General features: G+C 47.6%; 1 protein-coding gene across 3 annotated transcripts; it reads right to left on the bottom strand.

The window, feature by feature from the left end:
- On the bottom strand, window positions 9,795-53,852 carry LOC8069596 (tetratricopeptide repeat protein 5). 3 transcript variants are annotated; one of them, XM_002457869.2, is made up of 13 exons: window positions 53,557-53,850; window positions 47,194-47,303; window positions 46,998-47,108; window positions 46,856-46,913; window positions 45,721-45,810; window positions 45,156-45,250; window positions 44,957-45,010; window positions 35,358-35,495; window positions 31,036-31,093; window positions 30,824-30,938; window positions 22,890-22,959; window positions 11,576-11,647; window positions 9,795-10,393 (listed from the first exon to the last, which is right to left on the bottom strand). In XM_002457869.2, exons 1-13 carry the CDS (start codon window positions 53,777-53,779, stop codon window positions 10,277-10,279), a joined length of 1,311 nt encoding a protein of 436 aa, XP_002457914.1. In that variant the 5' UTR covers window positions 53,780-53,850; the 3' UTR covers window positions 9,795-10,276. The 3 variants fall into 3 exon arrangements, with proteins under 3 accessions (XP_002457914.1, XP_021313271.1, XP_021313270.1); XM_021457596.1 differs by lacking the exon at window positions 22,890-22,959 and having other exon boundaries at window positions 53,557-53,852; XM_021457595.1 differs by lacking the exon at window positions 11,576-11,647 and having other exon boundaries at window positions 9,810-10,393; window positions 53,557-53,851.

Consider the following 72,089-nt stretch of genomic DNA (forward strand, 5'->3'; position numbering starts at 1 on the left):
AGTCGGTCCTGCCGATCGACCACAGAATACAAATTTGTCTAGCCACATGTTCAGAAAAGTGGTTTGTTCCTTTATGGTGACAGGCCCTCTCCCGCGGTACTTCTGGATGTACCCTGACCAGCCGCCGATAGCGCGAGTCTCCACTTTGGCGCTGGGGGCGGTATCAAAAAAGTGGGTGCTATCGGCAGAAGATATGTCTAACCCAGTGAGCATGGCTACATCGGCAAGGGTAGGAGAAGCAGGGCCGTGGCCAAAAACAAAAGCGTTGAGAGTATCTGACCAAAAGTAAGATGCGGCTATCAGCAATGACTCGTTCCTGTGCATATCGGCAATGGACAGCCTAATGCATTGAGCTAATTTCCTCTCACCCCATTGAACTTCATAAGAGTTGCTGACCCTCAAGAACCAGTCTTTCCACCCTACAGTAGGGCTAGGCCAAGAGCGAAAGGTGTCTTTCCATAGATCTAGAGCAAAGTTTTCGGCTCTAAAGGGAATCCTGTTGGTTTCTGCGTTGATAAGGTCGGTTGGATCTGGATCCCCTAGGGGGCCGAGGCATTGAAGATGTGGTTGATCGGTAGGAATGACAATTTTGTTGGATAACTCCTGGTGTTTTGGGGAACAAAGATACAAAGAAAAGGGAGAGGGAAAATATTCGATAAGGTAAATCGCAGATGAACAGGAATGCAGGAAAAAGGTACAGCGGATGAGATGAAAGTCTGACCTCGGGGACGACGAAGCCAACGGCCATCTTGTCGTGAGGGGGACGCTGGAAGACGCCGGAGTTGATGAAGGAGAATGCTTGTCGGAGATCTTGGGGATTGAGAATGGCGCCGCCGCTGGAAAAGTGAAGTTGGATGGCAGGATGATGTAATGGGGGAGGAGTACCCAAGAAGGAACTATTTATAGGGCAAGATGGACAAGGGCAAATCTGACTTATTTCTTTGCCACATCCGAGAAACCCGAGGGTACTCAAGTGGATATGGTAACTGTTCGCACGATAATCCAGGGATTGTGCAGGTGATTTGACAGGAAGCGGTCATTATCTAAAGATATTTTATTGTGCGCGATCTCTTGGTCGGTCCATCGGTGATATTCTATAACGGTCGTCCTGCCGATGGGCGGATAGAGGGGAAGTAACCGTTTTTGCGAATATCTTGGGCAGAGCATCGGCAGATCTTTGTAACGGTATTGTTGCCGATGTACGACTAAGAGGGATGCCCGTTTGGGAAGTTGTGGATTTCGAGGGATCTGCGGAGGATTAGGATCAGAGTTGCCCAGATTGAGGTTGTCGGTTACCAGATTAGGAGCATTAATTGCGGAAAAGACATCATTACTGCAGAGAATTTCGGAGCATTAATAGTTTTATACTCCGAAACTGGGGGGCATGTGTTGACACCGTTTTTGGGCACGTGTCCAGGATGGCAGGACAGGGTGGCAGTACGATACGGGTTGCTGGTAAGGATGGTTGCCGATGAGGGAAGGGTTGAATGTGACTAAGTCCTCAGACAGTAACATGGTACCGATGACCAAGTAAAAGGGTCTGCCGATGACTATGGCAAGGGGATTGCCGATGACGCGAAGGAGGAGTCCGGAAGTTGCCAGTTGTCATGTGGAGGAGTTTCGGTTTGTCACGAAGGATGGTTTTATTATTTCCTTATGTTATTCGTATCGTTTTATATACGGGTTCCGTGTAATTTGGAATTCGAATTCTAATCGTGTCTGGTCATAGCTCTTTGAGCAGGGTATAAATATAAGCCCTAAGACCTTGTAATCAAGATATCAAGTCAATCAAACATACGTTTTTACTCATATTCCAGCATCTACTTTTCGACGACTTCGTCACCCTTTTTTCTTCTTATTACGAGTTCTTAGGAATTCGTCGACTTAAGCTCGGCGTGTTCTCGAGTTCCGCGTGAGTACCTCTTAGCCGTGACATCCGGGCGCATCGCTGTTGTCAGGACTAAAGTATTCGAGTTATCACCTTTGCCGATAGCAAGGTCAAATCGGCTGGCACGCCTTAACGTTTGAATTGGGTATTAGCCCTTTGTGTTTGCAGATCAATTTTGCATCAACAACATGTTTGCTCAAAATCTCTAATATGAAGGTAAGGGTTTTCGTCTTCCTTTCCCAAAAAAGATAGGTAGATAGGTTTTGAATCATGGCAATCAACCTAGAACTTAACTTATACTGGGATGTTTGGATAGGCTGTGATGATTCCCATGGTAAAAGGTCAGTTGCTAAAGGGATTGCAGACTCATGGATCGATTTAGAATTTTGGTTTTCCATAAGGTAAGAATAAAGAAAATAAATAAAGAATATAAAAGATAAAAGTATAGATACAAGCTAATAGTAAGACTCAGGTTATCTCTGCAACCGTCTTTCTCCACGGCAACGGCGCCAGAAATGCTTGTTGATATTTGGGAACGCAATAAGGAATTGATCCGCAAGCGCACGGATATCGGTGAGCACTTCACCCGGGAAATTATCCAGAGTATCGTATTTATTTTTGTACCACTAGGCGAAAGAGTGCATCTGACTAACCGGTCTATTCCTACTAAAACTTTTAGGCACAAAGAATGTCTCTCGATGTGAGTGATAAATAGAGAAGACTGCAACCGTAGTCTCCTTCTAACCTTGGTAAGGATGATCTACTGTTCTAATGGGGAGGCTAACGGAATCTAGACACCACAAAGGATGTTCAATCCGCACCTATAAACCTTAACCTTTCTGCTAACGAGATGTGATCTGCAAAGGTAACTCGGAATTGTCACGTTCCTCACTACTCCACGGTCCAGCTAGTCAGGGAATATCTATGAGTACCCCAGCCTAAACACCACGTTTACGCCAGCAATGATTACTCTAAACTCTACACGAAGAGATTAAAGTAAACTCATAAACCAGAAGAACAATAAAACAAGAACTTACTAGAATTTAGAAGTCGAAATACTGAAGAATCCTAGGAGCAAGCTTCGGGTTAGGAGAACTTGATCCCGCAGGTACAAGCTTGGAGTAGATACCGACAGGCCGGGCTTCCTCCAATCTACACCTCCACTCTATCTCTCTCAATCTAATAGAAACTAGAAGATCTATTTCTACCTTACATTGGTTGCTAAGCCTAAAAAGAAATATTAATTAGAGAAAAGGTTTTCCTTCGAGGGCACCCCTCAGTCTCTATGATAATTTCTTCATGTCTTCTCCAGGGGCCAGGGGGGTCTCCTTATATAGTCCTCCCCTTCTATGCATTTTTGGGTCGATAGGCGAGGTGGTACTATGTTTTTCTTGATCCAATAGGTCGTTGGAATATCCCGAGCGAAGAGAGTCCTGATCTGGTTTCAACAGGGGGCGGGCGCCCAGGTCACTAGGGCGGGCGCCCTGGACCTGGCCCCTTTCGGCCTCTGTCTTCTTCCCGTGGCTTCTGGAATCTTCTAGATGGTGTAAAATCACGCGGTGCGTTGATATCTCTATGTAATCCCGACATGTGGGCCTTTCTTCCTTATTTCCTGATAACCCCCTGCAGAAACAGATAAACAACAAAACTCGTGGAATTCTGTCAGATCAAACCCTAATTCTAGGTGTTGGTTGCATATGGGTCCTTTCTCTTGTTTATTTGATAATTAAAATTGATACTTAAGAAACGTCAACAGATACCAAGGAACAAGTAACTAGGAACAGAGTGGTGAAAATCTATAAAGTTGTGTGGAGTCATCACGATGATAGAGATGCCACCTGGGAAACCGAGGATTCTCTAAAGGAAGTTTACACAAAATTTCATAAGAAATGGTTGGTAACTCAAAATCTCGGGATGAGCATGCACTAAGACTCATAAATCATGCATGAGCATTTTCATAAAGCATGGGCATGAGCATTTCATCATATGTGCATAATTGAATTAAATTTGATTTTATGTACATGTTTTAAATAGATTTAATTATGCTAAAATATCATACTTGCTTTAAAACTTGTTTGTGATGCCCAAACTTGGTTGGTTTATGTTTTAGATGAATTAAGAATAATTTTATGAAATTTTTGGAGCTCTAGAAATTGAGAAATTGATTTTATTTCAAAAATCCCCAAAATGAATTTATTTAAACCAAGAACTAGTTTTAATTTGTAATTCAAATTCTAATTGGAATTTTGAGTTGCATCTTAAAGAAAAGTTGTAGAGAATTTTATTTTGAAAAACTTTTGTTCTTGGGGCAAACTCTAAAAATGCTTTTAGATTGATCAAAACAGAATTTCAAAACAATTGAGAAAAGAAATGAAAAAAAGAAAAGGGGATTGGGGTGCCAGCGGGCCGCCGCCTCGCTTCTGGCCCAACGGCCGAAGCCAGTCCAGCCCTCGCGCACAATCCCTCCCTCTCCCAGCGCCCGCGCCACGTGGCGGACATGCGCGACGACAGCGCCATGCCGACGGCCAGCCGGGGCTACCAAGAGCGCTAGTGCACTCGCCTCCTCCTCGCTCAGAAGAGCTCACTCCCGTCTCCTCTCCCGCTCCCTCACCCTCGCTCTGAGCTTGCCAGCGCCGCCGTCGCCATTGGGGCTCTCGATCTCTGCCTCGGCCGTTCCTCTCCGACGAGCCAGCCATTCTTTGATTCCTCCCTCCTCGAGCTCCACTTCCACTTCACCGTCCTCAAACGAGCCTCCGAGTGCCTTTTCGCGCCCGGTAAGAACCTCCACCGCCCTTGTTGTCTTCTCTAACGAGCGCGCCGCCTTGGCTCACGTGGCCAGCAAGCTGCCGTGCCTCTCCCTTCCTCTATTCTGGCACACCGCGTTTGCCTTGGCCTCGCCTAACTCCCGCTCGCCTTTGTTTGCGCTCTACTGGGCCGAAAGGGCGGGTTCCATGTCGAGCAGAGCTGCCGCTCCGCCATGGCCAGCGATGAGCTCGTCCTGAGCTAGCTCCGGTGAGTTAGGGGGTCCATCGTGTTCCCCTCGTGACGTAGAACGTTTTGGGATGCTTGGTTCGCCGAGGGAGTCCATCGGCGGTGAGCTCCGGCTCGTCGGAGGTCTCCCCCTCCCTGCGGTGACTGACGGGTGGGACCCTGTGGCCCACCTATCTGTCGCTCGCGTGGCAGGCGATGCACTGCACCGGGTGCACTTAGCCAAAGTCGGCCGATATTGAATTCCGATTTAAAGAAAATAACTTCTAGAAAATGATTTAAAGCTTGTTAAATTCATAACTTGAGTTCTAGGGCTTCAAAAATAGTGAAACAAATTTTGACATGATCTATGAATAAAAATCTGCAGTTTGGTACCACTACATGTTATGTTTGAATATCGTTTCTGTGTAGATTTATTTAATACATATAAATGATGTTTCTTAGAAAATGCACACAAAATAGAATATGTCTCAGAAAAATATGATTCTTTTTTACTAACTTTGCATGATTTTGTAGTTGCTGGGAAAAATAAGGAACACAATATTTACTGTATTAATTAATTTCTATTGTTTTAAATGCTTACATGGCAGTAGTTTATGATTTTTAATAAATAATCTGATCATGCATATAACCTGGAAATTTTTGTGAGCCTTTCTTATGTTAGTAATTTAGAAAAATATGAAATCTGTTGTTTGACACTTTTGGATGAGTAGGGTAATTTTCCCTTAATTGTATTAATAAACTTGTGAATTTTGTGTGGGCCATGTTACTTGCCCAAATGCTATGAAATTTGGTGGTAGACTTCATATATGATCTGTGTCATGCTGTAATTTTTGTAGAATTTATTGAGTTACAGGAATACATGCTACTGTTGTAAGCCTAATAAATAATAAATAATTAAATCCTTGCTATGCATAAAATAGATAGGGTAAAGTATGTTTGGTTTATCTTTGAAGCACTATGATAGCTTGCTGGTTTAGTAGTAGCTTGTAGATGAGAATCTAATAGATGGCTTGTCTAGGTCACATGTTCTTGGATGATGTTGACTATTTAGTAGTAGTAGTTCCTTGTTTCATCTATCACGACTCTTCCTTGTCGGAGAGGAAGTATGCACTTACTCCGTAAAAAGCATATCATAATCATCTTGCCTTCACTTGCATACTACTGCACCTCGAACATCCTGCACCTCCGCTTATTTGTGCATGTGCATCATACAGGCTCATAGGAGAACGAGGTAGAGCCCGAGGAGCAGGACGAGACCCGGGTGCAGGGACTTCTGGAGGGACACGAGCCAGAAGAAGAGCTGCAGAAGTGCCCCGATCATAGGCCTAGCACCTTCGAGAGAGGCAAGCCCCGGAGCATCCCAAGTCTCCCTAATTTCCGCTAACTTACTTTGTTATATCAAGATGGTTTACTTTGTTGCATTAAGTTATAGGAGTTGTTTGACACCGTTGATGCATAGTTATTCTTGAATTTATCACCTGTCTACCTACGTTGTCCTAAGTAGTATAGGCCCGGGGTCTATGCTTAGCTTGCCTAGCACGGTAGAAGTCGGATGATTTCTTGTCACCTACGAGATATAGGTGGATACCAAAATGGTTTAGGTGTTTGATGCTATCATGGGAAGTAACCAAGTGTAGGAATGAAACTGAGATCGGGCAAGGTCTTATGGGGGTGTTGGACCATAGTGCCCTTGCCTGTGTCGATTAAAGACCGATCGTTGATGGCCCTCTTGTCATGTTGAACGCATGCCCCACACTTAACTGGAAGGATAAGTCGTTACGACCATGAAGCCTGAACACTATCCGAGCCAGAATCAAGCTGCCATGTGTTGTATTGGTTATGGTTAAGGAGAATGACGAGGGTGTGGCACGCAACCTTGGTATACCTTGGATACCTCAGTCGCCGGAACGGTCCTCAGGTACTGGCGGTGCCTGCCGAATCCACGAATTGATCTTGGATAGTGTAATACGGTGACCTGTAGCTACTTGATCAGTGAGTGTGGTTTGTGTGGGGAATAACTCGCCACCTGATCAGAAATCTATTCGAATCGCCATCGCTCCTGGATGGTGAGCACTTGACTTGAGCTTCGTCCTCGTAGTAAGGACTGTGGAACACTCTGGTTATGTGATGTGATGAAAGGTGAATGCTATATGATGTGGTACTATCATATTGAAACAACTATTTGCAATATGGTAGGTAATGATACTTAAACTGAGCTAAATAAAAGCAAGAGGTTTCATATATAACTTTTTAGATGGGTTAAGCTTTTATGCAAAAGGGTGTCTAGCTATCCCACCATACAGCCTTCATGATCCTTGAGAGTCTTTTATTTCTAGTTTATGACGGGTAAGTCTAGGTGAGTACAATCTCGTACTCAGGGTTCTTCATGATCCTTCAAAGTTTTTTATTTCTAGTTTATGACGGGTAAGTCTAGCTGAGTACATTCTCGTACTCAGGGTTCTATTCCCATGTTGTTTTGTAGATGTGCAGATGTATTACAGTTATTGCATCAGTTGCTTGTACCCAGCAATGGGTAATGACTAGACCAAGAGCAATGGTCACACTACTTGATTCTTTGGTACTCCGTCGTGGTGAATCGCCCACAACCACTCACAAGCTTGACACGAGCCACGCCCATAAGAACATCGAGCGGTCTTCGTGCCTCCATTCACCACCGAACCGTCTAGGTGATGGCAATCACCAAGAGTAACAAGCAAAGAACTCTCACTTAACCCAAACAAGGCACTAGAGAGTGGTGGATGCACACTTGAACTCTTGGAGAAGAATTATCTCAAGAAATCACTCAATTCTCAATCTTCTCTAGGCTCTTGCTTCTCTCTTGCACCACAAGGTGTTTCTTAGCTAAACAAATGGGCAAGATACCTCTCTTGGACGAGGTGGAGGAGTATAAATACTCCCCATCAAGTCCAAGGGCCGGCCACTCGAATTCCAAATAAAATGAGTGCACCAGACACGCTTGATGTTGCACCGGACGCACTCTACAGAGTGTCCGGTGCAACTGCAACGGCTAGTTGTACTTGCAAAACTTCCTCACACCGGACGCTCCTTCGATTGTCCGATGTCTCACTTAGGTCTCGTCCGGTGAGAAATAGTTTTGCAACCCTCTCTAGGTAAGGGACCGGACGTACCCGTAGGGTCCGATGCGTGCGTCCGGTGCCTAACCCTAAGCACTTGGCGCGCGGGCTCAACTCCAGCATACACCGGACGCGCCAACAGTCACACTGTAGCGTCCGGTGCCAGCATCCGGTGCTCCTAAAACATCAACACTTCGTCGAATCGTGAACTTTCCAAAATGAAGTTTGATTCTCTCGAACTAAGGACTTTCTCAGAGCTGCCTAGTGCTAGATTTATCAAGTGTGCACCACACCTAAACCTAAAGCCTTGTCTAGGTCAAGCCACCCCTTCAATGCCCCTCTTAATAGTACGATTAAAGGAAAAGCAAAGTCCTAAACTACTCTAAGTGCCCTTCAACTCCAAAAGGCACTTAGACCTAGTCTAGTCTTAACGATGTCCAACAATCCTTTGAAAACCTAAACAATTTCCATCATCAAGTGGGCATGAACATCCTAGTCCATCGATCACCATTACAATGACCTAACACAAATGACTTTGCCGATGCAAAACACACGTTAGTCATAGTAATCAACATTGTCATTAATAACCGAAACTCATTAGGGGCCTAGATGCTTTCATTCAGTTATATTTTTCCCAAAGAAAGGCATGGTATAAAAGTCTATAGTAGGGATATGGTTAAGATAACATGACTGTATAATAATCCGAAGTTCATGACAAGGGTAAGATAGGATACATATTGGATAGTGTGACACACACTCAAGTCAATCTCAAGGATAAAGATAAAAGAAAGAACAAAAGAATATTCCTAAACTAGAGCGGCTTAACTTGTATAGCTATGCTAAGATTAGCATATCATACAAATACATGAATTTCTAAGGGTAGATATCCTAAGTTAAGATAGCTTAGGTCACTAGAGGCTCACTTCAGGCATCGACTTATACCTAGTCTACCAAGTACCTCCACGTATGGCTCTACGCCGTATCCGAACGTGGGAGGTTAAAAGAGATCGATAAAGCTGTCACCATCTACCGTCTTCTCCTCAACCGTGGGATATGAGGCAAACGAAGAGCCCCTAGCATAGACACCACGTCTATGCTATCGACTACTACTCTAATGTCGGCTGAGAACATTTGTCTTTATTAGAAGTCCTCTACCATGGCTATGTTTAGTTCCACAACAAAAAAATTGCGTTACACTGTAGCACTTTCGTTTGTTTGTGATAATTATTGTCCAACCATGGACTAACTAGGCTCAAAAGATTCGTCTCGTCAATTTCGACCAAATTGTGTAATTAGTTTTTATTTTTATCAATATTTAATACTCCATGCATATGTCTAAAGATTTGATGTGACGAGGAATCTTGAAAAATTTTGGGTGTAAGTAAACAAGGCCTATAACATCCACCGTGGGGACGGATGACGAACCCGCAAGAATATAATGACCAAAACTAATCTTAAAGTAGAACTAACTATGTCAATTTAGGTCTTGATCTAAACATATATGTATGAAAGATTAAGCATAAAGATCTATGTGCATAAGAACTTAGCTCTAATTTCATAACATAACTATATTGATATGATAAGAACAAGAACATAGAACTCTTCATATTGATCATACCAAGATTCCTTCTAGATGTTCAAGCTCTCCAATGAAGCTTCTTGCCTTGCTCTAAAACTAAAATGAGATACAAGTAGAGAGAGACTTTTGAATTCTTCTCATTCCGTGTTAGATGGTATGTTTGTTAATAGAGTTGTGAGAAGGGTGTGCTTTCAGAAACAAACTAAAGCATTGTTTGGTTGCGCATGTATTCATCTCAATCGACATGTGAAGTGGATTGCAGTAAAATTAAACTAAGTTCCAGTTCAATGCACTCCAACATATATGGATTCAAGTTGATACACATATATCCGAACAAGGCCTGACGAAAATTGGACAGATTGAGAAAGAAACAAGCCACTAGGCCTGGTTACCGTGTTCCCAACTATTCCTTAGACATTTTAACATTGCACTCTACATTTACAGAATAGTACACATGATATGCCCAGCTGCCCACCATATTGACGTCGCACAGTTCCCTGATAAAAACTTGCTGAATGGTTTTCCTCTAATAGTCTAATAAACAGCAAACACAAAATACTGGCTACCAACTTCAAACTAAAGCACTAGCAGATTGCATAAAACGGTGTGCTCAGCACATTTCATGCCAGTGTTAACCTTTTGGGGCATAGAGCAATGCAAGCTAGTGGCCACGTGTCCACAACATGTCCAATATGATAGGTATCAAAATCCAATTTTCACCGCTCACGATCTGTTGTGTGCATGGATTGATGCCCGTGCAACATGATGAGGTGCGGGAGCTCTCTCGTTAATTAGAATTTGTTCTGGAAAGTCCACCCGTATTGATTTGAACTGATAGTGCTGCAGGTATCAAATAAAGAATAAGTAAACTGAAAATATACGTTGTACATTAACAATTAATAGGTTGTCATTATAAACATAACTGATCCATAAAATCAAGGGAACCAGTAATGTCAACCTTTTCAATAACCACAAACTTCTTGATCTGATTATAACATAATATTTTAGTGTTTAAGATGTTAATTTAGGGGGGGGGGATCTAAATTACTCTCTGCAAGCTGTCCTGATAGTTGGTCTAATTACCTCGTAACAAGATTTGTATTTTTGTTTCATCAAGTACAAATTGAGTTTCAAATCTTGTGGGATGATGGTGGATATCATATGTTATGTTAAAAGAAAATACATTATGAATTATTCACAATTTTTTTTGTACAATTTTGTATCTCTCGGGTAACTTATTATTAAATGTCCTAACCCATCACAATATCCTAACCCATCGATATAATGATGAAAACTTTATGATGTATTTTTAACATGAACCATGATATTCTTTGTAACCTCAGAAGATTTGAAATTAAAACTCAACTTGTATTCGGAGAACAAAATAACCTTGCTAAGCGTAAATTAGACTAACAGAAATAGTTGGGGTAATAAATCGAACCAAATGTTAGTTCAGTAGGTTATCTGGAGATAAGCGAACCAAATGTTAATTCTAAGGATTATGTAGATAATGACTACATTAACAAGATTAGGTTTCACTTTTATAAGCTTTTATAAGATGCATTTCTATACACAGTAAAGAAAAGACTAATGGGCGAGTTCACTTGTTACTCTTTTATTTAATGCTTTAATTGTGATGGCAGAAATCTATACTAATCATTCATCATTTTATTTGATATAGTCTAATGGGCCAACTCTTCCCGTTGCTTTCCTATATTGGTCTGTAAACAAATGGATAGGCCACGAGTTGATCAGAGGTGGTAACATACCAACTGTTACCACAAAAGCTTTTGCATTAGAGACTGCAGATGTAAGGGTATATTTTTGAGAATACAAGTATCATCCTTAAGTTAAGATTAGTGAAATTAGTAATTTATAATCCGTACACAAGGGAGCATGAGTGAGATGGTGCAAGTTAAAATGTACCTAAACATATAATGTGCTATGTATACCATTAGCAATATGCTATCTGAGGTGATATAGTGTGATTGGAGGTAGAATACCATGATACAAAAGGTGTACCTTGTCTTTACATGATGCATCAAGGATTCTGTAGTATGGTTCAAATAATACCACTCGATCACCCTCTTTAATCTATAACAGATAAAACCTAAATTAGCATGTATTGCCAGCCAGTACAGAAGATACATTTATCTGAAAATGTATTTGCTAAGGCATAAGCTGCAAACTATTGCTACACAAAGAATACAACACAACAATTAAGTAGAGATATATCCAGCAGTTATAGGATTATATCTTTGGACCGGATAGGAACTTGATCCACATTGCAAATGTTATATTTAATGTTAATAATTTGTTAGTTCTGCATAGACCAGCTCTACTGCTACCATAGGCTCAATTTGTGGATGGTAGTCAAGTCATAGGCCAACCCCCTTGCACCTCTCCTTCCACCTCATAAAAAATATTTAATAAAAGCAAAACAATTTAGGAGATGCGAGGACAAGACTGCACAGAATGTGGAGGATTTGGTGTCTATAGCTACATATATTAAGTTCAAACGGGCGATGATTGCAGTTGTATTGAGTTCAATTACGAGATGATTGCAGATTTACATATTGTTTTCCCTAAAAATGAACTCTACTTAGTCCAATCTTTTTATGCTGCTGCAGCAGCTCTCAATTTCAGAGATGTGAAGCCAATCCTTATTCCTGCTCTTCAGAAGCTTGCTATTCCTAACAAGTGGCTGATATATTCATGTCATGAGAAAAATGCAACAATTACTCATCTCTTTTTAAACTGTGATAGCAAAAACTGTGGTCTGAGTAGTCAGAGATTGTAATGCCCTGAGTCCAAACAGCTCTTATCTACATGGTGAGTGAACCACAGTTCTATCAACTCACTTAAACTATCATCCTCGCTTCACCTGAGAAGGTTAACCTGAAGTAGACATGGACTCTAGAAGCCTAATTATATGCTAGTTTAACCACTCTCCCCAAACAATGTAGGACTAAACCTACCCACAATCTCACATAAACACATCCCAAGGTTCATCATAGGCCAAATTCAAGATGGATTGTATATCACATAATAATGTCGGCCCAACAAATCCACAACCAGGCAAACGATGACCCAGAAGTTCCCAACTGGCACACAAGCAACCATGCGCTTAGTGCTGAACCATGTGCCATGTCATGACCTTTACGATGCGCTTAGTGCTGAACCATGTGCCATGTCATGACCTATACGCTCCATGCACCCGATGTCCACGCCCTCGGCCCGCATGTGCTGCAAAAGTCACTCTAGTAAAATTCAGTGTTTTCAGGTTGTCCGATTAATCGCGATTAGTCGTCCTGGTCGGCCCCAAGTGTTCGATTAGGAGGTCCGACTCGACCAGCTCGACCAGAAAGCTGGTTGTCCGATTAGTCGACGATTAATCGCGAGTAGTCGTCCAACCAGGACATGGACGACCAGTTTGGTTACTCTGTTTTTGGGCCTGTTTAACCAGGACATAGACTTTAGTTATGTAATGTGCTGGTTGTGTGGCTGCTATGGTCTGCTAATGTTAGTTATTTGCTATTTTTTCTCGAATACGCAGGAGAATTGCGTATCATTGTATTAAAAGAAGAAAAAGGGAGTCATACAGAGACCCAAACACACACCCACACTCACAAACAGACTGACTGAAACTAATCGGCTATGACTGAGAAGGACGACCTGACCATAGACCTTCTACCCACCATCCCAAGCTGCGTGCAGGGACATCCCCTTAGCACCAGCTAAAGACCATAAAATGGTCTCCTCCCGAGCCAGGTTCAAAGCCGTAGACAATCTAGGGGTAGCGCCATTGAAGATGCAGTCATTATCGATGCTTCCAGATGGTCCAAGCACCTAGGATGATGAGGGAATTCAATCCTTTTCGTGCATCTTCACTTACTGTCAAGACCACCTTATCCCACCAGGCATCAAAGTAGGAATCGACTGGCTGCGGGGCAAGTGCTGCAAGACCGAAGCTATGTAGGGTGTCATGCCAGAAATGTCTTGCAAACACACATCCAATGAGAAGGTGCCGGATGTTCTCTTTCTCTTGATCACATAATAGGCACCGGTCTGGGTGAGGAAGACCTCGCCGAGCTAACCTGTCTGCTGTCCAACAGCGATTGAGAGCAACCAGCCACATGAAGAAGCGGCACTTAGGGGGCGCCCAAGATTTCCAAATGCGCTCATATGGGGCAAAACTGAGGGCTCCCTCAAAGAGCGCATCATAGGCAGATTTAGCAGTATATTCTCTTGAGGATGAAAGTCTCCAAATGTGCCTATCAGAGATCCCCTCCTGTAATACCACTCCTTCTAATAAATCCCATAGTTCAAAATATTCCAACAAGGCTTGCACTGATATTTCCCCTTGAATATCATCTAACCATTTATCCTCCTCAAGAGCAGCCATCAAAGTGCGTCTGCCTGCCCTTCTTTTGGAAACTAGGACATAAAGATTGGGTGCCAGATCTTGGATGCTTTTACCAGAGAACCATTTGTCCTTCCAAAAGAGGGTATTGGCTCCATCCTCAATTTCAGTAATAGTGGCCAGGGAGAGAAGGCATTGAACATCCTTGCTTACATGAAGTGGTAAACTTGCCCAGGGTTTATTAGGTTCAGATTTCTTGAGCCATGACCATCTTACTCTAAGTGCAGTTATTTGCTATTGCAGCAGTGCTGTTGTTAAGTTGAGTCAAGATCAAGACTGCATTAGTGTTGCTGCTTGAGTTGAGTCGAGATCAAGACTCCATTAGTGTTGCTGCTTGCTAATTATGGTAATCCAGGCTTCCAGCAGCAAGTCAGCAAAGAAATGGAGTTTGGGACATGAATATGGACCTCTGGACAGTGCAGAAAAGAGAGGAAAACAACTCCCATACATAAGTCACCAGCTAAACACTAATGCAGTCTTGATGCTTCCTTTATTGTGTATGATACAGTATATATAGAGAGGTATATATATAGGTATATATCCTGATATACATGGACGACCAGATGGACGACCAGGTTCGATTAACCGACCTGGTCGACGATTAATCATGATTAATCGTTTGGTCGGTCCCAGGTCGACCAGGTTCGACCAGCCGACCCGAAAACATTGGTACAATTTGTAACATCTGAGGCCAAACAACTCAAATCTACTCTGCATGAAGAGTAAACTACACACTTCCATCAATCTACTTGCAATTTCCTCACTGCTTTATGTAAAAGGTTTAACAAGAGGTAGGAGACAGACTCTAGAAGTCATATATGCTTGGTATAACCTACCCTCACCAAGCAAGGTGAGTCTAACCTCGTAATGTCAAATGAACACACTATAACACCCCAGCCTGTAGTAGTTGGCCCATATATAGTAGTAGTAGGTGGTCTTAATACCTTGCAAGTTTAGAAGGATTGACAACCAACTTATAATCATTGTCATTCCAAACGTAGAACCTCTTAACCCTTGTACACGAAGTGAGGATGTAACTGTAAGAAAGGTGTCATGCGTATGCGGGCCAATTCCATGTGAGGAGCTAGGCCATAAGAAGATTTTGGACACAGAATGACACTGCATACGCGATGCACCTCTCTTACACTTTTGTCCTTGCTTTGTGTAAAACAGTTAACTCAGAGATACACGTTTAGAGCAGCAAGGATTATCACCCTCACCCTCCTAAACTTCTAAGGTGGTATCAAACCCAACTATAACCATATATGGGCCAACTATTACAAGCTACTAATGGGCTAGGGTGTGCCTTAAGGGTTGTCTCCCTCGGCAACTCACCACATACGCAGCAGATGCCTAGAACCACCCCTCGGTACATAGTTGTGCAATTGCACCCCTAGCAACGTACTCCCTCTGTCCAAGAAAACATGCAACTATGTGTTGCGTGCCGGCAAAACTAGCTTATGTTTGACCAAATTTCTAGTGAATTCTATTCACATTTATGACTCCAAGTTAATTTATTAAGAAAATACATTTTGTAACTAATCTAATGGTATTTATTTGATATTATAAACAGTGATACTTTTTTTTATCTATAATTAATCAAACTTGACATACTAAACCATGACACTACTAGAACTGCATGTTTTTCTGGAAGGAGGGAGTACAATGCAACAAGCGCACATGCAGCGAGGGTTATGCTCTAACACCCGTGTCCAAAATCTACTTTAAGCCCAGCTCCTCATGCAAAGAACAGGCCCACACATAACATCTCTCTTACACTTTCAGCTTCGTTTCATGTAAAAGGGTTATCCAAAGGTGCTACATTTGCAACTGTTAGAATTAGGGTTTCATTCTTTGGGCCAACCCTAACCAGGGTGGCCATATAGTTATGGATACATGGGCCTCATGGGCCAAGCCACATGGGCCTGCATTACACAGCGCAGCGGAGTTTGCAGACTGAACACGAAAAGAAGTACAACACACGAGCCCCCCACAGACGCAACTAGCCACTGGTGATGTTGAGGCTGGAGCGGAACTCGGTGAAAGTCGAGGACGGGAGACCCTTGGTGAAGATATCGGCAAACTGGGAGGTGGTCGGGACATAGAGGACCCGAACATCGCCGATGGCGACCCAATCGTGGACGAAGTGTAGATCGATCTCCACATGCTTGGTCCTCTGGTGCTGAACCGGGTTGGTGGAGAGGTACACCGCACTGACGTTGTCGCAGTAGACCAGCGCGCTCCGGGAGAGAGGGCTATAGAGCTCGGCGAGGAGCTGCCAAAGCCAGGAAGCCTCAGCCATGCCGTTAGCAACGGCGCGGTACTCCGCCTCGGCACTGGAGCGGGAGACGACCTGCTGTCGCTTGGACGACCAGGACACCAGGTTGCCGCCTAAGAAGACGGCGTAGCCGAAGGTAGAGCGACGAGTGTCCGGGCACCCGGCCCAGTCGGCGTTAGTGTCGACGACCAGTTCGGTGGAGGACGACCGTCGGTGAAGGAGGAGACCGAAGTCGACGGTGCCAGGGAGGTAGCGAAGGATCCGCTTGAGAGTGGTGAGGTGTGGCTCCCAGGGATCATGCATATGGAGACATATCTACTGAACTGCATAGGTGATGTCCGGCCGGGTGAAGGTGAGGTACTGAAGTGCCCCAGCAAGACTCCGATATGCAGTGGAATCTGTCACTGGTGTACCCTCTGCCTCTGATAGCTTGCCCTGTGTCTCAACTGGAGTAGAGCAGAGCTTGCAGTCAGTCATCCCAGCTCTCTCCAGGATATCAAGAGTGTACTGCCGCTGGTGAAGGAGTAATCCAGCAGGGTGAGGCTCAACAGTGACTCCGAGGAAGTGATGTAGGGCACCCATATCCTTCATAGCAAACTCCTTTTTTTTCTCGAAAACGCAGGAGAGCTGCGCATCATTCTATTAAGAAGTGAAAGACACCCATACAACACACGTCCAGCACAAACACACACAAACACACACACATACCCCCCCACCCACACACACACCCCTGATCCTTGGGATGAATCGCGCCCGAGGCTAAGCTTCAAGAGGCGACCAGCAAAGGTTCAAGGATCCTAGCAATCTGAAAGGGGGGCAGTTAGGAGGGAAATACCTCTAGCCCCAGCCAACGACCATAATTTACGCTCATCTCTAGCAATGATCACAATTCTTCCAATATCAGGGGCTGCTTCATCAAAAACACACTGGAGGCAATGATCCGCCGAAGAAGTGACTCACTGGAGGCTATGAGGACAATGTCATCAACATAGAGCAGCAGGTATACAGTCTCAGCGCCATGGTGATAGATGAACAAAGAGGTATCTGACTTGGCCTCAAAAACCCCAGAGTCAGTAGGAAAGCAGCAAACCAATGGTTCCACGCCCGGGGGGCCTGCTTGAGGCCGTAGAGAGACTTGTTAAGCCGACACACCATGTCGGGATGAGAAGAGTCAACAAACCCCGCCGGCTGACTGTAGTAGACTGTCTCAGTGAGAACGCCATGTAGAAAGGCATTCTTCACATCTAGCTGATGCACGGGCCACCCGCGCGTGAGAGCCGACGAGATTACCGTGCGGACGGTGGCCGGCTTCACCATCAGGCTGAAGGTCTCGTCATAGTCCACACCGGGGCGCTGAGTAAAGCCCCGGAGAACCCAGCGAGCCTTGTACCGCTCAAGAGTGTCGTCAACCCGGCGCTTGTGGGTCCAGATCCACTTGTGGTGACGATGTTGGAGCCCGGTGGACGAGGGACCAGATCCCAAGTCTGGTTGTCGAGGAGAGCCGCGTACTCCTCTTCCATCGCTCGGCGCCAGCGAGGGTCCAGCAAAGCCTCGCGGACGGAAAAGGGTATCGGGGAGACCTGCGAGTCCACGGGCATCGCCGCAAGAGCCCGGAGCTGCAGGGTACCAGCTGTGTGTCGCGTCACCATTGGGTGAACATGACGCGGGTGTCAGTGAAGGAGCGGAGGGTGGTACACCGGCGTCACGACCCGGGTAGCTGGGGGCCTCGGCGGCGGGGTCGGTGTCGCCGGCGGGGAAGACGTCGCCGGTGGCATAGGTGACCTCGGCGAAGAGGGGGCCACCGGCGCCGACGAAGGCAGCGGCGCCAGCCAGGCACGTCGCTGGTAGACGCGCACCGGCTGGGCGAAGCGTGCCGGTGGGGCCGAAGTGGTAGACGCTGACCGGAGACCCACGCCGGGAGCACGTCGCTAGTAGACACGCACCAGCTGGGCGAAGCGTGCCGGTGGGGCCGGAGTCAGAGGTGCCGACCCAGGACCCATGTCGTGCGCAGGGGTCGGGCCGGAAGGTGACCCCTCGAGACACGGGCAGGGTAGAGGCCCCGAGGTGTCACGGGCGACAGGCAACGTAGCAGTACCTGCAGGAAACACCGGCAAAGGTGGCTCGACCACCGGGTCAGTAGGAAACACAGAGGAGAGGTCAAGCTCCGAGGTGGAAGCTGGAGTGGTAGTGGTGGAAAAGGGAAAGACAGACTCATCGAACACCACAAGGCGAGATATGAGGACGCGAGGAGAGGTAAGGTCGTAGCATCGGTACCCCTTGTGATCCGGAGAGTACCCAAGGAAAACACAGAGAGTCGAACGGGGAGCTAGCTTGTGAGGAGCGGTGGCGATGGTGTTCAGGTAACACGCACATAAGGCCGGACAAAAAACTCGTAACTCGCTAGCTCGCTCGACTCGCTCGTTAATAGCTCGGCTCGAGCTCGACTCGTTTTATAACGAGCCAGCTCGTTTTATAATGAGCCAGCTCGTTTTATAACGAGCCAGCTCGAGCCAGCTCGTGAGCTGCTCTTGAGCCATAACGAGCCAGTCAATTATCATACTAGCAACTAAAATTGTCTCGGCTACATGCCTAAATATTTCTCAATAGCTCGACCTAGCCCATTCATAAATCCCTAAATTTATCCATCAATGGATGATGCTTAAACTGTATGAGTATGACTATCATATAGCCACGGTCGTGAACGTAAAAATTGTTTGTTGAATTGTTAAAGCTATAAGTACTTTGTTTAGTTCATTTTAAGTATGCATGTGATGTATTTGTTGCTCGATTACTTTTATAAATTTATAGTCTCTTTGTACTATGTTTTTATGATTTGGCTCGCGAGCCAAACAAGCTGCTCGAGCTCACTAACGAGCCGAGCCAGCCTTCTAGCTCGTTTGTATAACGAGCTATAATGAGTCGAGCCATAACGAGCCGAGCTATAACGAGCCAAGCCACTAACGAGCCGAGCTGGTTTGATATCCAGCCCTACACGCACACCCAAAGACTCGAAGGTGATCGTAGCGAGGGTGGTACCGAAGAGAGCGTGGTGTGGTGTGGGAGCTGGACAGGCAGCGGAAGGAAGGCGGTTAAGGAGGTAAGTGGAGGTGTGCAAGCTCTCGGCCCAGAAGCGAGCAAGAAGCGAGGCCTGAAGGAGAAGAGTACGCATGGTGTCGTTGGTGGTGCGAATCTTGCGCTCAGCCTTGTCGTTTTGAGAGGAGGTATACAGGCAAGACATGCGCAACTGGACACCGTGAGAGAGAAAGAAGGCACGGGAGGTGGAGTTATCAAACTCCCGACCATTGTCACACTAGACAGCCTTGACGGTGAGGCCGAATTGTGTGGACACCCAAGCGAAAAAGTGGACAAGTGCGGGGAAAGCATCAGACTTTGCACGTAAAGGAAAAGTCTAGGAATAATGCGAATAATCATCAACCACCACAAGATAGTTTTTGTATCTAGAAATACTGATGACAGGAGATGTCCATAAGTCGCAATGTACAAGGTCAAAAATGTGGGCCGCTTGAAAAGAACTATGAAAAGGAAGACGAACATGACGGCCCAGTTGGCACGCATGACACAAATGCTAATCATGAGCCCGAGTACATCGAATATCGCAACTACGACTGAGCTGCATCAGGGCATCACGTCCAGGATGGCCGAGACGCCGGTGCCTAGTGGAAGTAGTGGCGGCGAAGGCAGCTGACAAAACAGGCGAAGGAGGCGAGGCAGAAGCCGGAAAGCGAAGAGTGTAAAGTGGACCCGTGCTGTCACATCGGAGAAGAGGACGCCGGGAAGCCAAATCCTTCACAGTAAGACCAGAAGAGTCAAACTCCACAGAACAGGAATTGTCAGCTGTAAAACGACGAATTGAAAGAAGGTTGTGAACCACAGAAGGTGCAACAAGATCATCAGGAAGACGAAACGAGCCATGGGGGCCAGCGGCACCCACAGATGTAACACGAGAAGACACGACCCATTTGCGACCATAATGGACGAAGGAAGAGAGGAAGACGGAGGGTGCACAGAAGAAAGTATACCGGGGTTAGAAGTGGTGTGGTAAGTAGCCCCAGAGTCGGCGACCCACTCCGGCCCAACAGGTGGTGTCAGGGCCATGGTGCTGAAGGAGTTGGCCAAGGTCGCCTGGTCCCAGCCGGCAGGCCCGGGCCACATAGACGCGGGAGATGCCGCTCACGGGGTCCCTGAGGGAAACCCCGGGGAAGCACCAGCAAGCATGGCCGCCGACGGGCGAGGCTAGCCACCAGGAGATGCGCCCTAAGCATGGGTTGTGGAAGGATGGCCAGGCTGCACCCCGTGGAGGTGGCGGCACCGTGTTGCGAACACGACCTGCTCCACGCCCCCCGCCACAGCGACGGCGGCCGCCACAGCCCCCTCCCCCACCCCCGCTCGGCCCGGGGGGGAGAGGACCAAGAAGTGACGATTGTGGTGGCAGGGCAGGACGGGGCGGAGGAGTGGCAGCGAGAGCAGTCGAGGACCCCGGGGCGGAGGTGGCTCAGGCTGGAGGCCCTGAGTAAGCTCCTCCATGACAAGGTCGTCCCAGACCTACAGGAAGGTGGGGAAGGGCCGCTACCGGGTGATCCACGTTCGGAGGTAGGCGAGCGGTCACTGAGCCCGCGGAGGACGTTGAGGACCAAGATACGGTCCTCCACGGGCCAGCCGAGGTCGCCGAGAGAGTCCGCCATGCCCTTCATCTGGCGGCAGAACTCGCTGACGGAGAGGTCGCCCTGGACGAAGGTACGGAAGTTCGCGTCGAGCCGCAGTGCCCGGGCCTCGGCGTTGCCCAGGAACTGGCCCTTGAGCGCCAGCCAGGCCCCGCGTGCGCTCAAAGTGTTACGGACGAGGTCGTGGAGGTCGAGGGAGATCGTCCCGAGGATCCAGGAGAGGACGATGCTATCGAGGCGCAGCCACGCGGGGGTCTGAACCGCAACCGAGGCGTCGATGAGGATGTGGTCATCGAGGGCGTAGCGGCGGAGGGTGAGGAGGACCAGGTCCCGCAAGCGAGCGTAGTTGGGCGACTCCGGCTCGAGGGCTACCGGAACGAGGCGGCGGATGTTCTGGACACCCCCGGCCTGGTAGTGGAGCTACGTCACGAGAGGATCGGCCGGATCGTGCTAGATGACCGCGGTGTGAGACGCGCGGGGACCGGCTGATCCGGAGAACGTGGTCCCGGTGTCTGGTGAGGCAGGGACGCCGAGGAGCTGCTCCACTTCGGCGATCTGACGGGCTAGGGCATCGGCCGCATCGCGCTCGCGCTCCCAAGCGAGGTCAGCCTCACGCACGTGGGTCCGTCCCTCCGCAGCCGCGGCCGGGCAATGACGAGGGCGGCGGCAAGGTCGGAGGTAGGCTGTGGAGGCGGGGCGGGGAAGACGAAGTTGTCGGGGACGTGCTGCAGGGGGGTGCTGGCGGCTGCTGCATCCAGTGGCATCCCCAGCCTGGCCGCCCGAGCTACAGTGGCTCCTACGGCCATGGCAGTGGGGCCGAAAGCTGCGGCCAGGGCATCCACACCGATCACAGCAGGTGCAGCGTCAATGGAAGCGGCATCGGCGTCCATGGCAGCGTGCCCTGCGGCCAGGGCCCCGTCGGCGGCGGCGCTAGGCGCGGGAGGCTCCTGCGCGACGGAGGATAGAGCTCCTATGGGCGGAACAGCACCAGGCAGAGGCGCGCCACCCTGCAGCGCAGCGCGGACAAGCAGGGGCGCGCCTGCTGGCACAGTCCCTGCGGGCGGAAGATGGGCGGGCGGGCGGTTTGCGTGCGCAGCCCCTACGGGCGCAGGAAAACCCGGTGGGCGGTTCGCGTGGCCGCCATGCAGGAGCGCGCCCAGCGCGCGCGTCCCCTGCGAGCGCAGCTCGACGGGCGGACGTTGCAGGGCAGCGGCAGAGGCGACCGTCTGCGCCCAGATCGGCTGAAGAGAAGGGAAATAGCCGAAGTAGGTTGGGGGAGGAGGGGGAGCCGGCCGGCTAGGCATGGCGCCCGCGGCGGCGCCCCAGGGGGTCTCACTGGCCGGCGGCGGCGCTGGAGGTCCCTGGCGGCTAGGAGGAGGGAGGGAAGCCTGATACCATGTTAGAATTAGAGTTTCATTCCTTAGGCCAACCCTAACCAGGGTGGCCATATAGTTAGGGATACATGGGCCTCATGGGCCTAGCCACATGGGCCTGCATTACACATACTCTAACAGCAACGACAAGGAATATAAGCTGGCCTCACCCACCTAAACTTATAAGGTGGCACTAAAACACACCAACTACGACCATACATGGGCCAACTACTACAGGCTACTAATAGGTTGGGGTGTTACAACCTATTAGAGATATGTATAATCTAACACATGTATATCCTCTTGGCCTCACTTCATTTTCATAAAACAAAAAAGGGTCATATATGCCTTTCGTTCTAAAAGTTTCACTAAGATACACCATTCTTAATAGTGATCAACCAAAAACAACTAACTAATTCACCCAAAGCTCCTGATTTTAGGAACCAAAGCTATATGATTTTTGTCCTAGTAGATATAATTATAGAATAAAGATTAAATATAAAATAATGATACCAATAAACAAGGAACATAGTACACATCTTTTACTATGTGAACATTCACTAGAGTTCTGAGGCCTTACTGCATCATTATGTAGCCCATAGACTGACAGTATAAAATAAGACCGTTTGAAGTCACATATTAAATAATACCTGGAAAAACATAGAAAATTATGATAATATTACAAAGAATATTGAAACATAAGTGAAAGAAACAAGATATATTGGCATCTCTGGTAGGCGGAGTAAAAGAACAAAATCTACATACATGATACAGCCTTACTCATCTAGATGATTATATCGTACTTTAGCCTATGAGAACCATGTGTCCAAAGAAATAGAAACAAGTTTATAGACAACTATTACACCATATTGTTTGCATATGTTTTTCCTCCTTGGCTTTCCAGCCCAAAATTGAAGCAAAAAGTAAAACCATTCTTAACTACTATTTCACATAGATTCATTGGTAATTTGGTATACACTAAATTCATCATAATATAAAAATGTTTGACATGAAAAAGATACCACTTGGTGATTAAATTTCCAAAATTAAAAGGGGCAACTGGAATTCTATCGCTATATTCTTTTCACGGACACTGAACAGAATGGTGTATATCATTTGGGATCACCTCTTCAAATGAAATGGTTTTGGTTGCAGAAAATCACAACTGATAGAGCTTGGCATGGTTTGAACATCCCTACACATCCAAATGTCCAAGCCACATTTGCCATCTCGGTGATCACAAATGTGGGAAATGGTAGAAGCACTTTATTTTGGACACGCCGATGGAATCATGGGCTCATTAGTGGATATCATCCCTGCTGTTGCTGCTACAGTGTGTCAGTACTGTACCAGCACAACACGTGATGTGAAGAAGAGCAGGCGTTGGCTTAATGAACAAGGTGTATTACAAGTTGTTAATTCCATTGCTTAGTCGTTAATGTTATAGTTAAGTTGGGCCTACCGGCAGTGAGAGGAGATGGTAAACACATATACATGTGACCCTGTGAACACTGTAAGAGACAAGTCTATTCTAAATCAGAAACAGAAAGGGATTGAGGTTCTCCTCCCAATATCGCTATCACGTGCTTCTTGTGTGCACTCACGTCGCGGGAAATCGGCAGCGGCCATGGGGCAATCAGTTGGTATCAGAGACAACACAGCATGGGTACAGGTTCGTTCGTTTGGCGTTTGATGGCCGCTTGTGATTTGCTTCAGGAAACTCATCACGGCGCCTCCAAAGCCCTCCCCGCAGACTCAGTTTGTGCTTGGAGCAATTGATGCAACAGAACAACAGGATGAAGACTGTTGGTCCCGCGTGATGATGGACCTACTATTTGGTCAGGTCAGTGATATTGGTGAAGCACAAAAGCAGTTGCAAGAACAGTTTCTTCAAATCACTGAGCAATATGCCAAGGACCATGCACATTTGAGAAAACAAGTGGAGGAAACTGGCCACGCCATTGCTCAGCTCATTTTAGAGCAATTACGGCGTCAAGAGGATGAAGTCAATGACACGTCCAATTTGTCTTCACCTTCTTCAGCGCCTTCTTCTTTTCAGAATCATCGTGCGTTTGGTCATCAACCCAACCCTCGGCGCCCACCAGGTGGTCCTCATCCTGAACAACGGCCTGAGCGATCTGCTGTCATTCCTCATCATACATTACCCAAAATGTCTTTTCCTCGCTTTGATGGTGTTGATCCAACCATTTGGAAAGAGAAATGCCTTGACCATTTTAAGCTTCGCCATTGATGAGAGCATGTGGGCGACTGCCGCTGTGTTACATTTTCAGGGCAACACTGCCCGTTGGTTGCAAATCTACAAGATTAGGAATGGACTGGGTTCATGGGACAATTTTGTTTAGGTGGTGGAGCAGAAATTTGGAGCTCATAGTTACTGTGATGCACACTCAGTCAAATCTTCGAACTCAAATAAACCACTTCAGTTGAGCAGTTTGCCACAGCATTTGAGTCGCTGCAGTACCAGATTTGCATGCACAATGATGAACTATTCTGTCTCCCACATCCTTCGTAGATTGAATCTGGAAATGCAGGGAGCACACACAACACACAAACTCTCTCTCTCTCTCTCTCTCTCTCTCTCACACACACACACACACAAGGACACAATAAACCCCACTCACAAAACTGACAGAGAAGAAACGCCTGAGACAAGAAAAGGACCTGACCAGGCCCCCAAAAGCCCTCCCTAACCGACACCTCGAGCTGGGTTCAGGGACAGCCCCTTGGCCTTAGACAACGACCAAAGCAGAGCTTCCTCTCGAGCAAGAGTCAGAGCCGTGGACAGATTTGGGGTGGCTCCATTGAAGACACAGTCATTTCGATGCTTCCAGATGGTCCAGGCGCCTAAGATGATAAGTGAATTCAAACCTTGTCGCCCATCTCCGCTGGTTGCCAAATCCGCATTGTCCCACAAGACATCAAAGGAGTCGGTAGGCTGCAGGGCAAGAGCTGCCAGCCCATAGCCTTGCAGGATAACAAACCAAAACTGTGTTGCAAAAATAGCGGAGGAGTAGCAGTGAGAGCAGTCGAGGACGACGAGGAACCTGGCGCGGAGGTGGACCCAGGCTAGAGGCCCTGAGTAAGCTCCTCCATAACAAGGTCGTCCTGGACGTGCAGGAAGGTGGGGAAGGGCCGCTGTAAGGTGATCCACGTCCGGAGGTAGGCGAAACGGTCATCGAGCCCGTGGAGGACCGTATCTTCACCGAGAGAGGCCGCCACGCCCTTCATCTGGCGGCAGAACTCGCTGATGGAGAGATCGCCCTGGACGAAGGTACGGAAGCTCACGTCGAGCCGCAGAGCCCGGACCTTAGCGTTGCCCAGGAATTGGCCCTCGAGCACCAGCCAGGCACCGCATGCGCTCGGAGTATTGCAGACGAGGTTGTGGAGGTCGAGGGAGATCGTCTCGAGGATCCAGGAGAGGACGATGTTGTGGAGACGCAGCCACGCGGGGGTCTAGACCGCGACCGAGGCGTCGAGGAGGATGTGGTCGTCGAGGGTGTAGCGGCGGAGGGTGAGGAGGACCAGGTCCCGCCAGCGGGCGTAGGAGGGCGACTCGAGCTCGAGGACGACCGGAACGAGGAGGCGGATGTTCTAGACACCCCCGGCCTGGTAGTGGAGCTGCGCCATGAGAGGATCGGCCGGATCATGTCAGATGACCGCAGTGTGAGACGCGCGGGGACCGGCTGATCCGGAGGGCGTGGTCCCGGTGTCAGGTGAGGCAGGGACGCCGAGGAGCTGCTCCGCTTCGGCGATCTGACGGGCCAGGGCATCGGCCGCATCGCGCTCGCGCTCCCAAGCGAGGGCGGCCGCACACACGCGGGCCCGGCCTTCCGCTCCAGCGGCCCGGGCAGCGACGAGGGCGGTGGCGAGGGTCGTGCCGGCCCGGCCCAACCTGGCGGCGGCAGCGGTGGCAAGGGTTATGAGCACGCTTAATGTAGTCTTCCCAGGCCTATGTATCACCAATGCTTAAGGGAAGATCTAGCTTAGCTATCAACCTACATAACTCACTATGAGCAACAGCATGATCATAACGCCAATTTTTCAAGCCATCAGGATTAAGAGCAAGTCTAGATTGAACCATAGTTGCATGTTTTTGTTTTTTCATGCAACTTCTCATGTGACGAATCAAGTGCCCAATGCCACCAGTGGATCTAGCAGAATACCTCGTACCGCAATGTTTGCAAATGGCACCGGTACGCAACTTGTCATCCTTGATCTCATCAAACCACTCCAAACAGCAGAAACTCGCTTACCAGAGGCCGTGGTTGAGGTACCACGAGTGTCAGTGGAGGCAGTCACTCCACCGTCGTCGCCATCGAGGTCGATGGGTTGCTGATTGCAGTTGCCGACAGGTTGGTCACCGACATCTATGCCGAAAAACGCACGAGTGTCATCACGCAAGTCGTCGTCGTCCTCGCACTCTATTTCCAGATCCTCGACCACATCCGGGTGCGGCGCTAGGTCCTCTCCGTCGACAAGGGGGGAATGCGGATCCGCCCCCCACGTTGCGAGCCCAGCACCAACACCACTAGACGGCCAACTCCGACCCTGACCTCCAGCTCCAGCACCTCCCCTCGGCGGGCGCTTTGGCGGCCTGGCCATGTCTACTAGAGGAGGAAGACGCGGCGGCAGGCACCAACTTGCAAACAAGAACGACGAGATGCATGACAGACGGAGCAAGAAGGATTGAAGGAGTCGGAGCAGATTCAGATCTAGGGTTAGGGTTCAACACTGACCTGTGCTACCGGAGCTCGGTGCCGGAGAAGAAGAGGCTAGCGAGCCGAAGGAAAAACGATGACGAGCGACGGCAGAGTGACGAACATGCAACACGAACTCACATGGTTCACCGGAGGAGAGGAAAAGAGGGGAAAGGAGGGAGGAGAAGGTTTGCGAGCCGGTGACGCTACCAGAGCGGCGGCTGGCAGCAGATCTAGATCGAGACGGAGACGGAGGAAGAGTAGTGGAAGACTGAGAGCTGCGGGTGCGGGCTGCGGCGTGGGGTGAGAGGCTGAGAGCAACGCGGAGGCTTTAGGGTTTCGACAGGGGTGGGGGGCCAGGGGAGAACTGGCCGGCTTTTATATGACGCGGGGGCTCGGGCCGCCTTCGTGCCGCATCGGTAAGTCAGGTCGTGCCCGTGTCGGGCCACGTGCTAGGGTGGCGGCCCATGGCACGGCCTGCCCCCCATGCCGTGCCGCCCGAGGCCCGTCAGCCACCGTGCCGGGCCAAATCGACGGGCCGTGGGCCGTGCCAACGGGCTGCGGGCCAGATGGAAATATATAGATGACCGCGGTGTGAGACGCGCGGGGACCGGCTGATCCAGAGGGCGTGGTCCCGGTGTCTGGTGAGGCAGGGACGCCGAGGAGCTGCTCCGCTTCGGCGATCTGATGGGCTAGGGCATCGGCCGCATCGCGCTCACGCTCCCAAGCGAGGGCAGCCGCCCACACGTGGGCCCGGCCTTCCGTTGCAGCGGCCTGGGCAGCGATGAGGGCGGTGGTGAGGGCGGAGTTCGGCGGCGGAGGTGGTGGGGAAAAGGCCGCGCCCACCGGCATGCCCAGTCCAGCAGCGTGGGCTGCAGCAGCGCCCAGTGGCATCCCCATGTCGGCAGCATGAGCAGCAGCTGCGATGGCGTCGGCGTTCTCGGCGGCCTGGACGTCATCTGTAAGAGGCTCCATGCCCGCCGCTGCCATGAGAAGGCGAGCAGCAGCGACGGCACCGGCTGGAGTGGCGGCGCCGGCGGCCAGCGCCCCTGCGTCCCGCGCGGCCTGCTGGGCCCACGCCCCGGTGGCGGCCAAAGCCCCGGCAGCCTGCTGAGCCCCAGCGACCAGCGCCCCGGCGGCTTGCACGCCTGTGGCCCGCGCCGCGGCGGCCTGCGCGCCCGCGACCCACGCCCACGCAGAGCAGGGAAGAGGAAAAACGTTGAAATAGGAGGGTGGAGGAGGAGGTTGCTGGTCAGCCATGGCGCCCACGGCGGCGGCCCACGGAAGGCTCACCGGCAGGCGGCGGCGCAGGGGCTGCCTGGCAGCTGGGAGGAGGGAGGGAGAGAAGGGTAGGCTGATACCATGTTAGAATTAGGGTTTCATTGTTTTGGGACAACCCTAATTAGGGTGGCAATATAGTTGCCTACATGGGCCTCATGGGCCTGCATTACACATACTCTAACATTAAGGACAATGACAAGTGCATGTGGACCATATAATTAGGGTGGTTCTGCCACACCTTCCTCAGGACATTTGGTTGCATTGGCCATGTCAAGAACACAAAGCCCCACCTCGGCAAGCTGGAAGACAGAAGCACGCCCATGGTGCTGTTGGGCTACGAGGAGGGCAGCAAGGCCTATCGGCTCTATGATCCCAAGAGAGGCAAGGTGGTGATCTCTAGGGATGTCGTGTTTGATGAGATGGCTGCTTGAGATTGGGTGCAGCAAGGCGTCGGGGAAGCTGGTGGTGTTAGCAACACCTTCACCATCGAGCACTTGGTGATCGAAGGAGGAGGAGGTGGCCCTAAAAAGCAGGCTGCTGCTTAAACTGAAGAGCAAGCTGCTGCTGCTGCTGCTAGAGAGAAGGCTGCTGCTGCTAAAGAGCAGGTACCAGCAGTCTCCACCAACAGCGGCGCATTCACCTCCACCACAGTCCCCTACGATGCCTGAACAGGGGACACCGCCACTGGAGTTCGCTTCTCCACCCACCGACATCGACGAGTACGTGGACGCCTTCCATGACAGCGAGGAGGTCCGGTTCAGACGGGAGGACAACATCGTCGATGAAGGGGAAGCTCCTAGGCTGGCTAGCCGGCTTCTGGATGACCCAGAGCTACTCCTTGTCAGCGCAGAGGAGCCGCCAACGTTCACAGTGGCTGAACGTGATGCCAGTTGGCACCGGACAATGTTGGAGGAGATGAGGGCAATCGAGGACAATGGGACATGGGAGCTGGTGGATCCACCGGCGGGCTACAGACCGGTTGGGCTAAAGTGGGTCTACAAGGTGAAGCGGAATGAGCGCGGTGGCCATTGTCAAGTACAAGGCCCGGCTTGTTGCCTGCGGTGTTGTGCAGCATGACGGCATCTACTTCGAGGAAGCTTTTGCTCAGGTGGCGCGAATGGAGTCCGTTCGCTTGGTGTTGGCTATGGCAGCAGCGAAGGATTGGCGTGTCCACCACCTTGACGTCAAGTCTGCGTTCCTCAACGGCAAGCTTGCGGAGACGGTCTTCGTCAAGCAAGCTCCAGGCTTCACCGTCAAGGGCGCTGAGCACAAGGTGCTCAAGCTGCACAAGGCGCTCTACGGGCTGTGGCAGGCCCCTTGGGCGTGGAACGCCAAGTTAGATGCTACCTTGGGCGAGCTTGGGTTCACTCGCTGCGCCACAGAGCACGCGCTCTACACACAACAAAAGGGGAAGGGGCTCGTCGTTGGCGTGTATGTGGACGATTTGATCGTCACTAGAGCACGAGTGGAGGACATTGATCCCTTCAAGCGCGAGATGGTAGCTCGTTTCAAGATGAGTGATGTTGTCATGCTCTCCTACTACCTCGGCATTGAGGTGAGGCAGGGGAAGGAGCACATTTGCCTGGGCCAGCGTGCCTATGCAGAGAAGTTGCTAGAGCACGGCGGCATGGCGGAGTGCAAACCGTGCGTGGTACAGCACCGCTACGAAGGTGGACGCGACGTGCTACCGGAGCATCGTCGGTGGGCTGCGCTACCTCACACACTCGTCCGAACATTATGTTCGGGGTCGGGTATGTTAGTCGTTTCATGGAGGACCCGCGTGGAGACCGGACAGCAGTGAAGAGGCTGCTACGCTACGTCAAGGGGTCGCTTGATCAAGCGATCATCTTCTCCAGGCAAGGCGGCAAAGGTGGGCTAAGGCTCACGGCCTTCAGCGAGGCACCCCGCAAGACCGAAGAAGGTGAGCCGGAGCTCACTGTTTCCAGCGATGCAGACATGGTAGGTGACATTGATGGTCGACGGAGCACCTCCAGTGTGCTCATCTTACTTGGAGCAGCCCCCATTGCTTGGCAGTTGCTGAAGCAAAAGATCGTGGCGCTGTCGACGTGTGAGGCGGAGTACGTCGCAGCTGCCAAGCCCCACTTGCATTTTTCATCCCTTCCAGACTAGTTATCCACCACCTAATCAGACGTTTAGTCGTCAGACTAGTTGTCCACCACCTAATCAGACGTTTAGTCGTGACAACTAAAAAGACAACTTAATTTGTAGTCGTTCTAATCGCATAGTGCCTAATCGTGGTCAGAGGATCGATTAGCCTGACTAACCACAATTAGTTGGATGACTTGAAAACATCACGATTAACATAACTCAATATTAGTTATCATATCTCTCAACTACCACTACCTTCATCTTCCTATCAATTAGCAACAGTTTGCTGCTATTTAATATAAACATAGAAATGCCTAAATGAAGAGCAATCAGAAGGACAAAAAAGGCACAGTATGATAAAGCAGGCACAACTAGGTCACTGGATATTAGGGATAAGATAACTTACAGCGGAGCAACATTCTCATGTCTTATGAAAAGAACAACTTTTCCCAAAACAGCAACAGCTTTGTTCAAACCCTCTGATAGAGTAGCTATGGTGGCTTTCTTGTGTGATGATTTCACTGCAACATGATAAAGGTATAGAGCGTAACAATAGAAGATTTTTTATAAGAAAAATATAGAATTTCAGTAATATCGGTGTGTTAGTAAGAGTATTACGTTTGACACCACTCAAGGATGACACAAATGATGCTAATTTTTTGGTTCGTAATTGTCCCTGTAGAACAATTTAATTATGTCAGTGATTTCCCCATACAAGAAATATAATTTTCAAACCAGAATGTTGTGTTCATTTACTCAATGCATTCTCATCAAAATACCTGTCCAGCAAATGCAAACTAAAAAGTAAAATGCTTCAGCATGTCTGCCACAAATCACAGGTATCATACTGACACAGAAAACCAACCTAGCCTACAGAGAAATGACTATATGATATATACCTGTGATGCATATCATTAAAAGGTAATGTTCAACTTTTAAGGATAACAGAAAAAGATTAATGTTATTTTAGCATTTTGCATAAATGCGGTTAGTTTGATAAACAACAAACCTCATGAACATATTTGTTGTGGTCTGTGGACGCTTTCATTGGAAAGAAATACACTAGGAAGAAGAAGGCGCCAGCAGCCTCTAGTGGCTAATGCTGGGCCATAGTTATTCTGTTAGTGGAGCTGCTGCTACGAGTTAGGATCTCAAGAGTAAGAATAGGAGATTGGTTAGCAGGCTTGTTAGTGTACAGCCAGCCATTAGGGGATATAACTAAGGGCCTGTCACCATCGGCGGCGAGGACTTCAGCATCGACCTCTTCGTCCTGCATCTCGTCGACTACGAGCTCGTTCTGGGCTGCCACTGGCTCAAGTCCTTGGGCTCCATCCTTTGGGACCTCGACCGCCAGACCATGGTGTTCTAGCGCCAATATCACTGTGTCCGGTGGACCACGTCGTAGCACCCAGGGATCCCCACCTCTAGTGATCAACGGATTCGCCTCCTTCCTGGCACGGCCCCAATAGCAGTCTGCCCCTACCACTACCCACAGCTGCTCAAAGATGAGCTTGAGTGGCAGTGTGCCAACATGCTCCACCAGCACATTGACATTCTCTTCGCCCATCCTGCTCGTGTGCAAGGACGACTCGTGGAGATTCTGCCATAGACTACCGCGCACTTGATGCAAAGACGGTGCACGACATGTTACCCATTCCGATCGTCAATGAGCTCCTGGATGAGCTCTGCGGCACCACTTACTTCACCAAGCTAGACCTTCGCAGCAGCGGCTATCACCAAGTCCATATGCATGCCGATAACATCCATAGAACGGTGTTCCGAGCTCAACCATGAGCACTTTGAGTTCGTGCTCATGGCATTTGGCTTGACCAATGCCCTGGAACAAGGTTCTTTGCCCCTTCCTTTGTTGCTTTGTGCTCGTGTTCTTTGATGACATTATGATATACGGCATGTCCCTCTTCAACACGCAGTGTGCCCACGGTCTGTTCCTGAAGCGCTCCATGTGCTTGTTTGTTGAGCGTCGGGTATAGTACCTGGGCCACTTCATCTCAGAGGCAGGTGTGGCCATGGACAGGGCCAAAATCGATGCAGTGCAGAGTTGGCCACTGCCGCAGTTCCTCCACGCAATCTGCAGATTCCTTGGCCTTACAGGCTAGCCGCTTCATCCACAACTATGATGTCATCGCAGCACCATTGGCGGCCCTCCTCAAGCGCGATGCGTTCCGCTGGACCGACGGAGCCTCTGCAGCTTTCAACACCATCAAGTCAGCCCTCACCTCCGGGCCGGTGCTAATTGACTCCGACGCCTCAGGCTCAGGTTTCGGCACCATCCTCCACCAGGGCACGGACTTGATACAGCACGCCAAGTTGGCTAGATCAGCGCCACTCCACCATTCCACAGCACACATGAGTAAGCAAGTTGTTTGGCTATGATTTCAAGGAGTACAAGCCCGGGCGCCAGAACACGGCTATTGATACCTTGTGATGTCGTGACGAGGACACTACGACCATGACTACCTGTGCCCCCTCCTGTCCGGACTTCGACCTGTTGAAAGAGTTCTAGGCAGAGGTGGAGACATTGCCGGACATAGTCACCAAGCGCGAGGAGATTGACAATGTAGCCTCAGCTCGACAGCTCATTGCACCAACCATAAGGGCATCGAAATGACGCTCCACCATCTGCACGCATCCTTCTGCCAGCCCCCACGCGAGCTGACACGTCTAGGGACTTCGTGTGGGGCTACGCCGTCTGCCAGCGGAACAAGACCGAGCCCTTGCACCCGACCGGAACGTTGCAGCTGCTAGACGTTCCCCACGCTGTCTGGGCCAACATCGCCATGGACTTCATCGAGGGCTTCCCTAAGGTCGACGGCAAGTCAGTGGTCCTCACGGTGGTTGATCACTTCTCCAAATACGCGCACTTAATTGCCCTCAGCGACCCCAACAGCTGACGTCTATCGCCCAGGCTTTCTTCAACCAGATCGTGCGGCTCCATGGGCTCACATGCTCCATGTCAACGATAGGGACCTGGTCTTCAGCAGGTTCTTCTGGACCGAGCTCTTTCATCAGTTCAGCATCATGCTCCGACTCGGCTCAACCTTCCGCCTCCAAATAGACAGACATTCGGAGGTCAATAACCGCATCCTCGACGTCTTCCTTCGCTGCCTTGCTGTTGATCGACCCCAGAGCTGGTGTGGTGGCTGCCATGGGCCGAGTTTTGCTACAACTTGTCCTTCCAAACAGCACTCAAGGTGGCACCATTCGAAACGGTGTATTCTCAGCCACCGCCTAGGCCTCACACAGGTGGCCACACTGGACAAGCAACTAACGGACAGGGATGAGTTCCTAGCTGTTGTCAGGGAATGGCTCCTCCAAGCCTAGAGCATCATGAAGCAGGACCATGACGGTTCACACCAGGACTTGTCATTCAATGTGGGCGACTAGGTGTGGCACCGCCTTCTCTAGCACGCTGCAACAGCCATCAAGAAACAATCAGAACGCCAAGGCACGCATCCACAATGTGTCCGCACCTGTGCTGGTGGGAAGCGGCCTACAGGACAGATCCCTTTCACATGGCATTCCTGAAGAAGTTCCATGGCAAGGCTTTGGCTAACATCGTTCCACTACCAACGGTAGTCCACGGCCATGCTGTACCAGAACCAAGTCAGATTGCTCAGTCTCATCTCAACCATGGTGTATGGGACTCGTGCTGCAGTTGCTCAGTTAGAGCCCCGCTGATTCCACCTTGGAGCTGCTGGAAGATTTCAAGACCACTTATCCCAAATTTCCGCTCGAGGACGAGCTGTTTTTAAAGGAGGGGTGGAAGTGTTATGGACGCTTTCATTAGAAAGCAGTACACTAGGAAGAAGGCGCCAGCATCCTCTAGTGGCTAATTCTGGGACATAGTTATCTGTTAGGGGAGCTGCTGCTACAAGTTAGGATCTGGAGAGTAAGAATAGGAGATTAGTTAGCGGGTTTGTTAGTGTACAGCCGGCCATTAGGGGATATAACTAAGGGCCGGCTCATTGTTAGAGGCAGGCAGAAGTAGAGTGCTGTTGCTCAGAGCCTCCCAGGGAGGGCGATCTGGCTCCGCTGCTGCCATTGCTTAGGTTTAGCCATTGTTGAATAATAATCCCCAGATCATGAATTAACCATCCAGTTCCCTAGCCCTATCAATATTAAGCTTCCATTATCTGATAGTTAAGCCTAGCTTGTATCTTACTTTCTGCAGTTACTATTCGCTCGAGTTTCTCTGTCGCGGCGAGCTCGGCCACCTGCCGACGGCGTGTGCTCGAGGTGACCGAGCGCTAAGACTGCCCTGCGGACATGGCATGCTACCGGAGGGCTGCTGCATGGAGAGAGGGCTGCTTCTGACGAGCTGCTGCTCGTCTGCGCAGAGGGAGAGGAGTGAGCAGGGACAGCCAGAGCTACTGCTGCTACCGGCTAGGGCTGCTGCGAGGCTAGGAAAGGAGATGAGCTGGTGATGCTCAGGCTACAGTATAGTATGGCTCTGATACCATTTGTTAGTCGCTGAATTCTTACTCTTGGTAGTAGCAGCATTCTTATTCTCATCGAGGGAGAATATGACACTGGGAGTTGGGACAATTTTCTGGTTTATTCCTCACACTGCCATACCAACCTGAGGGGTTGGGGATACATTCATAGGCTGCTAATCAGCAAAGCATATGCCAAGATGCTAGTCTAAGATGTTGTCATAGTCTAAGATGCTATCCTAAGATGTCCTAGATGGGGCAGCAAAGATCACCATGCAGCAAGGTCACAAGGACTATGTGCCGCAACCCCACAAAGACCACAGTACAAAGACTTATCCATCATCTTCAACCTCCAGCCATGAGTGTGTGTGTGGGTGCTGGTAAGCTAGCTGCTTACCTGTGCAGGGAGATCGAGGCCAAAAATGTTCTCGGCAGTCTACATAACATAGTTACATACAGGGACAATTTCTATATATTAAAACTTACCTTCATCGCATTCTCAAGCTTATCAAGGAGACTGATTATCTTCTGAACTTCTATATCAGCACCAAGCCCAGGATCTTTTAAAGCTGCAACTTCAAATCCACGAAGGGCCCTTTCATAATTCTCTAAATATTTGTCAGCCTAAAAGGAACACGGTTGAAATCACAAGCAAATAATTAATGCACTTGTAGGTTTGGGTATCTAAGAAATTGCTATATTTAAGAAAAACCTAAAAAAACTTATAAATAACTATACCTATCTTGTTTCCAAATCCAAAATCCTTTTCTACATGTACAGTGGCAGGCAGCACTAATTTGCGATGCCACTGGGTAGCATGGCCAAAGCTACCAAAATCCTTTTCTACATGTACAGTGGCAGGCAGCACTAGTTTATTACCCTTTTATTTTTAAATAAACTTCATTTTGGTTTGTGATTAATTCCTCCTCTCGATCGCAGGGCAAGTGATTGGCCCAGCATGGTGAGGTCAACCACGCCCTCCTCACTGTCCACTATGCGATCAATCAGTGATCACTTGCTCTGTGCTTGCCCCTTCTCACTAGAATTGGGGTGGCATGCAGCACTAGTTAATTATCCTTTTATTCTTTGTTAGAATAAGCGCCCTTTGGGCTGTTATGGGCCTAATGCCTTAGTGGTTAAGTTAGATTGATAAGGCAAGGATCACCGTAATCTGGGTGTTTCTATAAACCCTTAGGGGATCCTTGCCTATATATGTACCCTGTACCCTTGATTATTATCAATCTACTATCCAGAGACCTATTGGCTCTCATGGTATCAGCCGCCTAGGTCAAGGACCTATTCTTCTGCTGCCTGCGCGCCGGCTCTCGCCGTGCTGCGCACCTCTTCCCCTCGCGCGCGCCTTCTCTCCATGGCGACGCCTTCCTCCTCCCCCGAGGCCGCAGATGATCAATCCTCCGTTACCTCCCAGGCTCAGGCGGAAGCCCTAGCCAAGCGCCAGGCCGATGACTTGGCCAACGCCGCCGCCGCGGAGGCCCAACGCGCGGAGCGCGAGCGCCTAGCCGCGCGTGACGCTGCTCTCGCTCGCGCCCAGGAGGCCGAGGCAGAGGCCACTGCTGCCGCCGAGGAGCGCGATGCGGCCGCCCAGCGCGCCCGCGATGCCCTGGATCACGCCGCCCAGGCCCGCGCTGCCGCTGAGGCCGCTACTGCACCTACGGGGCCCCCTGATCCACCTCCAGCCGGTGGTGCGCCCTCTCCTGATCTCCGTGCCGCCATGCTTCATCATGAAGCCGTGGCTCTGCTGCAACTCCACTCCCAGGCGGTCGCTGTCAACAACATCCGCAATCACGTCACCAATGTTCTGGACGTCGACTCTAGCAACTTCAATCGGTGGTGTGATCAGTTCTTGCTGATCCTCGGCAAGTTCTCCCTGCGGGATAACGTCCGCGAGGAGCCTCCAGTCCCGATGTCACCTGACTGGGACCGGATGGATTGCGTCGTCAAGGCCTGGATCATCGCCACCCTCACCGACGACCTGGCAGAGATCATCTCCGCCCAAGGCTCCACCGCCCGCCATGCTTGGCTTGCTGTGCAGTCTAAGTTTCTTGGCAATCGGGAGGCCCGCTCCATCCACCTGGAGACACGCTTCCGGAATTTCGTCCAGGGCGAGCTCTCCATCACTGAGTACTGCCGCCAATTGAAGAAGATGGCGGACGACCTCATGGCTCTTGGCGAGCCCGTGCCTGACCGGACTCTTGTCCTCAACGTCATTCGCGGACTCAACGAGCGTTTCAGTCACGTCGGCACGCTCCTTCGTCGAGCACGTCCCTTCCCCACCTTCCTGGAGGCTCGTGATGACCTCATCCTAGAAGAGCTCACCTTGGCAACCAGGAAGGATGCCCCTGCCACCGCTCTCACTGCTACCTCTACGCCGAACACCTCCAACACCACTCCTGCGTCGGGCTCTGGTGGCGCTGGGGGTGGCTCCAAGTCATCCAACTACCGCCGCAACAAACGCGGCGGCAACAACAAAGGCAGCAGCAACGGTGGAGGTGGCCAGGGGCAGCGACCCCCTGCTGGTGGTGCCCAGCAGCTGTCCTCCAGCGCTCAGCAACAGCAGCCTGCTCCTGGTGGTCGTTCCTGGCCCAGCTACTACAATCCATGGATGGGTTCCATTCAGATGTGGCCAGGAGGCCCCCGTCCTCCGCTGGCACCAATCCCGGTGCCCCCTCACCTACAGGCGCAACAGCAGGCGCAGCAGCAGGCTCTACTTGCACAGCAGCAACAGCAGGCCCTCATCAACCACAACCCGGCTGCTGCTGCTGCTTCCGACGGAGCTGCACATTGGGTTGCCCCCAGGTATTACAACCCCGTGGCTGGCCTTCCCTCCTGGGATCCGACGACGCTTGCCTCCGCCTTCAGTACCACGTCCCTGACTCCACCACCGTCCAGCGACTGGTACTTCGACTCAGGTGCTACCTCCCACGTGACATCTCAGTCCTCCTCTCTTTCACATATTCTTCCTTCGCGGTATCCTACTCCTTCATCTATTGTCGTAGGTAATGGTTTGATCATGCCTGTCACTGCCACGGGCTCTACAGAGTTGTCTCCTTCCTTGCGTCTTCATAATGTTCTTGTGTCACCACAACTTATTAAGAATCTCATCTCTGTCCGTCAATTAACTATCGACAATAATTGTTCTGTGGAGTTTGACCCGGCTGGTTGTTCTGTGAAGGTTCTTCCCTCCCGGACCGAGATCGTCAGGTGCAATAGCTCCGGGCCGTTATACCCTGTGCGCCTACCTCCAGCTCTTTTCTCCCTTGTCGCCCAGGCTTCTTCCCCGTTGTGGCACCGGCGACTTGGCCACCCCGGCCATGAAGCGTTGTCCAAGCTTGCGTCCAGCACTTCGTGTCATATTAGTGATTGTTCAGATTTGTGTCATGCTTGTCAATTAGGGCGTCATGTTCGTTTGCCCTTTTCTGCGTCCACCTCTCGTGCGTCAAATAAGTTTGATCTTATTCACTGTGATCTGTGGACTTCCCCAGTTGTCAGTGTTTCTGGTTATAAATATTATTTGGTTATTCTTGATGACTGCACTCATTACTTGTGGACATTTCCTTTGCGACTCAAATCTGACACTTTCAGCACGCTGGCTCAGTTCATCGCCCATGTCTCCACTCAGTTTGACACACGTGTCAAGTCGGTCCAGTGTGACAATGGGAAAGAATTCGACAACTCGAGTACTCGTCACTTTTTCCTCGCTCAGGGCATCCATCTTCGCATGTCCTGCCCCTACACCTCAGCTCAGAACGGTAAAGCTGAACGCATTATTCGTACCATTAATAATGTTGTTCGCTCACTGCTCTTTCAAGCCTCCATGCCTCCCTCCTATTGGGTGGAGGCCCTCTCCACCGCCACTGTCCTTCTAAACATATTGCCTACCAAGACCCTCCAGCTTTCTACGCCCCACTTTGCATTATTTGCAAAGTTGCCTACGTATGATCATCTTCGGGTCTTTGGATGCAAATGTTACCCCAACCTATCTGCCATTGCACCTCACAAACTCGCTCCCAGGTCTGCTCTTTGTGTCTTTTTAGGCTACTCTGCTGACCATAAAGGATATCGCTGCCTTGATCTCTCCAGCAATAGAGTTATCATCTCTAGGCATGTCATCTTTGATGAAACAGCCTTTCCCTTTGCTGAGCGTCATGGTCCCAGCACCTCAGCCGACCTGGAATTTCTTGATTTTACTGATGATGTGGTGCCAGCTCCTATTGGACACTCGCCCACTTTGTTTCCTGCAGGCTTGTCTCCCAACACCTCCGACGCTCTTGTTGTCCCTGTCGGTCCTCGTGTGGCTGAGCTTGGGACACCCCCTGGTGTTACCAGCGCCCCTGCCGGTCCCTCTGTGACTGTGCCTGAAGCGCCTGACGTTGCTGATGATGACGTCCCGGTGCCTGCACTCTACGTCCCACCGGCGCTCCGGTCTCCGGGGCCTCCTTCCGCGCCACGCGCGGCCATGAGTTCCTCCTCTCCCGCGCCACGCACGGCACCAGAGATGGGGACCTCGCCTCATCACCTCTACGTCCCACCAGCCCTTCGTGCTGGTGCCTCCCTGTCCACGACGACGACGGGTTCAGCGCCACCTCTGGCGCCCCGTGGGCCTCCACCTGGCTTTCCACCTCTTCGACCCAAACGCCTCTTCGTGCACCACTACAGCCGCCGACCTCGGCCCTTGGCTGCGCCCGCACCAGCCCCCTCAGTTGTGCCCGCGCCCACACCACCGGTGACTGCTGCTCCATTGCCCAAGGGAGCCGTTCCTGTTCACCCAGTGAGTAACCAGCATGCCATGGGATCGCGGTCAAAGAGTGGCTTTCGGATGCCGGCTGCTTACCACACTGGTTCCCTGTCTCCAGTACTGAAGACCTTCCGCAGTGCCCTTGCAGACCCCAACTGGCGAGCTGCTATGGAAGAAGAACATCATGCCCTTCTGCAGAACGACACATGGGATCTTGTCCTCGCCCCCCTCGGGCCAACATTGTCACTGGCAAGTGGATCTTCCAGCACAAATTCAAATCCGATGGTTCCCTTGAGAGGTATAAGGCCCGCTGGGTACTTCGCGGTTTCACTCAGCGCCCTGGAGTGCTTCGTGGACAGAACACTTGTCTACAGTGCTTCGTGGACAGAACACTTGCAGCAGCTCCGCGCCGTCCTCGACACCCTCCGGGCGCACCACCTCCACGTCAAGCGTTCGAAGTGTTCCTTCGCAGAACAGGCTGTGCACTACCTCGAGCACGTCATCACGGCAACCGGTGTGGCCATGGACACAGCAAAGGTGTCTGCGGTCCAGGCGTGGCCACAGCCCCGCTCCACCAGGGGCCTGCGCGGCTTCCTTGGCCTCGTAGGGTACTATCGGCGCTTCATCCGCAACTACGGCACCATTGCTGCGCCCCTGACGCAGCTGCTGCGCAAGGCCGGTTTTCAGTGGACCGACGCGGCGACTGCGGCCTTTGACGAGCTCAAGGCCGCCCTCGCGGCTGCACCGGTCCTCCACCTACCAGACTTCGCACAGGACTTCATAGTTGACTACGACGCCTCCGGCTCCGGCTTTGGTGCGGTGCTGCACCAAGGGGAAGGACCGATCGCCTACTTCAGCCGCCCGTTCGCTGCTCGCCATCTCAAGTCAGCGGCATACGAGCGCGAACTCATCGGGTTGGTACAGGCCGTCCGGCATTGGCGGCCGTATCTCTGGGGGCGCGCGTTCATCGTTCGCACCGACCACTACGCCATCAAGTTCCTCCTCGACCAGCGCCTCTCCACAATCCCGCAGAACCACTGGGTGAGCAAGCTCTTCGGCTATGATTTTCAGGTGCAGTACCGACAAGGCCGCCTCAACGTGGTCGCCGATGCCTTGTCCCGTCGGGACGGCGACTCCCCCTTGCTGGACTCCCTGATCACCGAGCCAGCGCTGGCAGCGCTGTCTGTGCCGTCCTTCCTAATGCGCAGGCCCTGGATGCAGACCTACGCACTCGACGGGATGCGGTCGCAGCGGGTGAGCACGGCCCTAGCTGGAGCGTGCGCGACGGCCTCATCCTCCACAACGGCCGGGTGTTCATCCCTGCTAATGCGCAGGCCCTGGACGACATTCTACAGCTTGCACACACCGGGGCGCATGAAGGCATCCAGAAAACTCTTCAGCGCCTCAGGGCCAATTTTTTCGTCGAGCATGATCGGCGGGTGGTCCGTGACTTCGTTCGAGCCTGTGCCACCTGCCAGCGGAATAAAACCGAGCTCTCCACCCCGCCGGTCTCCTACAGCCCCTGCCGGTCCCCTCCAGAGTTTGGGCGGATATTTCCATTGACTTCATCGAGGCCCTGCCCAAGGTGCACGGCAAGAGCGTCATCCTCACCGTCGTGGACCGGTTCTCCAAGTACGCGCACTTCATCGCGTTGGGGCAACCGTACACCGCCGCGTCCGACGCCCGCGCCTTCTTCCACGACATTGTTCGGCTCCACGGATTTCCGGAGTCCATCGTCAGCAACCGCGACCCGGTTTTCACTGGTCGGGTGTGGCGGGACCTCTTCCGTCAGGCGGGCGTCCAGCTGCGTCTCAACATGGCCTTCCATCCTCAGACGGATGGCCAGTCTGAGGCGGTGAACAAGACCATCGCCATGTACCTGAGGTGCCTCACCGGCGACCGCCCGCGCGACTGGCTCGACTGGTTGCCCTGGGCCGAGTTCTGCTACAACACGGCGTCCCATTCTGCGCTCCGGACTTCGCCGTTCGCCGTCGTCTACGGTCGGCCACCCCCGGACCTCCTGCTGTACACACAGGGGCGGGCCGACACAGCGGCTGTGGACGCCATGCTAGCCAGCCGGGACGAGTTCCTGGCTGAAGTTCGCGCTCGACTCCTTCAAGCCCAGGAACACGCACGCCGTACGTACGACGCCAAGCACCGCCCACTCCAGCTTTCTGTCGGTGATTGGGTTTGGCTCCACCTCCTGCATCCTCCAACCAAGGCGCTGGTCCCAGGGGGTTGTGGCAAGCTTGGTCCCAAGTTTGCTGGACCTTATCAAATCGTCGAGAACATCAACGACGTGGCATACCGGCTGGCTCTTCCTGCAGGTGCACGGATCCATGACGTCTTCCACGTTGGGGTGCTCAAGCCATTCCGCGGTACTCCCCCGAACGACGTTCCAGCTCTTCCTCCGCTACGCCATGGGCGGCCGCTGCTGCGTCCTGAGTGCATTCTCCGTTCCAGCCTGCGTCGCGGGGAATGGTTCGTTCTTGTGCAGTGGGCTGATATGCCAGCGTCTGAGGCCACGTGGGAGCACCGGGAGGAGTTCCAAGCCGCACACCCGGACTTCCAGCTCGAGGACGAGCTGTTTCCCGAGGGGAGAGATGTTATGGTAGGCAACACCTATCAAAGGAAAAGGAAGGCGCATGGCTGAGAGAGGGCTCAGCCAGCCGTGGGCTGTTAGGGACCAGGAGTCCAGGCTGTGTGCTGTTAGGATTCTAGAGTCCAGGGAGGTTTTGTTTAGGAAGAGAGAAAGTAGGAGGTTTGTTTCTATTTTTGTAACCAGCCAAGTCTATAAGGCTGAGACTATTACTCTTAATAAGATTAAGCCTGGATTGAGACCTAAGTCTCCCCTGGGCGCCAGGACCCTGTCTCCCTGCTCTCGTTCTCCCCGCAGCCACCGATCACGGCGCCTCCCACACGCCGACGGCGCCCTCGCTTGCTGCCGGCTCCCTCTCATCCCTATCGCCTTCGCCCTCTCCCGTGCCGTAACAGTATGAGGGTATGCTTTCATGGGAACTCTTCAAGGAGTTGTGCAATCTATGTTTCGCACCGAAGATTCGCAATGCCTGTCTGTCCGAACTCACGCGCATGCCCTTCCATTCGACGGTGCAGGACTACTCCGACCGCTTCAATACGGTGCTCTGCCACGCGCAAAACCTCTCCGCTCCTCAGAAGGACAAGCTCTTTGTGGGCAGCTCCCGGAACATATCAAGGTCGACGTGGAGCTGTGGGAGCCCTAGGACCTTCAAACAGCCATGCGCCTAGCCAGGGCATTCGAACGTCGTGCCAACGCAGTCCTGCTGGCCACGGGTCAGCGTGGTGCCCGGCCTCCTTAGCGGCCCGGTCTTCCAACACCGCACAGACTGCCAGCAGCACTTCCAGCAGTGGGCGCAGCAGCCCCTGCTTGACCGTTTTGCCGCCTATCTCCAGTGGAACAACTAGAGCGTCGCTGCCGAGGCCTCTGCTATAACTGCGACAAGCCCTACATCTGCGGCCATGTGTGCCAACGGCTATTCTATCTAGACGGCAGATTTCCCAGAAGACGAGGTTCCAGCAGAGGGTGCAGCTATGGCTGCCCTCCAAGATGATGCTACTGCTCAGGATGATGTCCCAGCCACAACACTTGCTCTGGTGACCTCTCCCATAGTCTCCCTCTACACAATCGCAGGTATTCGGACAGAGAATGCCATGCTCCTTCCGGTCTCTGTTCACGGCACCTCCTAGTGACGCTTCTCGATTCGGGTTCGACACACAACTTCATCAACACCGAACTCATGCACCACCTACGTCTCGCCACAGCCCCGGATCCCACCATGCGGGTTCTGGTGGCCAATGGAGACCGTGTCTCTTGTGAAAGGGGTCACCCGTGATGTTGCACTGGCCATTGGCACAGAGTTCACTGTCAGTTGTTTCAGCATCAACCTTGGTGGTTTTGATCTCATTCTCGGCGTCGACTTCCTCCGCACCCTTGGTCCTATCCTCTAGGACTTCGAGGACCTGTGCATGGCTTTCACCCGCGGTGACCAGCGCATCCTATGGAATGGCATCAGTTTCCCCCGTGAGAGCCAGCCACGCGGGCGGTCACAGCAGATTTTCCTAGCAGCCATTACTGGACCGGCTCCTATAGCAGTTCGGGCAGGTGTTTGACGAGCCGCGTGGGCTACCCCCAGTCCAGCCATATGATCACCGTATCCATCTACTTCCGGGCACTGCACCAGTCATCGTTCGCTGCTACCGGTACCCAGACTTGCAGAAGGACGAGTTGGAGCGCCAGTGTGCAGCCATGCTCGACCAAGGAATTATCAGGCCAAGCATGTCCCCGTTCTCTGCTCTTGTGCTGTTGGTGCGCAAGGCGGACAATTCCTGGCGCTTCTGCATCAACTATCGTGCCCTCAATGCTAAGATATCCAAGGACAAGGTTCCGGAAGATGATCCTGTATAGCCAAGACTTGACCACGCAGGGTCGTCTTCAAGGACATGGCCCTCAAGGACGAACTTCCCCAAGGCAAAGAGGAACAGCTCGCGCCACCTCATGTACTGGCTGGAGGAGAGCTCGAGGACAACTGGCACAAGAGTGCAGGTGTTCTGGACGCCAACAGCCTGCGAGGGGAGGTTGGTGAGCACCGTAGCTTCATGGAGAAGCAGAGCATCGTGGAGGGAGTGTGGAGGGGCCACTGGGGTGGGGTCAGGCGCACGCGTGACCTGAGCCCGCGTGGTCGCGGTCAATGTCGGCAGCCACGCACTCGGCAGCAGCAACGTGCTCGCGCTTGCATTCGGCAGCCTACTCACTCTGAGAGAGAGAGAGAGAGACGGTAGCGTCAGCCGGCATGACGGCGACCAAAGGGAGGAGATGGTGCAGGGGTGCCCCTAGGCAGCGGAAGAAGGGGCAGGAGAAACCCGGGCAAATGATACCATGTAGGATTAGGCACAAGGAAATAGTAGATTGATTATAGGAGATGTGGTGTTACACATGTATAGGCAATGATGGCTGAGGGTTTATAGATACAGAACCAATCAGCAGAGATCCTTGCCTAATAGGGATCAATCTATCTATCCTAGCCATATTAGGCCCAAATATAGACGTGCAGGTCCAGAGAAGGCCTGCCATACCCTCTATCTAACATAAAGTATGCTGAACTGTGTTTTTGTTTTTGTTTTTGTTTTTGTTTTTGTTTTTGTTTTTGTGGTGTGTTCGTGTTGTAACTTGTAAGTGTTCTCACCCATTTTTCTTAATGCAAAGAAACGCAGCTCTCCTGCATTTTCGAGAGAGAAAAAAAACTAACAAAACTAATTTAGTTTGTTCCGAAGCCACTGATAGAACACTCACTGTGGCACAATTATAGTAGAGGTCTGGATTTAAATTCATAGTTTGATCCTTCTCCTGCACATAAAACAAACACAACAAGATCAACTGTAGAAACGAGGTACAGAAAAATGACATAGAAATCTACAAATGAGAGGTTATATGTCACACTTCTTAATAAGTTTAACCAGAGACAAACAAAAAGTACGAAATGCCAACTTACAGCATTTTGATATGCTTTCACTGAATGATGAAGCTTAGTGTGATCCCAGGCTCCTCCCACAAAGAAACTAGTGAGATAAGCATTGCCCAGATTATCTGAAGTAAAAAGGGCATATTAACAGCCTTTGTTAAAGGAATATTTGTCTAAGTCGCTGATTAAATTGCACTCCCAGTTTGTGCTGCTGCTTAGCCAAATGAACTTTGGCGAAGTTAAGGAATATGAGAAAATATTGCATGTTTAAACTCAAATGGTTGCATTTGCATGTGCATGGATCCCAATAGGGCATTGGTTTTGGTTATGCGTCCATACAACTTGAAAATGGGCCTAAACAAGTAGGAATCCCTTCATGCAAGGTTCAAGGTAGATAATACAATCAAACCATACAATCAAAGCATCTATTTTCCAGTGCAATGTCGTAACAAGAAAGTAAGAATGCAGCAATGTTAAACATGTTCTACAAGAATACTACAGACTGCAGACATGGTTATGGACTCCTATATAACAAGTGTAAACTATGCACTGAAACAGAACTTCTACGGCTAAATTTAAGAAAATGAACTCTTACACCAAGAATTGCCATCTCTAATGTCCAGCATAATAGCTTCTTTTGCGTGCTTAATGCTCTCTTCTACTAAAAGCGCCTGGTCTGCACTACCTGAAAAACGAGAACACAAAAAAGGAAACAACTAACTCAGAAATCTTCATCTGAAAAAAAAAATGATGTGTTTCTATTAAGACTGTAGGTGCAAAAATAACATTGGAGAGCTATTATTGATATAGCAGCAGCTCAGCACTAAAGTACAAATGAGAGCTTCTTTCTGCAGCAGTGCCCTTCAAAACTCTAACAGTCATTTCAGCATCAGGGAAGCAAAATATATAAACTGAAGCCCATTTTGACCTCAACATCAGTCCATTTTGATCACAAAATCAATTCAACCAGTAAATTAAGCTATTGTACCGAGGAAGACATTTTAAAAAAAATGTCAAATCTCCATCAATTTGATGGATTTTTATGATGGCAATTGAAGTGTTGAAGCATGTCTGCATTTGCATACAGTTATCGAGCTCATTCAACCCCAAGCTCAAAGCACATCGAAGCTTGACTTGGTCATTAAGGCAAGCATACAATTCAAGCTGAGTTTAGTGCACAAAAAGTATGCAACCTGCACTTTTGCAGAGGTCACTTAAATGATGTCACATCAATCAACAATATGTTATTCATTATAGACATTAAAGGTGTTACTGAAATGTTTGTATTCATAGAAGGGTGCCTTTCCATGAAAAAATGTGTATGTTTTCACAAACATCCAGCTTTCCATAAGAATTTTGGGATATTAATATTATTATTATTTTAAAATTGAGTATGATCAGATGGTTACAGTTTAGAGGAGACGCTGCATAATGTGGATGCTGCATGACATATCACTTTTAGTACAAAGGACAAGAATAAATCAGGCCTTGCTGATGTTGCTTTTAAGCTTAGTTGGAACAGCTGCATCCTTTGAAATGTATTGTTTTATTGAGAAGTAGAAGTTGATTGAGCTTAGAAAACAAGACAGAGATACAAGCATGATTAATTCATCAATATGTTTAAGATTTAACATAATAATTGGTAATAGGATATAGACGCTGCGGATAGAATCAACTGTGCAAAATTTATTAGAATGCGAACTATATATATAATATAGGGACATCCTCACCTTGAGCCATACTTCTTTCAAGCATGGAGATCTGGCACAGTATTTTCTTATCTGGACCCTGCCAGACAAAAATATGCTGGATACTTCAGAAATATTGAAAAGCATACTTGGATGTTGGAACTACTTACAGGTTAACATTTACCTTTCCTAGTGCTAATGAAAAGCAATTCTTTGCTGCAGATAGATCCCCCTTCTTCCAAATGCAATTACCCAAACATAACCATGCATCTACAAGAGATGGATTCAGCTTTACCTAATACATATAGTAGCAACAGTAAATGTTTAATTTCTTATCAGAGTAATTGTATACAAAGAGATGTTTAGTCCCTGCTACATACTGCTTTGGATAAATGATCTTCAGCCTCCTTATGATAGTCAGGAAAGACATCCAGTATTTTTCCCCTCAAAAATTCATAAACACCACGCAGTTGTGGAGACTTCTTTTGTTCTGAAAGTACAAGAAAAAAAGAATGATTAAGGACATGGCATCAAATAATTCGACAAAGCACAAACTATCATAGACTCATAGGCCAGACCCTCATACAGAGTCTCGAAGAATCGGCCGATCTGATCCGGATTGTTCCCTGAACCGGGTAAGACTATAACGGCTTCACCAAAGTTCAAGGGGGCACGCGTTGCCGATTCCTCTTCACCTAACACATGATTCTCGGCTATATCTCTTGGGAAGTGCTGTGAGAACAAGTTAAAATCAAGGCGCTTATGCAGGTGCAGATTGAGCCACATATTAATAAACCACCAGGGGCCTCCCAAGTTGCCGATGGATTGGCCAAGCAGGAGTTTCTGGGCTACCTGATGAAGAAGGTGGTAAACAGCGCCGAGCAAATATCGGCCGAGAGGAAATTGGCCGCCGCTAGCCAGTCTTTCTGCTGCCGATAGATAGACAGAAGTCGGTCCTGCCGATCGACCACAGAATACAAACTTGTCCAGCCACATGTTCAGAAAGGTGGTTTGCTCCTTTGTGGTGACAGGCCCTCTCCCGCGGTACTTCTGGATGTACCCTGACCAACCACCGATAGCGCGAGTTTCCACTTTGGCACTGGGGGCGGTATCAAAAAAGTGGGTGCTATCGGCAGAAGATATATCTAGCTCAGTAAGCATGGCTACATCGGCAAGGGTAGGAGAAGCAGGGCCGTGGCCAAAAACAAAGGCATTGAGAGTGTCTGACCAAAAGTAGGATGCAGCTATCAGCAATGACTCGTTTCTGTGCATATCGGCAATGGATAGCCTAATGCATTGAGCTAGCTTCCTCTCACCCCATTGAACTTCATAAGAATTGCTGACCCTCAAGAACCAATCTTTCCACCCTACAGTAGGGCTGGGCCAAGAACGAAAGGTGTCTTTCCACAGATCTAAAGAAAAGTTTTCAGCTCTAAAGGGAATCCTGTTGGTTTCTGCATTGATAAGGTCGGTTGGATCTGGATTCCCTAGAGGGCCGAGGCACTGAAGGTGTGGTTGATCGGTAGGGATGACAATTTTGTTGGACAACTCCTAGTGTTTTGGGGAATAAAAATACAAAGAAAAAGGAAAAGGAAAATATTCGGTAAGATGAATCGCAGATGAACAGGAATGCGAGAAAAAGGTACAGCAGATGAGATGGAAGTCTGACCTCAGGGACGACGAAGCCAATGGCCATCTTGTCGTGAAGAAGATGTTGGAGGGCACCGGAGTTGATGAAGAAGAATGCTTGTCGGAGGTCTTGAGGGTTGTAGATGGCGCCGCCGCTGGAAAAGCAGAGTTGGATAGTAGAATGGTGTAATGGGGGAGGAGTACCCAAGAAGGAACTATTTATAGGACAAGATGGGCAAGGGCAAATCCGTCTTATCTCTTTGCCGCATCCGAGAAGCCCGAGGGTACTCAGGTGGATATGGTAACTGTTCGCACGGTAATCCAGGGATTGTGCAGGTGATTTGACAGGAAGCGGTCATTATCTAAAGATATTTTACTGTGCGCAATCTCCTGGTCGGTCCATCAGCGATACTCTATAACGGTCATCTTGCCGATGGGCGGATAGACGGGGGGTAACCGTTTTTGCGAATGTCCTGGTCAGAGCATCGGCAGATCTTTATAACGGAATTGTTGCCGATGTACGACCAAGAGAGATGCCCGTTTAGGAAGTTGGGGATTTCGAGGAATCTGCGGAGGATTAGGATCAGGGTTGTCCAGATTGAGGTTGTCGGTTACCAGATTAGGAGCATTAATTGCGGAGAAGGCATCATTACTGCAGAGAATTTCGGAGCATTAATAGTTTTATACTCCGAAACTGGGGGGCATGTGTTGACACCGTTTTTGGGCACGTGTCCAGGATGGCAGGATAGGGTGGCAGTACAATGCGGGTTGCTGATGAGGATGGTTGCCGATGAGGGAAAGGTTGAATGTGACTACGTCCACAGGCGGTAATATGGTGCCGATGGCTGGGTGAAAAGGTCTGCCGATGACTATGGCAAGGGGATTGCCGATGACGCGAAGGAGGAGTCCGGAAGCTGCCAGTTGTCATCTGGAGGAGTTTCGGTTTGTCACGAAGGATAGTTTTATTATTTCCTTAGTTGTTTGCATCGTTTTGTATACGGATTCCGTGTAATATGAAATTCGAATTCTAATCGTGTCTGGTCGTAGCTCTTTGAGCAGGGTATAAATATAAACCCTAGGACCTTGTAATCAAGATATCAAGAAATCAATCAAACACACGTTTTTACTCATATTCCAGCATTTATTTTTCGACGACTTCGTCATACTTTTTTCCTTTTATTACGAGTTCTTAGGAATTCGTCGACTTAAGCTCGGCGTGTTCTCGAGTTCCGCGTGAGTACCTCTTAGCCGTGACATCCGGGCGCATCGCTGTTGTCAGGACTAAAGTATTCGAGTTATCACCTTTGCCGATAGCAAGGTTAAATCGGCTGGCACGCCTTAACGTTCGAATCGGGTATTAGCCCTTTGTGTTTGCAGATCAGTTTTGCATCAACACCATCAAGTTTCAGAGGAAAAACAATGGCATTTGACAGCAATTGCGACTGTGACATTGTGCAAGACAACAGAGCAGAGCAGGCAGAGCAGAGCACCAACAGCAGCAGAGCAGAGGAAACCACAGTCCACAGGGCAAAGCAGTAGAACCTCCGATGGGGGCGAGCAGGGAAGATCCACGCGCGGGCGCAGAGGAGCCACGTGGACTCGCGGACGTCGCGGACGTGGTGCGGACGGAGACGGCGCGGGCGCAGAGGCGCTGCGCGGGCGCGTAGACGCGGCCGCGGATGTGGAGAAGCCGCACGGGCCGCGGGGACGGGTCCACCGACGTGGAGGATCCGCACGGAGATGACGCGGCAACGGGCCGCGAGGAAGAGCCGCACGGCCGCACGGGAACGACGCGGAAGATGACGCGGCACGGCCGCACGGGGACGACGGCACGATGAAGATGACGCGGCAACAGCCTGCGTGGATGATGGATTCCCAAGGAAAAATAATGGATCGTGGGTGAATTAGAATAGTCTAACCCTAACCCTAATCCTAATCCATGGCTTTGATACCATGATACTAACCTTGGGGATCTGAGTAGATAAGTCCTCAGTCTACGGTGAAATGATATATATATACACTCATATGGGCCATAGTAGTAGATAGTAGTAGACAGGCTTTCACTTAACAACTTAGTCATGGCTGATGTAAGGCAAGGTACAGGTGCTAATCATACTAAATATAGCCTTGCCTATATACCAGGGAATCGAACGGAGAACAGTTTCAGTTGCTGCACTTGTGTGTGTGCTATGTCTGTGCTCACCCCTGTAGATTGATAGAGGGAATGGGAAAACACCACACACCCATCGGGTGGGGGGGGCCTTCATATATAGCCAATATGGTTGACTGTACATGCAGTACATGGCAGGTGCTAATCATACTAAATATAGCCTTGCCTAATATACACAGGTGCTAATCATACTAAATATAGCCTTGCCTAATATACACTTGCTTAATTATACACTTGCCTAATGTATATATATATCTATAACCCGCTCTAAGTTGAAGCGTCAGGATTCCAGATGCAGAGACTGGACCGAAAATCCTCAAATAGCTGAATCGGCAGACCCTTGGTCATGATATCAGCAAACTGATATTTGGACGGCACATGGAGAACGCAAACTTCACCGAGAGCCACCTTCTCACGAACGAAATGGATGTCGATCTCAATGTGCTTGGTACAGCGATGGTGGACTGGATTGGCTGTCATGTATACTGCGCTGACATTGTCACCAATGTTTTCTGATCGGCTTATCATTTATAATCCCTTATCGTTTCTAACCGGTCTGGTACCGATCAGGACGATTAATCGACCTCCGATCGAACTAATCGTCCATATAATCGTCCAGCATATAGCAGGACTATATATCATAAATGTATATAGTTGCAGACTTGCAGTTGCAGTAGGGAAGAGGGAGGAGGAAGCAGGCAGCAGGGAAGAGGGAGGAGGAAGCAGCAGGCAGCAGGGAAGAGGGCTTCTTGGATTACCGATCAGGACGATTAATCGATAGTCAGGACGATTAATCGACCTCTGATCGAACTAATCGTCCATATAATCGTCCGGCATATAGCAGGACTATATATCATATATGTATATAGTTGCAAACTTGCAGTTGCAGTAGGGAAGAGGGAGGAGGAAGCAGGCGGCAGGGAAGAGGGAGGAGGAAGCAGCAAGCAGCAGCGGGCTGCTTGGATTGGAACTGGAAGGGAGGGAGGAGGCTCCGCAGCTCAGCAGATGCACGAGTAGAAAGCTCAGCAGCTGAAGGCTAGAGTTGGGAGTGAGGACTGAGGAGAGAGAGTGGGGGTGAGGTATATAAGAGAAACCCTAATGGGCTTGGCCCAAATAAATATAGCCCAGGCCAAAAGCAGCCCATCTGCCAATTTAGCTCTAATCGGCCAAGAGGCTTGATCGGACGATTAATCGCGATTAATCGGACGATCAGGTTTCTGATCGCTCTGATCGAACCGGAGGCCCTAATCGAGTGCTAAGTGCCAATAAGGACGATTAATTGTGATTAATCGCGATTAATCGGACGATCAGAAAACATTGGTTGTCACAGTAGACAAATGTGGCAACTTTCAAGGGAAAGTGAAGTTCCTGGAGAAGTTGTCGAAACCAATAGCACTCTGCGACCACATGAGCAACAGCCCGGTACTCAGCCTCCACACTGGACCAGGACACCGCAGTTTGCCGTTTGGATGACCAGGACACCAAGTTGTCGCCGAGGAAAACGCGGAAGCCTAATGTGGAGCGGCGGGAGTCTAGGCACCCTGCCCAGTCAGCGTCGGAGCATGCAATCAGCTTGTCGACAAGCCCAGTGCCGATGTGGAGGCCAGCGAATAGCATGCCCTTCACATACCAAAGTATTCTTGATCAGCACGAGATGAGCTTTGCACGGGTCATGCATGAGGAGGCACACCTGCTGCATAGCATACGCCATGTCGGGGCGAGTGAGTGTCAAGTACTGGAGGGAGCCGGCGAGACTCCAGTACGTGGTGGGGTCGTCAACGGGAGCGCCCTCCGAGGCAGATAGCTTGGCACAAGAGTCAGCGGGTGTCGACGTCGAGTGACACTCGGCCATGCCTGCCTTCTGAAGAAGATCCACCACATACTGCCACTGGCTGAGGAAGAGCCCGTCGGAGGAGCGAGTGATGGAGATCCTCAGGAAGTGATCCCCAGGAAGAGCTGCCTAACTACCAAAACTCAATTTTCTTTTTACTTGCATCTTTCCAACTCATACCTGAGTCCAGTTTAACTTCTTCCTTTTCACAAATTTCATTACTTTGGACTTTGCTAGAAGCTTCAAGGATCAACTAGTTTTTTTCCATCTCAAGAAAATAAACTAATTCAAACAGAAACAGCAAGAAAAAAGTAATCCTGAAGCAGTTTGACTTACATCCAACTCAGAAATAGAAATGTTAAATCTAGCATTTGCATATAGAAAAGATGATGATGCTACAAAATACAGCACCATCGCGTATGTTGAGGAACAACATTAGTCTTTTTCCTCTTCTATGTAGTGAACACCCAATTTTTCTGCAACACGCTAGTTCAGCAAACAAAGGAACAACATTGGTTTTGTTCCTCTTCCATGTTGTGAACACCCATTTTTTCTGTAACGTGCCAGGTTCCTGGTACAATCATCAAGTTTTAACATAAAAACAGAGAGCTTATGTTCAGAAAACAAAGGAATAAATTGGCTTTGTTTTGCTTCCTCGCATCATACAAATAAGTAACTTCTCCACTCATGCACAAGATGAAGTCCACAATAACCACTACGCAAACACCCAACAACTATATAGATGTTCAATAGAGACATAGACCAGCCACCAAGCTCAAAAGACCCAGGGGGCAGGCCTTGAGCATAAAATCCAGCAGACTCTGCAATGCTAATCCTAATTCTAGCATTGCTATCAAGAGCGTGCTTCTGTACAGTCAAAAAGACGAATTAGCATTTCCAAAATCCATTTTACTGGACTAGCATCATCGAGTTGGGGACAAACCAAGGGAGATTTGTAAAATGTGTCGCAACCACCTACTGGTCAGTGTTAGTAATCGATTTAGTGGCTGGCAATCCGCACCGGCTTCACTACTACCCAGTGTGGTACTAACTGAATCAGATGCAAGAAAACAATGAATAGTGGCAGTTGGCAAGATAGAGGACGACGCGTACCGGACGGGAGGGCGTCGAGGAGGGCGAGGGCGGCGTCGGTGCGGGCGCGGAGTGCGGCGGCCTTCTCGCCAGGGTCGCGGGGGAAGAAGGTGTCACGGAGGCGGTACAGCTCTTCCGCCGCGTCCGCCGCGTCCGCTAGAGGCGTCCTGTCCCCTCCATCCGCCTCGGGCGGGGTCGGAGCGGAGCTCGTGCACGCGCCGGTTAGCAGATTCTGGGTGGACATGGATCTGAGCCAGGACAGGGACAGCCGAGATGGGGAGGCGGGAGGGGACGGAAAGACAGAAAAAAAAAAAAGATGCAGGCTGCAGATGTCCCTAGCAGCTTGAGTGAAAATAAATAATAAATAATTTTATTGAGCCTCCACTTGAGCCTTGTTTAGTTTAGCCAAAAACCAAAAAATTTTCAAGATTTCCCGTCACATCGAATCTTATGGCACATGCATAAAGCATTAAATATAGATAGAAACAAAAACTAATTGTATATTTTGTCTGTAAATCGCGAGACGAATCTTTTAAGCGTAGAGAGCAACTCCAACAGTTTGCTAAAACTCACTTGGCAAATCTATAGTTTTGCCAAGTCTCAAAACTAAATGTCAAGTGAAAAAAGAAGCCTTCTCTAATAGTTTACTATTTTAACTTGGCAAAAGAACTTAGCATCCTAAGATTTTCGCCAAAATCATAAAATTGAGCCTCCAACAAGTTGGCAAAACTAGTTGGTAAATTGGGATACACGTGATGCCAAGCGATGGAGGACATGACATATTTGCCAAGTCAAGGGGTAATTTTGCCAAGCTCACGAAATTGCCAAGTAGTTTTGTCAACTTGTTGGAGGCTGTTTTTTATGGTTTTGGCAAAAATCCTAGGATGCCAAGTACTTTTAGCAAACTGTTGGAGTTGCTCTGCATAATTGGACAGTGTTTGTCAAATAAAAATGAAAAAGCTACAGTGTCCAAAAAATTTTGGATCTAAACAAGCCTTAGACTCTTATTTTAGGAGCACTTTTTGAGGCTCCACAAACACGAGGATACTATCCTCCTCTCCAGACGCGACCAACACAGCCATGGCCGCTGCGCCCCCGACGCGGTCGCGGCCACCGACGGCAGCGGCAGCAAGATGCCTTCTCCCAACATAGGCCGCAGTGGTGGCAGGATGCCTTCTCGGAGCGGCGGCGGCGGAAGCTTACCTCGTCGGCTCCCCAACCCCCCACCTATACTCGGTCCTCGCGCGTTGAGCTTCACAAAGTCTCACGCTGCCACCTGGGACGCTGGCGAAATCACAACATCACCAGCAGAAGTCTACCATGTCGTCGACGACGACTTTAGCCACAACCATTGGACGCCTGATGATTATTCTGTCAAGTATGTTGACAATCTACATTCACACAGTTGTATCTAAATTTAAATGACTGAATTCTTTAACATTGAATCGCCAAATACACTAAGCTCTATCAACCGGTAACACTCATATTTCTGTATATTTCTTTACAACAACCAAGGGCCTCAAGTGCACCAGGAAGTGGATATTTCACAAACATTTTGACACAAGAAGTGGATGATGATTTAAAATTGCTGAGGCAACAGGAAGTGCAGGTGGATGCCACTCCATGTAGTGGCGGCAAATCAAAGCGAGGCAGCAACTACACTAATCTTGAAGATATCCAACTTTGCAAATCTTAGATTCATATCAGCAATGACCCTATCATAGGGAATCAGCAGCCAGAAAAAACTTATTGGGAGAGGATAGCAAATAATTTTCACATGAATAGGGACTTTGAGTCCGATAAGACTCCCAATTCACTCGAGCATCGCTTTGGGATCATACTAAAGAAGTGCATGAAACTCCAAGGCTACTACAAGGAGGTCCAGCATCGTCATCCAAGTGGCATTCCATACCAAGAGCATGTAAGTGATCTTGCACTTAGTTCATCCCATATCTTGTCCTTGCTATATATCTGATCATGCACTTGATCTTTGTTGTTGTTGGTGCAAAAATTGGTCTTTTACACCAACAATCTTGGGGGCTCTCAGAGGGGGTGCAGAAGCCGAAGTTCTAGACCTCCTGAGCCACAAACACACGAACTTGGTGATTTGATTCCGAGGCGTGCCAGTTAATTTGACATGAAATTAACAAAGAAGAGATATAAACGTCAAATTATGGAACCTACCGGTTGTTGCCAGACAGTTCCGAGATGTACGGCTCTAAGAAGCCGTTAATCAAAGGAAATTGACTAAAGAGTCAACTCCTAATGATGATGCATTATGATATTTGTTATTGAGTATGTTAACTTTCATTGAACGGTTGTATCTACGTATAAAAGCAGCCATATCAGGTATTTAGCCGATACGCTATGTGTGTGTAAGGGATAGCTTACATGTATTATTTTTTATCTATTAAATAAACAATAACTTATTAAAACTAGTTTAAAGGCATGTGATCTTAATAAATTACTTTCATAATCGTACTAAAATTATATTCACCTAGTCTAAAGGCTAGTGGGCTTCAATGAATTTAACACAAATTACTAGTTCATTTAATGTCACAATCGAGTTCATATACGCGCACTATCCGTTTAAGCTTAACTGGATCGGCAATTTAGCCGATACATGGTCCATGAAGCACGAACAAGATCTATCTACTTTATCATAATTAGATTTAGTTTTAATTACCAAATTAATCATAATAAAATAAATATTTCGAATGCACAACATGTAACAATCAAGATTAGTTACCTTAAATTTGCTTTATAATCAGTGTTTGCTTAGGGTTTATGGCAAACGTTTAGATTTTAAGCTCAAACTAATCCGTAGAATCTTGATTGGGTAGAATATTATTACGACGAATAAAAAATTAATCTTTGAACAATATTGATAACTTAATGAATCTATTAAATTGTCAATTTAATAGAGCCGATATTCATAAGAGATTGAAACAATGCAGCCTTACAAATACAATCCAAGTCGATAATGAGTTCAAAATCGAATTCGACATGATGAATTAAACATGAACCATGATAATACTTATAAGCAAACTGTTGGGTATTCTTAACATCATTACCAAAAGTAGACTAAGTTCTCTAAATCTAGTAACGGTGCCAAAAATGCCAAACCTATCCCTCACACCACTTAAGCCAAGTTGTCATCCCCAGCATGATATAAGAGACGCGGTATTGAAATATGCAATTGCTCTTCTAAATAAATAATGAATGGGATCTGCAAGCGCACAGATTAATACCGATGCAGCATTTTAACCGGAAAGTATTCCAGATATCGTTATTTATATTTTTACCACTAGGAAGAGATTAGCGATCATCACTATTGATTACAGAATAGAATATGAGATTGAGCATCTATCATTGCATGTATAATTGAGAACATTATATCTAACTCTTCATACAGGGATAAGTGTCACATAAAAGATATATGAAATAATAATAGTGACAAGGATAACTAATCTGATCTAGCCACATAATAAATATGATAAGCACCTCAATTAGATACTCTAGAAAGTCATTAGCATGGTATTAGAACGAACTACAAGAATATTCCCTAAGTTATTCTTAACTATATAGTCTAGCATATCATAGTTAGTGCAAGCATACTTAGCAATCATTGCGAGACAAGACTACGCCCATGCATAGTGATATTAGCAAGGAATATGAGAAACATAGCAATCACTCCCCTGTAATAATGTTGCTCTGCCAGCCCAATACACGAGAGGGGGACTATATAAGAATCAATGAAGCTGTCACTATCACGAACCACCCCACGATCTGGCATATTGGGTACAATCGCAGATAAATACGGTATAAGCACCACGCCTACACAATATCTATCATTTACCCATGGATCCGATGGATAAACGCTATACGATCCTAAGCATGTATATAGATCGAATCTAACTAAGCCAAGTACATAACTATGATAAACTAAGAACAATATAATCTTGAATATAAGCAAGTAGAGCAAAGTCATAAGCAATATATTGAAGTAGAACAAAGTCATATTCATAATATTGAAGAACAAAGATAATTATAAAGCAATTAGAAGCACAATTAGAGAATTACCAAGAATCCTCCTGACAGATCCGGAAACCAATCGAAGATTGACTACTTCTAGTTCTAATCCTATGTAGCTATGCTAATCTAGATGTCTAATTGATGTGGTGGCTCTAATCTTGATCAGAGGCTTCTTCTCCCTTGATGGAACAATGAATTAGGGTTGAGAGGCTCTCTCCTCCAGGGGCCAGGGGGTCTGGTTTTATAGTCCCTTCAAGTGAATATGGGCCATTGGATCAAACCGACATAGATTGTATGGTTTAGATTCATCCTTTAGGTCAGTGGAGATCTCCCGCAAAGCAGAGTCCTGATTGGACTTGGGGGCAGGGCGGGCGCCTAGTAGGACAGGGCGGGCGCCCTGTCTCTGGCCCCGTTTTGCCTCCGCTTCGGTTTCGTGGCTTCTGGAGTCTTCTAGATGTAAGATAATTGCGCCGCACGTTAATATCTTTACGTAATCCCGACATGTGGGCCTTTCTTCCATATTTCCTGATAACCCCCTGCAGAAATAGACAAACACCAAAACTCGTGGAATTCTGTCAGATAAAACCCTAAGTCTAGATCTTGATTTCATTTGGATCCTTTTCTTTATTTATTTGATAATTAAATTTGATACTTAAGGACCGTCAACAAACTCCCCCAAGTTTACCTCTTGCTCGTCCCTGAGCAAGGATAGACTCAGCTATGGATCATAAGTTGTTGCAATATCTTTAAAAATTTGACGGTACACATGCTTTTAAATAAGATCTCATCTCTGAGTTAGAGTAAACTGTCAAGACTTAAAACTTACTTACTTTACCTTCACCATGGGACTTGTAACTGTCACTTCTGTCTTGAGTGGTTAAAAGATAGAACAGTCCAGCCAAGTGCTATGTCTCTTATTCTTGATCAGCTATAGCTCTGGGTTTTTTTTTGCAGATTTTCAAATAAAACTCAGAGATTCCTTGTATGACTCTCTCAGGTCTCTCTTTTGTGGTATTTTTGGATCCTTACCAAGGCAGTGATGGTATATGCCTTCTCTCAAGATATGTGGTATTTATGGTATAAAGCATAATGACATTGCCTTCTCTCTCACCCTACTCTAATAAGGCTTTTATATCTGGAGCTCATAGGTGGGAGATAAAGTATACATACTTACAAGACATTTATTGCATAGTCAAACCATGGATCCAAAGAAACAAATCAATAAGCCAAATCAAGATGTGCATTTGTGGCGAATGAATGGTGTATGGTGATAATAATGGTGAAGGCAATGGTGGTGGAAGTCTAATTCTACTTTGCTCTTTGAGGGGATACATACCCTTCTTGCTTTTGAAACTTTATGAGGAGAATAAGATGCTCTTCTTTTTCTTGTCTCTCAGGTGGGCATCTTGTACCCCTAATTCTACTGTCGGACACTTGTCCATTTTTACCTCTCGTCTCACTTTTTCTTTTCTTTCGAGGTTCCGAGCACTTGCTCCTTTTTATTTCCTCGTATCTCCTTTTTTTTCTCCTTTTTTTCAGAGCATTCATCTCTTGAGATAATATAGCAAGTGGTAGTAACAAGATAACTTGAGCATTTATTTCACAAGAGAAAAACAAAAATATTTTTAGTTATTCTCTCCCGGATTAGGAGTAGAATAGTTTTGGGTGATTCTGGAGATGGAATGGGTGGATATATGTGGATGGTACTTCCGGAGTAGAAGTAGCATATGTGAGTGAACGTGCAAGTGAAATCTTGATTTAACCACATGACAAGCTCCTAAGGGTCTACACACCACACTCAATGCTCATAAGCAGTAAATAGTAAATGTGTGGCTCAAAGTCTAGCAAGCATGTATATATGGCTGTGGTAGGAATTTAAACTCTCATCATACAGGAACTCATCATGCAATATTTTAAAGATTTTCAAAGATAAAATTCTTCAGAACTCTAGCATCTCTAGGAACAGATAAACAGCAGCTCAACCTTCCCATATCGTATCCGTTAACAACTTAGACTTCAGATCAAGTTTTTATCCCACAAGTTTAGGTCTAGAGCAAGCTTTAAATTATAACAGTTATATCTATAAACTTGAGAGAGAACTTAAAATTTGCAAATTAGGCAGAGCAACTATTTATCATATCCATGCTTATGTTTTATTTAGATACAGATTAGCATAGCCACTTTATTTATTTATTAAACACACTAAGCAAAAGACATATATATATATAAGCATAAAATCTTTATTTGGTTTTTCCTAGTTCTTGTATTTTAATATTCTAATATAGTATAAGTATAAAGATAGATAGAAATACTTATCGGGAAAAATGGGGGTGCTCTCCCCCAAGCTGAATTTTGACGTAATTTCTCTTGACGTAGCTAGCAGGTGGCAGAGGTGTATTTGAAAGTCAGCAGCATTCTGACAGCGATTACAATGTCCTCCGTCTGCTAGTCTTCTTGATTCTTAAATTCTGTGGAGCTCAAATAGACAACATAGCTTGTGGAACTGATTAAGTGTTAGCATAAATATCTAGCCTTTATCATGTTGAGACTCCTTAATAAATATTACTCCCTGTTTTTATATTTTTATTTTTTATAGAGCAGAATTATTTATTTTTATGCCACCACAGTGAATGTACTTATAGGTTTTATGCCACTCGTCTACTCACATGGGGCTTACAGTTTTTTCATATTTTTATTTTCTTTTTAGGATAATACGAACATGATTAACTAAGTAAACTCTTTGAAATAATTGAAAGGGAAAGGATAACTACCAAGTTTACCTCTTGGCAGGGCGTTCGGTGTTTTTAAGTCCTCCGAACGGGACTCTCCAATTTCTTAATCGTCCTGAGGTTCGTTGGGTGGCAAAGTCGGTACTTCCGGCAGCGCCTCCTCTTCTTGTATAGTTATCTTCATTTTCCATACCTGACTCGGTGCTTCAATCTCCTCTGGATAATTCTGTTTAAACTCAATGTCTTCTGATCTTACAACTTCTCCTTCATAGTCTGCCCATCCGTCCTTGATGATCTGCCTCCTCTAGTTGTGGTTGCGTCGTTTTCTTACCTGCTTAGATTCTTCAATGATATAGTTAGGGTCAGTAAAATAACGGCGTACCTTCTCTGAGGGGAAGTGCATATGGACTTCTCCGGTTCCAATGTAGATAATTGCTTTAACGGTGCTGAGGAACGGTCTTCCAAGGATGATGGGTGGATCATACTCGTCTTCTCTATGTCAATAACTTGAAAGTCTGTGTAGACAAAGTGATCGTCTATTTTGACTGGGACATCAGATACTATTCCTTTAACTTCTCGAAATGTCTGATCTGCCATCTGGAGCTGAATGTATGTTGGTCTTAGTGGCATGGTCCCGAACAAGAGCCGATAGGTGACTGCGGCCATTATGTTGACGCCTGATCCGGTGTCGCAAATCGTCTTTGTAGAAGTTGTATCCATTTATGGAGCAGTAGATGCTTGGCATTCCTGGGTCGTCCTTCTTGGTCAAAAACGGTGACTTAAGTTGATGATCTTGGCCTCCATGGACTACAGTGACCATCTTAGCTGACTCGGTCCACACTTGCTTGTTCCTGTTTCTCCTGTTGGTCCTCTTCCTTGATTCACGTCTGGATTGATCTGGAATTTGTGTAGTCTTGTTCTTGAAGAAAATGTCTCCTTCTTCCCTTTGACGTAGAAACTGATCTTGGCAGCACTGGCATAGATGATAGCTCCCGTGGTGTTCAAGAATGGCCTTCCTAGGATGATAGGTGCTCTCTCATCATTTCCGGTCTCTACCACTACGAAGTCTGCTGGGGCGTACAAGGTACCAACTCGGACACAAAGGTTCCTCACTATTCCTTTTGGAAAAGTTATCGTCTGATCTGCAAACTGCAAACACATGGTTGTCTCTAATAAAGGATATGTAAAGAATTTCTCATAGAGTACCCTAGGTATAATGTTGACGCTAGAGCCAAAGTCACAGAGTGCTTCTGGAACGTCCACCATGCCAATGGAGATCGGGATGACGGGGCATCCTGGATCGCCTCTCTTGACCGGCAGAAGGTCAGTAGAGAATTCATTGACGGGGTTACTCCAATTACCTGCATCAAACATGTCTACAAGATTTGCAGATTCTAATCCTTCCGGTTGTGATGGTATACCGGGGTTAGTAGTAGGAACAGCAGCAGCTATTTGATTTAACTGGGATTCAATCATTTTATTAAAGCTAATTTGATTCTTGATGGCAGTAGAAAAATTATCCATTCTATTATTTATATTTTCTAGCATTTTATCATTAGATGCCAATTTCTTAGATAGGTTATCCATTAGCTTTCCTTGATTAGACACTAACTCTCTTAAAGGTGGAAAATTATTATTATTGTTGTAAGAATTGTTACCTTGATAATTACCTGAGTAGTTGGGCCTCTGTTGATTCCAACCTTGATTTTGTTGAGGACGGTTGTAGTAGTAGTTGTTGTTGTTGATGTAGTTCACATCCTCAAGCATCTCAGGGCAGTGGTTGCCTGAGTGTCCAGTGTCTCCACACTCCTCACAAGTCATGTGAGAGTCGTAGATGTGCATAACTTCTTTCTTGTCTCCAGCTCTATCATCGAGCTTCTTCATGAGCAGGTCTAGCTTTGCAGACAGCATGTCTACCTCCTTCAGCTGATGCATACCTCCACCTCTCTTGCGTGTCTGGGTCCTCTCTTCATTCCAGCTTTGATTGGACGCCATCTTCTCCACAAGAGCTGTGGCTTGTGGTATAGTAAGTGATAAGAATGCTCCTCCAGCTGCAGCATCCATAGTCTCTCGGGCACTGTTGCTTAGCCCATGATAGAATGTCTGCATCAATAGCCAACTCTCCATTCCATGATGGGGACATTCTAGGATGTAGTCTTGAAAGCGCTCTCATGCTTCTGGAACAGATTCATCATTTTGTTACTGAAAACTTGTAATCTTCCCACGGAGAGCATTGGTCTTGCCCATGGGAAAGAACTTAGCCAGGAAGTTTGTTGAGCAGAGTGCCCACGTAGTATTCTTCTCCTTTGTAGCGTAGAACCACTGCTTCGCTCTTCCTAGCAGTGAGAATGGGAAGAGGCGAAGTAGTATAGCATCTTTGGAAACTCCTGCTATGGTGAATGTGTTGCAAATCTCCAGGAAGTGTTGTAAATGAGCACTAGCATCTTCGTGTGCCTTCCCACAGAACTGGTTGGATTGCACCATGTTGATAAGTCCAGGCTTGAGCTCAAAGTTGCCGTCGATTTCTGCAGCAGGTCCAGTGCGGATGTTGTCCGTAGTGGGAGCTGAGAACTCGCGGATTGATTTGTTCGCCATGGCTTCGAACTCTGAAGACAAGTTTCGGTGATCTTCTTGATTGGATGAAGCTTCTTCGTGAAGTGTTGATGATCTCTTCTTGAGCTTGGCCCTCATCTTCTTGAATAATGCTTCGGGATTGTGAACAAAATTTCTTGGAAGATGTCTTCTATTCATACATTCCCCTGCATAAGATAAAATAGAAAAATATCGGGGTAAAACTGTATGAGAGAATAGATAAGCTCAATCATATTAGTGATGCGAATGATAACTCAGAATCTTTTATTCCATTCCTGATTGGTAATCAACCTTCCCCGGCAACGGCGCCAAAAATGCTTGTTGGGTATTCTTAACATCATTACCAAAAGTAGACTAAGTTCTCTAAATCTAGTAACGGTGCCAAAAATGCCAAACCTATCCCTCACACCACTTAAGCCAAGTTGTCATCCCCAGCATGATATAAGAGACGCGGTATTGAAATATGCAATTGCTCTTCTAAATAAATAATGAATGGGATCTGCAAGCGCACAGATTAATACCGATGCAGCATTTTAACCGGAAAGTATTCTAGATATCGTTATTTATATTTTTACCACTAGGAAGGGATTAGCGATCATCACTATTGATTACAGAATAGAATATGAGATTGAGCATCTATCATTGCATGTATAATTGAGAACATTATATCTAACTCTTCATACAGGGATAAGTGTCACATAAAAGATATATGAAATAATAATAGTGACAAGGATAACTAATCTGATCTAGCCACATAATAAATATGATAAGCACCTCAATTAGATACTCTAGAAAGTCATTAGCATGGTATTAGAACGAACTACAAGAATATTCCCTAAGTTATTCTTAACTATATAGTCTAGCATATCATAGTTAGTGCAAGCATACTTAGCAATCATTGCGAGACAAGACTACGCCCATGCATAGTGATATTAGCAAGGAATATGAGAAACATAGCAATCACTCCCCTGTAATAATGTTGCTCTGCCAGCCCAATACACGAGAGGGGGACTATATAAGAATCAATGAAGCTGTCACTATCACGAACCACCCCACGATCTGGCATATTGGGTACAATCGCAGATAAATACGGTATAAGCACCACGCCTACACAATATCTATCATTTACCCATGGATCCGATGGATAAACGCTATACGATCCTAAGCATGTATATAGATCGAATCTAACTAAGCCAAGTACATAACTATGATAAACTAAGAACAATATAATCTTGAATATAAGCAAGTAGAGCAAAGTCATAAGCAATATATTGAAGTAGAACAAAGTCATATTCATAATATTGAAGAACAAAGATAATTATAAAGCAATTAGAAGCACAATTAGAGAATTACCAAGAATCCTCCTGACAGATCCGGAAACCAATCGAAGATTGACTCCTTCTAGTTCTAATCCTATGTAGCTATGCTAATCTAGATGTCTAATTGATGTGGTGGCTCTAATCATGATCAGAGGCTTCTTCTCCCTTGATGGAACAATGAATTAGGGTTGAGAGGCTCTCTCCTCCAGGGGCCAGGGGGTCTGGTTTTATAGTCCCTTCAAGTGAATATGGGCCATTGGATCAAACCGACATAGATTGTATGGTTTAGATTCATCCTTTAGGTCGGTGGAGATCTCTGTTGGGTATTTTAAACGCAAACAGAAAAAATCCGCAAGCGCACGGATACCGATGTAGCCTTCACCCGGGAGTATTCCAGAGTATCGATTTTCCACAGGGAACGTGAGTGTACTAATTAAGATCCAAGATCGCCCAAGGATAACTATATGAATATTTTTGGTGGGAAGAGAGGAAGTTTCCTGATAGTTCTCTAGTTGATCTAAGAATCAAGATTTACTTCAAGATTATCTATATCGGGACATCAGAGCACTAACCACGAAAAGAGATGAGAAGGGGGCTAGGAAGGTCTGACTACGGTCCTACAAACACCGATCCGAACGTGGTGGAATACGTCGACCGTTAGGGCTGTCACTACCCTAAGGCTACCACAACAATCCGCAGGATTGGGTGCAATTCCAGGTAATCGCAAGACTAAACACCACGTCTAATCTATTAATTACTACTCTAATGTTTCAAAGATTAGAGCACTTGATGCAAGCGGGAATCCAATAAATAACTTGAATGTAAATAAAAGTAATTAGAGAACTCAGGAGTTATGAGTTGAAGAACCTGGAGAACGATGAAGAACGAACCAGATGCTGCAAAAGTACAATGTTGAGGAAGATCCGACAGATCCGGCTCCTCCTCCGCTCTCCTCTTCTCTCTCCCTATTTTCTAGATTACAACTAGAACTAACTAGAACTAGAACTAGAGGAACTAGAACTAGAACTAGATGAACTAGAACTAGATCTAAATGAACTAGAGGTAGAACTAGAAGAACTAAAGGGATCCTCTCTACTTGGATGAAGAATTGAAACCCTAGCTTTGATTCTGTAGAAGAGGTATGATCTGCAGGGGCCAGGGGGGTCTGGTTTTATAGTCCCTTCAAGTGAATCTGGGCCGTCGGATCAAACCGACATTGATCGCACGGTTTTCCTTGATCCTTTAGGTCGGTGGAGCATAATCCGCGAAACGTGTCCTGATCGGGCACTGTAGCTGGGCGGGCGCCCAGGAGAGTTGGGCGGGCGCCCTGCCTCCGAGCCCGATTTCCTTCCCGTTCGTTCCCGTGGCTTCTGGAGTCTTCTAGATGATAGAAAATTGTGCGGCACGTTAATATCTCTATGTAAACCCGACGTGTGGGCCTTTCTTCCGTATTTCTTGATAACCCCCTGCAGAAATAGACAAACACCAAAACTCGTGGAATTCTGTCAGATAAAACCCTAAGTCTAGGTGTTGGTTGCATTTGGATCCTTTTCCATGATTAGTTGATGGTTAAATATGAGCATTAAGGACCGTCAACAAGCTCCCCCAAGCTTAACCTTTGCTCGTCCCTGAGCAAAGATGGAGTCAAAAGTTTCTGTAGTGGTTTTATGCCTTAAAGATAGATATGCGTTCAAACAAGATCTCATCTCTGGGTTAGGGTAAACTGTTAAGATTTAAACTTACTCATATTACCTTCCACCATGGGGCTTGCAACCGTCACTTGTGTCTTGAGCAGTTAAAAGATAGAACGGTCTAGTCAAGCGCCATGTCTTTTGTTCTTCGATTGACTATAGCTTTAGAGTTTTTGCAGATTTTCAAATAAAACTCAGAGATTCCTTGTATGACTCTCTCTAGTCTCTCTTTTGTGGTATTTTTGGATCCTTACCAAGGCAGTAATGGTATATGCCTTCTCTCAAAGTATGTAGTATTTTTGGTATGGGGCATAGTGGCATTGCCTTCTCTCTCACCCTACTCTAATAAGGTTTTGATATCTGGAGCTCATAGGTGGGAGACAGCTAATACATACTTACAAAACATTTATTGCATAGTCAAACCATGGATCCAGAAGAACAAGTCAATAAGTCAAATCAAGATATGCATGTGTGGCGAATGAATGGTGTATGGTGATGATTGTGATAATGGTGAAAGTCTAATTCTACTTATGCTCTTTTGAGGGGATACATACCTTTCTTGCTCTTTTGAAACTTTTTGAGAAGAATGAGATGCTCTATATTTTCTTTTTCTTTTCTCTCAGGTGGGTATCTTGTACCCCTAATTCTACTGTCGGACACTTGTCCATTTTTACCTCTCGTCTCACTTTTTCTTTTCTTCGAGGTTCCGGGCACTTGCCCCTTTTTATTTCCTCATATTCTTTTTTTTCTTTCTTCTTTTTTTTTTCTTTTTTTTATCTTCTTTTTTTTAGAGCACTCATCTCATGCGATAATATAGCAAGTGGTAGTAACAAGATAACTTGAGCATTTATTTCACAAGGGAAAACAGAAATGTTTTTGCCTATTCTCTCCCTGATTAGGAGTAGAATATTTTTAGGTGGTTCTGGAGATGGAAATGGATGGATATATGTGGATGCGTACTTCCGGAGTAGAAGCAGCATGTATGAGTGAACGTGCAAGTGAATCTTGATTTTAACCACATGACAAGCTCCTAAGGGTCTACACAGCTTGACCACACTCAATGTTCATAAGCAGTAAAAAGTAAATGTGTGGTTCATAGTCTAACAAGCATGTATATATGGCTGTGGTAGGAATTTAAACTCTCATCATACAGGAACTCATCATGCAACATTTTAAAGATTTTCAAAGATAAAATTCTCCAGAATTCTAGCATCTCTAGGAACAGATAAACAGCAGCTCAACCTTCCCATATCATATCTGTTAACGACTTAGACTTCAGATCAAGTACTCTTCCCACAAGTTTAGGTTTAGAGCAAATCTTAATTCATAACAGTCATGCCTAAACTTGAGAGAGATTTCAATTTTGAGAACTAGTCATGGCAGAGCAACTACTCATCATTTCCATGTGAGAGCTTATCATGAGGGTTCATTGCAAATTTTATTTATTTATTTATTTAGCAAACTAAAAAAAGATATATATATATATAAGCACAAAATCTTTATTTAGGTTTTTATGATTATGCATCTTTTTATTATTTGAGTAAAATATAAACGCGAGTAGAATACTTAGCTGGATAAATTGGGGTGCTCTCCCCCAAGCTGGATTTTGACGTAGTTTCTTCTGATGTAGCTAGCAGGTGGCGGAGGTGTATTTGAATGTCGGCAGGACCCTGACAGTGATTAGGATGTCCTCCGTCTACTAGTCTTCTTTGATCCTTGAATTCTGTGGAGCTCAAATAGACAACAAAGCTTTGTGGACTAGTTAAGTGTTAGCATAAATATCTAGCCTTTATCATGTTGAGCCTCCTCAATAAATGTTACTCTCTTTGGTAGGATCATAAATCTATTTTTATAATTTTATTTTTATAGGACAGGAATATATTTATTTTATTTTTATGCCACCACAGTGAATGTACTTATGGGTTTTATGCCATGAGCATACTCACATGGGGCTTACTTAACATTTTTATTTTCTTTTCAAGATGATATGAACCTGATTAACTAAGCAAACTATTTTAAATAATAGAAAGGGAAAAAGGATAACTACCAAGTTTACCTCTTGGCAAGGCGTTCGGTGTTTTTAAGTCCTCCGAACGGGACTCTCTATTTTCTCAGTTGTCCTGGGATTCGTTGGATGGCGTAGTCGGTGGTTCCGGTGGAGCCTGCTCTTCATGTATAACTATCTTTTTTCTCCACACCTGAATTGGTGCTACGGTCTCCTCAGGACAGTTCTGTTTAAGTTGTATGTCTTCAGACATTACCACTTCTCCTTCGTAGTCTGCCCATCCGTCCTTGATGATTTGCCTCCTCTGGTTGTGGTTGCGTCGTCTTCTTCTTGTCCTGACCTGCTTAGAGTCTTCAACTATATAGTTAGGGTCAGTAAAATAGCAGCGTACCTTCTCAGAGGGGAAGTGCATGTGGACTTCTCCGGTTCCAATGTAGATGATTGCTTTAACGGTGTTGAGGAACGGTCGTCCAAGGATGATGGGTGGATTGTACTCGTCTTCTCCCATATCAATAACCTTTCGAAATGTCTGATCTGCCATCCGGTGTTGCAAAGCATCTTCTGGAAGTTGTATCCATTAATGGAGCACTGGATGCTAGGCATATTTGGGTCGTCCTTTTTGGTCAGGAACGGTGACTTAAGTCAACAATCTTGACCTCCTTGAACTGCAGTGACCATCTTAGCTGACTCAGTCTACATTTGCTTGTTCCTGTTCCTCCTGTTGGTCCTCTTCCTTGGGTTCATGTCTGGATTGCTCTGAGATTTGTGTAGTCTTATTCTTGAAGGTAAACGTCTCCTTCTTCCCCTTGATGTAGAAACTGATCTTGGCAGCACTAGCGTAGATGACAGCCCCCGAGGTGTTCAGGAATGGCCTCCCTAGGATGATGGGTGCCCTCTCATCAGTATCAGTCTCTATCACCACGAAGTCTGCTGGAGCGTATAAGGTACCAACTCGGACGCAGAGGTTCTTCAATATTCCCTTGGGCATAATGTTGACGCTCGAGCCAAAGTCGCAGAGTGCTTCTGGAAAGTCCACCATGCCGATGGAGATCGGGATGACGGAGCGTCCTGGATCGCCTCTCTTGATTGGCAGAAAGGTCAGTAATTACTTCCACAATAGGGTTACTCTCGTAGTTACGTCCTCAAGCATCTCAGGGCAGTGATTGCCTGAGTGTCCAGTATCTCTAGTGTGTTTGTGCTTGTAGATCTAGGTTCTTCACTTGGTGGATTCTGGGAGTCGTAAAAGTCCTTCATATGCTGCTCGAAGTGTACCTGCTCATAGAGACAAGGCAGAGATCAAGTGCATGGGCCCTGTTGGTGGAAAACACCAACAGAACCAAAAGTGTATATGTTCTCTCTAACCTTAAGCATAGTGAGCAAGACAAAGTTGATGGATAATAAGATCATGAGTGTAGTATTTAACATTTGTCAAATTAGATTGCTCAACCTTATGGAAAGATAATCTATCTATATATATGTTTTGTTTATATCTTCCAAAGATTGAGTGTGCAACATTTTAGCTAATATGATTAGGAGTGTGGACTAACCACGGAAAGAGATGAGAAGGGGGCTAGGAAGGTCTGACTACGGTCCTACAAACACCGATCCGAACATGGTGGAATACGTCGACCGTTAGGGCTGTCACTACCCTAAGGCTACCACAACAATCTGCAGGATTGGGTGCAATTCCAGGTAATCGCAAGACTAAACACCACGTCTAATCTATTAATTACTACTCTAATGTTTCAAAGATTAGAGCACTTGATGCAAGCGGGAATCCAATAAATAACTTGAATGTAAATAAAAGTAATTAGAGAACTCAGGAGTTATGAGTTGAAGAACCTGGAGAACGATGAAGAACGAACCAGATGCTGCAAAAGTACAATGTTGAGGAAGATCCGACAGATCCGGCTCCTCCTCCGCTCTCCTCTTCTCTCTCCCTATTTTCTAGATTACAACTAGAACTAACTAGAACTAGAACTAGAGGAACTAGAACTAGAACTAGATGAACTAGAACTAGATCTAGATGAACTAGAGGTAGAACTAGAAGAACTAGAGGGATCCTCTCTACTTGGATGAAGAATTGAAACCCTAGCTTTGATTCTGTAGAAGAGGTATGATCTCCAGGGGCCAGGGGGGTCTGGTTTTATAGTCCCTTCAAGTGAATCTGGGCCGTCGGATCAAACCGACATTGATCGCACGGTTTTCCTTGATCCTTTAGGTCGGTGGAGCATAATCCGCGAAACGTGTCCTGATTGGGCACTGTAGCTGGGCGGGCGCCCAGGAGAGTTGGGCGGGCGCCCTGCCTCCGAGCCCGATTTCCTTCCCGTTCGTTCCCATGGCTTCTGGAGTCTTCTAGATGATAGAAAATTGTGCGGCACGTTAATATCTCTATGTAAACCCGACGTGTGGGCCTTTCTTCCGTATTTCTTGATAACCCCCTGCAGAAATAGACAAACACCAAAACTCGTGGAATTCTGTCAAATAAAACCCTAAGTCTAGGTGTTGGTTGCATTTGGATCCTTTTCCATGATTAGTTGATGGTTAAATATGAGCATTAAGGACCGTCAACAATCTCCCGCAAAGCAGAGTCCTGATTGGACTTGGGGGCAGGGCGGGCGCCCAGTAGGACAGGGCGGGCGCCCTGTCTCTGGCCCCGTTTCGCCTCCGCTTCGGTCTCGTGGCTTCTGGAGTCTTCTAGATGTAAGATAATTGCGCAACACGTTAATATCTTTACGTAATCCCGACATGTGGGCCTTTCTTCCATATTTCCTGATAACCCCCTGCAGAAATAGACAAACACCAAAACTCGTGGAATTCTGTCAGATAAAACCCTAAGTCTAGATCTTGATTTCATTTGGATCCTTTTCTTTATTTATTTGATAATTAAATTTGATACTTAAGGACCGTCAACACAAACCGAAGGTCGAAATCAACTGGTGCAGCTCGATTTGTTGAAGGTCTCGTTTAGATCTACTATTACTCCTACTCCTAAGGTTTGGAGGTCGGAGCCAAAAAGGGTTTGTATTATGATTGTGTATATTCTTACAAGGATCAGATTTCTACTATTTATAGCTTGGAAACCTAGACTCATGTCCTAATACTATACGACTTACCGCAAAAGGTAATCTGAACTCTAACTCATCTTTCGTGACGAAACCCGACACGTCTTTACGTCTTGCCTTGATTCAACATCTCCTTTGATCGACTATTTTCATCATGTTTCTATTTAGTCGATCCACTTATCCGGCTGTCTCTCCTTCCACGAAGCAGGCCCACAGGTAGTTCCCTGGCTCACCAAAATTTGATTAACACATGCCCACTAAATTTGGGATAAAATTGATTTTATTCCAAAATTGCTAATTATTCAATCAAAACCGATACAGACACATTGATGACTCTATTTCCTCCTCTGTCTTCTCCGTTTATCGGTCTTAAAAGCTAGGGTTTCCCTCCAAAGCGACTCCATTGAAAATTTGAAACCAGCATAATCCGCCAAACCTCAGCACAATTTGATCTCATCTAATTGAGCTCTCCAACTCGGCGACTCCTTACTTCAATGGTGTCCATCGACAATATTCCCGAGGTACCTCCCCTTCTTTATTTCTTCTGACCTCTTTTGCTCTATCGATTCTTCTTTCATATCTTTCTTCCTTGTTTCTAGGATCTCTAGAACCAAATATTCATCCCACTTGAGGACAATTTGCACAAGATTTTTCTGGGTCCCATGGGTGATCTAGATCCAAGCAAAGTAATTGTCGTTGAGACCAACAGAGTTCCCTTCAAGCACTCCAACATGCATCCAGGTCTCTAGGAAAAAGGACTTCTATGAGGAACTGGCCATCAATCATCCTACGCTAGAGGGATTGGCTGGTCAAAGTGGCAGCAAAAAAGAGAACAGATTGGAAACTTTGAAATTTGAATCAATGCATTTCTCTGTCCCTTTCTGACATCAAGAAGAATGAGCCGATGCTTAGGGCTGCCTATTTCTTCTGGTCCAATACTTACAATGCCTTCCTCTTCAGACAAGGCCCAATGTCTCCCACATTAGCCGATGTTCACATGCTCATAGGTCTTAATATTATAGGACAAATCAACCCCTTCAGTTTGCTGATAAAGTCTTCTTACAAACTAGAAAGTGTAAGAACTGGGGGTTTGTCCTAATACATCAATATCTATAAGG

Source organism: Sorghum bicolor, chromosome 3 (genome assembly GCF_000003195.3).
Source record: "Sorghum bicolor cultivar BTx623 chromosome 3, Sorghum_bicolor_NCBIv3, whole genome shotgun sequence".
Classification (NCBI taxonomy): domain Eukaryota; kingdom Viridiplantae; phylum Streptophyta; class Magnoliopsida; order Poales; family Poaceae; genus Sorghum; species Sorghum bicolor.

Bases quoted from the DNA above. Each gene is read 5' to 3' on its own strand.
- LOC8069596 (XM_002457869.2), bottom strand. From the start codon at position 53,779: ATGTCCACCCAGAATCTGCTAACCGGCGCGTGCACGAGCTCCGCTCCG. The intron at 45,811-46,855 runs GTGAGGATGTCC...CTCGTTTTTCAG, and splicing joins TGAAAGAAGTATGGCTCAAG to GTAGTGCAGACCAGGCGCTT. The intron at 45,251-45,720 runs GTAAGAGTTCAT...TTTTTACTTCAG, and splicing joins TAGAGATGGCAATTCTTGGT to ATAATCTGGGCAATGCTTAT.